The sequence below is a fragment of the Bos indicus genome, chromosome 4 (genome assembly GCF_029378745.1).
Source record: "Bos indicus isolate NIAB-ARS_2022 breed Sahiwal x Tharparkar chromosome 4, NIAB-ARS_B.indTharparkar_mat_pri_1.0, whole genome shotgun sequence".
Classification (NCBI taxonomy): domain Eukaryota; kingdom Metazoa; phylum Chordata; class Mammalia; order Artiodactyla; family Bovidae; genus Bos; species Bos indicus.
In genome coordinates, this window is record NC_091763.1 from 107,882,116 (window position 1) to 107,954,204 (window position 72,089).

General features: G+C 40.0%; 3 protein-coding genes and 1 pseudogene across 3 annotated transcripts; all 4 read left to right on the forward strand.

The window, feature by feature from the left end:
* The first annotated feature begins 17,018 nt into the window (after positions 1-17,018).
* Positions 17,019-17,953, forward strand: LOC109558023 (olfactory receptor 2A7-like; annotated as a pseudogene).
* Positions 17,954-20,253: 2,300 nt separating this feature from the next.
* On the forward strand, positions 20,254-21,168 carry LOC109558024 (olfactory receptor 2A1/2A42-like). Its single transcript, XM_019959512.2, has one exon. It carries the CDS (start codon positions 20,254-20,256, stop codon positions 21,166-21,168), a length of 915 nt encoding a protein of 304 aa, XP_019815071.2.
* A 24,056-nt stretch (positions 21,169-45,224) lies between these two features.
* Positions 45,225-46,154, forward strand: LOC109558157 (olfactory receptor 2A2-like). Its single transcript, XM_019959612.2, has one exon. It carries the CDS (start codon positions 45,225-45,227, stop codon positions 46,152-46,154), a length of 930 nt encoding a protein of 309 aa, XP_019815171.2.
* A 19,958-nt stretch (positions 46,155-66,112) lies between these two features.
* On the forward strand, positions 66,113-67,051 carry LOC109558025 (olfactory receptor 2A7-like). Its single transcript, XM_019959513.2, has one exon. It carries the CDS (start codon positions 66,113-66,115, stop codon positions 67,049-67,051), a length of 939 nt encoding a protein of 312 aa, XP_019815072.1.
* The last annotated feature ends 5,038 nt before the right edge of the window (positions 67,052-72,089 follow it).

The window sequence follows — 72,089 nt, forward strand, 5'->3', positions numbered from 1 at the left end:
AATACAAAACAAAACCACAATGGGGTATCACCTCACAACTGTCAGAGTGACTGTCATCAAAAAGATGAGAAATAACAGGTGTTAGTGAGGATCTGAAGAAAAGGGAACACTGGTACAGTGTTTGTGGGAATGTAAATTAGTGCAGGCACCATGGTAAACAGTATGGAGTTTCTTCATAAAATTAGAAATAGAACTACCATGCAGTTCAGCAGTCCCACTGCTGGAGATTTACCCAAAGAAAAGGAAAACATTAATTCAAAAAAATATGTGCACCCAAATGTTTATAGCAGCATAGTAGATACAATCGATATGAGATGAAAACAATGCTCATTGACAGGTGAACAGATAAAGAAGATACAGTGTGTATATATACAATGGAATATTACTCAGGAATATGGAATGAAATTTTGCCATTTGCAGCAATGTGAATAGAACCCAGAGATTATTATGAAGAGTGAATAAGTCATAGAAAGACATCTTCCATGACATCTTAGATGTCACTTCCATCTAAAGAAACAAAGCAAATATGTAGAACAAAACAGAAGCAGACTCACAGATACAGGCTTCAGGTAGAACCAGGTGTAAGGCAGGGCTTTCCTTCCGCTTGGTCACTGTCACCACCCTGTCAGGGACAAGGTCAACTTCCACACTGCTGGCGCAGGAGCGCTGGGGAGCTGATTCAATTCACTTTGGGTGTGTGCTCTTCCTGTACCCAACAACTCCTTGCCCCAGAGGGGAGCACTGCTGGAGCACGAGGGGCTGGTGGGGGTATTCTAAGGCACCATGAGGGTCCTGACAGGCCATTGCAGTCTGATCACCATCAGAAATCCAAATTGTCTCTGATGGATGACCCGTGTAATCGTCCTTGGTCATGGCAACCCTCACTTTGGTGCTGGAGTGTTTGCTTGGCTCAGGCTGGGCCAGGCACCTCCCTGGTCTCAGGAACCAGTCAGATCACTCATTTGGTTTTAATCTATTCTTTCTGCACTGCTTCAGGAGCAAGCAGAGTTCAGGTGTCCCCTGGGCCATCAAACAACCAAGGGGGCCTGTCTTCACTTTGTCAGACCCCAGAGCCCAATATGCGGTTCTAATAGCTCACTCACAAGGGAGGGTCTCCACTAATGCAATTTGCCATTTCCTCTGAGTTCCCTCCCAAGGGTGTGGGTCCTGGTATTGCTTCTCTGCCCTTCCTGTCTGATTCCGTATGGATCTTTCTTGCAGCTTTGGTTGTACAGGAGTCTTTCTGCTAGTCTCTAGTTAGTTTTACTGAGAGTTGTTCCACACGTAGATGTATATTTGACGTGTTTGTGGGAGGAGGTAAGTTCTCTGTCCTCTTACTCTACCATCTTGATTTGAGTTCCAATAGACTCTACTGCACTTTTAGGTTTATAGAAAATTTGAGTGCTAAACTCAGAGTTCTGTATATTCCCTCATTCTTCCCCAGTTTCTCACATTGTTACTATCTTGCAATGTGTGTGGTATATTTGTTAACACTGATGTGCCAATATTGGTACATTATTAGCAAAATTTCATAGCTAATTTTATTTTTTTAATATAAATTTATTTATTTTAATTGGAGGATACAGGATGCTTGGGGCTGGTGCACTGGGATGACCCATAGTTAATTTTAGAGTTCACTCTTTGGGTTATATATTCCATCAGTTTTGACAAATGTATCATGACATATATCCACCACTATAAAACCATACAGAATAGCTTCACAGCTCTAGAGATCTGCTATGTCTCGCCAATGCATTCCATTTTCTCTCCCCCAAATCCCTGACAACCACTGATCTTTTAAATATCTCCATCAGATCAGTTGCTCAGTCATGTCCCACACTTTGCGACCTCATGGACTGCAGCATGCCAGGCTTCCCTGTCTATCATCAACTCCCACAGCTTGCTCAAACTCATGTCCATCGAGTTGGTGATGCCATTCAACCCTCTCATCCTCTGTCGTCCCTTTCTTCTCCTGCCTCAATCGTTCCCAGCATCAGGGTCTTTTCCAGTGAGTCAGTTCTTTGCATCAGGTGGCCAAAGTATTGGAACCCCAGCATCAGTCCTTCCAAAGAATATTTAGGACTGATCTCCTTTAGGGTGAACTGGTTGGATCTCCTTGCAGTCCAAGGGACTCTCAAGAGTCGTCTCCAACACCACAGTTGAAAAGCATCATTTCTTCAGTGCTCAGCTTTCTTTATAGTCCAACTCTCACATTCATACATGACTACTGGAAAAACCATAGCCTTGACTAGATGGACCTTTGTTAGCAAAGGAATGTCTCTGCTTTTTAATATGCTGTTAAGGTTGGTCAGAGCTTTTCTTCCAAGGAGCAAGCATCTTTTCATTCCATGGCAGCAGTCACCATCTGCAGTGATTTTTGAGCCCCCAAAATAAAGTCTCTCACTGTTTCCATTTTTTCCCATCTGTTTGCCATATCTCCATAGTTTTACCTTTTCTAGAATGTGATATAGTTGAAATCTTCCAATGTATATAGCATTTTCAATTTGACTTCTCTTACCCAGCAATATTCATTTAAGGTTTCTCCATATTTGGGGGACTTAATTATTATTTGGGAATAATATCACTGATAAAATAATATTATATGGGTGTACAGTTTGTTTATCCATTCACCTGTTGAAGGACATCATTTTTACTCCCAAGTAAAAATGATAATTGTTCATAGTGTTGCTATAAACATTTGTTTGCAGGGTTTGTGTGGACATGTTTTCACCCCCTTTGAATGAATGAAAACCAAGTAGGGTGATTAGTAGTTCGTATAGTAAGAGTATGTTTACTTTTTAAAGAAACTATCAAACTGCCTTCCAAACGGACTGTACCAGGTTGCAGTGAATGAAAATTAAGTCTCTGAATAATGGATAAAAATTCCTTTTGGTCCACGTCTTAAACAGTGTTTGATGTTGTCCATGTTTGGATTTTAGCCATTCTCCTAAGTCTATAGATATAGCTCATTGTTATTTTAATTTGCAATTCCCTGATGACATGGATGTGGAGTATCATTTCATACGGTTATTTACTGCCTGTATATTTTCTTTAAAGGGGTGTCTGTTAGGGACTTTGGCCCATTTTTAAATTGAGTTTTTTGTTTTCTTATTGTGTTTTTTAGGATTCTTTTTTATTTTGGAATCAAATCATTTTTCCAATATGTGCAAAGATTTTCTCCAGTCTTTGATCAATATTTAAAACTTTTTCACAGTGTCTTTCAAAAAGCAAAAGCTTTTTTTTAATTTTAATGAAGTGCAGGTTATCAATTATTTAAAATGATGAAGCATTTTTCGTTTTTTAGTTTCATTACATTTTAGCAAAACTATATAGGACCAAGTGTAATGTACTATGAATTGTGATATTTGCCTCAGGTTGTAGTCTTTGAAATATTTGAAAATCTTCTTAAAATCTGTTATAATATGTCTGCTCCTGAGTTTCATCCAAATATTTCCTGCACAGACAAACACAGGCAATCTCTGTTTTCCTCCAGGGAGAATGTTCAGGAAAATTTTTTCTCTCAGGAAAGGTGTAATGACTAATGGGGCCCCTGGAAAACCTAAATTCTCAAGAGAGTTATGAGAATTGTTTGTTTTGAACTGATGGGTAAAATACAAACTTTGGTAGGTCTCAAACATTACATTTAGTATCAATAAGGTTATACTGTATAGCAAAAGGAATTGTATTCAATCCCCAGGGATAAACCATAATGAAAAATAACATTTAAATAAAGGATTTATGTGTGTGTAACTGAGTCACTTTTCTGTACAACAGATATTGACACAACATTGTAAATCAGCTATCAGATCAGATCAGTTGCTCAGTCCTGTCCGACTCTTTGAGACCCCATGAATCACAGCACGCCAGGCCTTCCTGTCCATCACCAACTCCTGGAGTTCATTGAGACTCACGTCCATCGAGTCAGTGATGCCATCCAGCCATCTCATCCTCTGTCGTCCCCTTCTCCTCCTGCCCCCAATCCCTCCCAGCATCAGAGTCTTTTCCAATGAGTCAACTCTTCGCATGAGGTGGCCAAAGTACTGGAGTTTCAGCTTTAGCATCATTCCTTCCAAAGAAATCCCAGGGCTGATCTCCTTCAGAATGGACTGGTTGGATCTCCTTGCAGTCCAAGGGACTCTCAAGAGTCTTCTCCAACACCACAGTTCAAAAGCATCAATTCTTCGGTGCTCAGCTTTCTTCACAGTCCAACTCTCACATCCATACATGACCACAGGAAAAACCATAGCCTTGACTAGATGAACCTTTGTTGGCAAAGTAATGTCTCTGCTTTTGAATATGCTATCTAGGTTGGTCATACTTTCCTTCCAAGGAGTAAGCGTCTTTTAATTTCATGGCTGCAGTCACCATCTGCAGTGATTTTGGAGCCCAGAAAAATAAAGTCTGACACTGTTTCCACTGTTTCCCCATCTATTTCCCATGAAGTGGTGGGACCGGATGCCATGATCTTCGTTTTCTGAATGTTGAGCTTTAAGCCAACTTTTTCAGTCTCCTCTTTCGCTTTCATCAAGAGGCTTTTGAGTTCCTCTTCACTTTCTGCCATAAGGGTGGTGTCGTCTGCATATCTGAGGTTATTGATATTTCTCCCGGCTTGTGATTCCAGCTTGTGTTTCTTCCAGTCCAGCGTTTCTCATGATGTACTCTGCATATAAGTTAAATAAACAGGGTGACAATATACAGCCTTGACGAACTATACTTCAGTTTAAAAAAAGAAAAAAAACAACCTTTGCTCCCATAAGTGCAGACAGCAACATTTTATCATTCTCCAACATCATCAGAAAGTGAAGTAAACATTTTTAACCCTGGAATTTCTCACTACAGAAAGTGAAAGTGAAAGCATTAGTTGCTCAGTCCTGTCCAACTCTTTGTGACCCCGTGGCTGATCCACCAGGGATATTAAAAGAAGAAACAGTCTACCTTCTGTGGGATTGTCTCTAGGTTAAAGCAGACTCTTAAGGTAACAGCCTACCCCTAAAACCATCATGTGTAGCTGAGATCTGTCTGCCCTGGTAGGTGGTTTGGGATAAGGATTATTGCATTAGGATGAGGGCTATGGTGAGAGGAAAATTATGTCCTGGGTGTCTATCTTTCTGAGCCAGAGTTTGTATTCACTGCAACAGGATTGGCAAATAAAGATGTTCTCATGGGGAGTTCTTTTTAGCTGAGCTGTGAACATGAGCCTCTTGGATCTGGTTCCCATCTTTCTCCACATCACTTCCAATAATGTGATTAAGGATGGAGGCCAGAGCTGGCACTAATGTAAGGAGACAAAGAAAATGAGAGCCTCCTTCCCCAGGCTGTGACCTCTACATGTGATTCTCTGAACTCAGCCACAGACGGAAAAGACTTTTTAGGACTATGCTAAATACTTTGTTCTTCCTTTATAAATCTGGTTTTAAATATTTGCTACATACAATTCAGTTCACTTCAGTTCAGTCGCTTAGTCATGTCTGACTCTTTGCAACCCCATGGACTGCAGCACACCAGGCCTCCCTGTCCATCACCAACTCCTGGAGTTTACTCAAACTCATGTCCATTGAGTTGGTGATGACAACCAACCATGTCATCCTCTGACATCCCCTTTTCCTAACACCTTCCATCTTTCCCAGCATCAGGGTATCTTCAAATGAGTCAGTTCTTCACATCAGGTGGCCAAAATATTGGAGCCCCAGCATCAGTCCTTCCAATGAATATTCAGGACTGATTTCCTTTAGGATGTACTGGTTGCATCTCTTTGCAGTCCAAGGGACTCTCAAGAGTCTTCACCAACGCAACGGTTCAAAAGCATCAATTATTTGGTGCTCAGCTTTCTTTATAGTCCAACTCTCACATTCATACATGACTACTGGCAAAACCATAGCTTTGACTAGATGGAAACATTACTTTGTCAGCAAAGTAATGTTTCTGCTTTTTAATTTGCTGTCTCAGATCAGATCAGTTGCTCAGTCGTGTCTGACTCTTTGCAACCCCATGAATCGGAGCACGCCAGGTCTCCCTGTCCATCACCATCTCCCAGAGTTCACTCAGACTCATGTCCATCGAGTCAGTGATGCCATCCAGCCATCTCATCCTCTGTCGTCCCCTTCTCCTCCTGCCCCCAATCCCTCCCAGCATCAGAGTCTTTTCCAATGAGTCAACTCTTTGCATGAGGTGGCCAAAGTACTGGAGTTTCAGCTTTAGCATCATTCCTTCCAAAGAAATCCCAAGGCTGATCTCCTTCAGAATGGACTGGTTGGATCTCCTTGCAGTCCAAGGGACTCTCAAGAGTCTACTCCAACACCACAGTTCAAAAGCATCAATTCTTAAGCGCTCAGCCTTCTTCATAGTCCAACTCTCACATCCATACATGACCACAGGAAAAACCATAGCCTTGACTAGACAAAACTTTGTTGACAAAGTAGTGTCTCTGCTTTTGAATATGCTATCTAGGTTGATCATACTTTCCTTCCAAGGAGTAAGTGTCTTTTAATTTCATGGCAGTCACCATCTACAGTGATTTTGGAGCCCAGAAAAATAAAGTCTGACACTGTTTCCACTGTTTCCCCATCTATTTCCCATGAAGTGGTGGGACCAGATGCCATGATCTTCATTTTCTGAATGTTGAGCTTTAAGCCAACTTTTTCACTCTCCACTTTCACTTTCATCAAGAGGTTTTTGAGTTCCTCTTCACTTTCTGCCATAAGGGTGGTGTCATCTGCATATCTGAGGTTATTGATATTTCTCCCGGCAATCTTGATTCCAGCTTGTGCTTCTTCCAGTCCAGCATTTCTCATGATGTACTCTGCATAGAAGTTAAATAAGCAGGGTGACAGTATACAGCCTTGACGTCCTCCTTTTCCTATTTGGAACCAGTCTGTTGTTCCATGTCCAGTTCTAACTGTTGCTTCCTGACATGCATACAAATTTCACAAGAGGCAGATCAGGTGGTCTGGTATTCCCATCTCTTTCAGAATTTTCCACAGTTTATTGTGATCCACACAGTCAAAGGCTTTGGCATAGTCAATAAAGCAAAAATAGATGCTTTTCTGGAACTCTCTTGCTTTTTCCATGATCCAGTGGATGTTGGCAATTTGATCTCTAGTTCCTCTGCCTTTTCTAAATCCAGCTTGAACATCTGCAATTTCACGGTTCACATATTGCTGAAGCCTGGCTTGGAGAATTTTGGGCATTACTTTACTAGCATGTGAGATGAGTGCAATTGTGTGGTAGTTTGAGCATTCTTTGGCATTGCCTTTCTTTGGGATTGGAATGAAAACTGACCTTTTCCAGTCCTGTGGCCACAGCTGAGTTTTCCAAATTTGCTGACATATTGAGTGCAGCACTTTCACAGCATCATCTTTCAGGATTTGGAATAGCTCCACTGGAATTCTATCACCTCCACTAGCTTTGTTCGTAGTGGTGTTTTCTAAGGCCCACTTGACTCACATTCCAGGATGTCTGGCTCTAGGTCAGTGATCACACCATCATGATTATCTGGGTCGTGAAGATCTTTTTTGTACAGTTCTTCTGTGTATTCTTGCCATCTTTTCTTAATATCTTTTGCTTCTGTTAGGTCCATACCATTTCTGTCCTTTATCGAGTCCATCTTTGCATGAAATGTTCCCTTGGTATCTCTAATTTTCTTGAAGAGATCTCTAGTCTTTCCCATTCTGTTGTTTTCCTCTATTTCTTTCATTGATCACTGAAGAAGGCTTTCTTATCTCTTCTTGCTATTCTTTGGAACTCTGCATTGAGATGCTTATATCTTTCCTTTTCTCCTTTGCTTTTCACTTCTCTTCTTTTCACAGCTATTTGTAAGGCCTCCACAGACAGCTATTTTGCTTTTTTGCATCTTTTCTATGGGAATGGTCTTGATCCCTGTCTCCTGTACAATGTCATGAACCTCATTCCATAGTTCATCAGGCACTCTATCTATCAGATCTAGGCCCTTAAATCTCTTTCTCACTTCCACTGTATAATCATAAGGGATTTGATTTAGGTCACACCTGAATGGTCTAGTGATTTCCCCTACTTTCTTCAATTTAAGTCTGAATTTGGCAATAAGGAGTTCATGGTCTGAGCCACAGTCAGTTCCTGGTCTTGTTTTTGCTAACTGTATAGAGCTTCTCCATCTTTGGCTGCAAAGAATATAATCAATCTGTTTCAGTGTTGACCATCTGGTGATGTCCATGTATAGAGTCTTCTCTTGTGTTGTTGGAAGAGGGTGTTTGTTATGACCAGTGCATTTTCTTGGCAAAACTCTATCAGTCTTTGCCCTGCTTCATTCCATATTCCAAGGCCAACTTTGCCTGTTACTCCAGGTGTTTCTTGACTTCCTACTTTTGCATTCCAGTCCCCTATAATGAAAAGGACATCTTTTTTGGGTGTTAGTTCTAAAAGGTCTTGTAGGTCTGCATAGAACTGTTCAACTTCAGGTTCTTCAGCGTTACCGCTTGGGGCATAGACTTGGATTACTGTGATATTGAATGGTTTGCCTTGGAAACGAACAGAGATCATTCTGTCGTTTTTGAGATTGCATCCAAGTACTGCATTTCAGACTCTTTTGTTGACCATGATGGCCACTCCATTTCTTCTGAGGGATTCCTGCCCGCAGTAGTAGATATAATGGTCACCTGAGTTAAATTCGCCCATTCCAGTCCATTTCAGTTTGCTGATTCCTAGAATGTCAACATTCACTCTTGCCATCTCTTGTTTGACCACTTCCAATTTGCCTTGATTCATGGACCTGACATTCCAGGTTCCTATGCAATATTGCTCTTTACAGCATCGGATCTTGCTTCTATCACCAGTCTCATCCACAGCTGGGTATTGTTTTTGCTTTGGCTCCATCTCTTCATTCTTTCTGGAGTTATTTCTCCACTGATCTCCAGTAGCATATTGGGCACCTACTGACCTGGGGAGTTTCTCTTTCAGTATCCTATCATTTTGCCTTTTCATACTGTTCATGGTGTTCTCAAGGTAAAAATACTGAAGTGGTTTGCCATTCCCTTCTCCAGTGGACCACATTCTGTCAGATCTCTCCACCGTGACCCGCCCATCTTGGGTGCCCCACAGGCATGGCTTAGTTTCATTGAGTTAGACAAGGCTGTGGTCCTAGTGTGATTAGATTGACTAGTTTTCTGTGAGTATGGTTTCCGTGTGTTTGCCCTCTGATGCCCTCTTGCAACACCTACCATCTTACTTGGGTTTCTCTTACCTTGGGCGTGGGGTATCTCTTGACGGCTGCTCCAGCAAAGTGCAGCCATTGCTCCTTACCTTGGACGAGGGGTATCTCCTCACCGCCGCCCTTCCTGACCTTCAACGTGGGATAGCTCCTCTAGGCCCTCCTGGGCCCGCTCAGCCACGGCTCCTTGGACGTGGGGTTGGTCCCCCCGGCCACTGCCCCTGGCCTCGGGCTTAGGGCCGTTGGGTATCTCCTCCCGGCCGCTGCCCCTGACCTCGGACATGGGGTAACTCCTCTGGGCCGCCGCCCTTCGGACATGGGGTCCTCCCGGCTTCTGCCCCTGACCTCAGATGTGGGGTGGCTCCTCTAGGCCGTGCTTAGCGTGCTGGTCGCAGCCGCCTGCCTTTTCCTCACTGCTGCTGCTACTGCTGCTAAGTCACTTCAGTCATGTCCAACCCTCTTCCTGTCTCTCTTGGATCTATTCCCACCAAGCTTTTGTCCTCAGCATTCCACTGAAATTTGCTGTCTGGGTTAGTCATAACTTTTCTTCCAAGGAGCAAACGTCTTTTAATTTCATGGCTGCAGTCAATATCTCAGTAATTTTGGAGCCCAAAAAGATAAAGTCTGTTACTGTTTCCCCAACTATTTGTCATGAAGTGATGGGCCCAGATGCCATGATATTAGTTTTCTGAATGTTGAGCTTTAAGCCAACATTTTCACTCTCCTCTTTTACATTCATCAAGAGGCTCTTTAGTTCTTTGTTTTCTGCCATAAGGATGGTGTCATCTGCGTATCTGAGGTTATTGATATTTCTCCTGGCCATCTTGATTCCAGCTTCTGCTTCATCCAGCCCAGCATTTCTCATGATGTACTCTGCATATAAGTTAAATAAGCGGAGTGACAATATACAGCCTTGACATATTCCTTTCCCAATTTGGAATCAATTTGTTGTTGATTTGGAATCAAATCTGTTGTTCCATGTCCAGTTCTAACTGTTGCTTTCTACCTGCATACAGATTTCTCAAGAGGAAGGCCAGGTGGTCTGGTATTCCCATTTCTTTACAATTTTCCACAGTTTGTCATGATCCACACAGTCAAAGGTTTGACATAGTCATTAACGCAGAAATAGATGTTCTTCTGGAGCCCTCTTGCTTTTTCGATGATCCACCAGGTGTTGGCACTTTGACCTCTGGTTCCTCTGCCTTTTCTAAATCCAGCTTGAACATCTGGAACTTCATGATTCACATACTGTTGAAGCCTGGCTTGGAGAATTTTGAGCATTACTTTACTAGCATGTCAGATGATGACCATTATATCCACTAATGTGGGCAAGAATCCCTTAGAAGAAATGGAGTAGCCATCATAGTCAACAAAAGAGTCTAGAATGCAGTATTTGGATGCAGTCTCAAAAATGACAGAATGATCTCTGTTAATTTCGAAGGCAAAACATTCAATATCACAGTAATCCAAGTCTATGCCGCGACCAGTAATGCTAAAGAAGCTGAAGTTGATTGGTTCTATGAATACCTATAAGACCTTCTAGAACTAACACCCAAAAAACACATCCTTTTCATTACAGGGGACTGGAATGCAAAAGTAGGAAGTCAAGAAACACTTGGAGTAACAGAATTTGGCTTTGGAGTACAGAATGAAGCAGGGAAAAAGCTAACAGAGTTTTGCCAAGAGAATGCACTGATCATAGCAAACACCTTGTTCCAACAACACAAGAGAAGACTCTACACATGGGCATCACCAGATGGTCAACACCAAAATCAGGTTGATTACATTCTTTGCAGCTAAAAATGGAGAAGCTCTGTAGTCAGCAGAAAAAAGACTGGGAACTGACTGTGTTCAGACTTAAATTGCAGAAAGTAGGGAAAACCACTAGACCATTCAGGTATGACCTAAATCAAATTCCTTATGATTATACAGTGCAAGTGAGAAATAGATTTAAGGGATTAGATCTGATAGACAGAGTGCCTGAAGAAATATGGATGGAGGTTTGTAACATTGTATAGGGGACAGGATTCAAAACCATCACTAAGAAAAAGAAATGCAGAAGAGCAAAATGGCTGTCTGAGGAGGACTTATAAATAGTTGTAAAAAGAAGAGAAGCCAAAAGCAAAGGAGAAAAGGAAAGATATACCCATTTGAATGTAGAGTTCCAAAGAATAGCAAAGAGAGATGAGAAAGCCTTCCTCAGTGATCAGTGCAAAGAAATAGAGGAAAACAATAGAATGGGAAAGTCTCAAGAAAATTAGAGATACCAAGGGAATATTTCATGCAAAGATGGGCAAAATAAGGACAGAAAAGATATAGATCTAACAGAAGCAGAAGATAATAAGAAGTGGCAAGAATACACAGAAGAACTATACAAAAAAGATATTCATGATCCAGATACTCATGATGGTGTGATCACTCACCTAGATCCATACATCCTGGAATGTGAACTCAAGTGGGCCTTAGAAAGCATCACTACGAACAAAACTAGGGGAGGTGATGGAATTCCAGTTGAGCTATTTCAAATCCTAAAAGATGATGCTGTGAAAGTGCTGCACTCAATATGTCAGCAAATTTAGAAAACTCAGCAGTGGCCACAGGACTGGAAAAGGTCAGTTTTCATTCCAATCCCAAAGAAAGGCAATGCCAAAGAATGCTCAAACTACTGCACAATTGCACTCATCTCACAGGCTCTATAGGGAATGCCTACAAATCATTATGAGAGAGAGAGACAAAAAAAAAAAAACTCAAAAGATGGGCAAAAGATTTGAATAAACCCTTAATACAAAAGGTTAGCTAAAGGTCAATGAGCATATGATAATGTGTTCAATACAATTAGTCATCAATAAAATGTAAATAAAATCACAGAGATATATCACATTAATTAAAATTACAAAATTAATATCAACTGTTGGTGGGAATGTAAAATGATAAAACCACACTGGAAAACTGGCAATATTTGCTATTAATAAAAATAGCATGTGCCTATCCTATGGTTTGGTAAGTCTATTCCTTGGCATACACCCAGTGAAAACAAGTGTAAGAATATTCATAGAAACTTAAGTCACAATAACCAAAAACTAAAAAGAACCCAAATATCCATGAAGAGTAGGATAGACAAGTGAATTTTGGAATGTTCATATCAAATATTATGCAGCATAAAAAGAGTGAACCTCTGATACACCAACAGCATAAGTGAATTTCAAAAATATTTTATTGAGTCAAAGAAGCCAGAAACAAAAGTGTTCACTGTGTGAAACTTATTTATAAAAGTTCAAAAACAGGCAAAACAAATCTGTGTGACAGAAGTCAGTATAGTGGTTACCTTGGAGTAGGAAAGTGATTTCTGTTAACAGCAATGAGAGGGGTCAGAGGAATTTTCTGTAGTGATGGAGACATTCTATACTTTCTTCTGGATGGTGCTTACATGCATGTATTGATCTATGAAAATTCGTTGAACTACACACTTTGTATTATAGCTCTAGCACTTGGAACTTTGGACTGGGAGACCACATGAATCTGAAACTTATCTCTGGTAGATAAATATGACTCTGCTGAGCCCATATAGGTGAATCGTGGGACAGGCCACAGGGACTCTGCATCAAGGCTTTCCAGGTTCAGCAAGGACAATACACCTTTCAGAAACACCATTCTTCACATATTTCTGAGACTTAGTAGAGACTAATCAAAGAACATCAAGTTACTATAAATTCAGAGTAGCCTGTTTGAACTGAGATGCTGTCAGACCCCTCCAAGTCATGAGACACTGTGATCACAGCAACTACGCATTATACCCTGAATGTGGAATAACTTAGGCCAAGAACACCTGCAGAAGACAAAAGCAAGTGGATGAACAGCTGGTCCAGACCTCCACATCACCTGTATCACTGATGCCTCCCTCTAATGTGTGTGCGTGCACACACGTGCATGTGAAAAATCTCCAAGAGATTTCCTACAACCAGTTGATAGTTTAGGAAGAAGGGCTTGATACAAGGATGGTTTGACTTGTTATATTGGTGCAATATATGTAACACTCAGGTGTGGGGCCTTAAAGGTAATTAGAGTAAATTTGTCATTGCCCATAGCTAGCCATTCAACTATTCATCTACCTTGTGGAGAGAGAAGTTTCCTGAGATGGGACCATTCACGGTCTCCTGGACAATGGCAAATGGGTTGACTGGTTGGTCATGGACCTGGAAGGAGCACAGTTGGGATACTGGGTGAATGGAGGTGTGGGAAAAAGATGTGAGATAGCACACAAAGTATCTGAATCTGTGCATTGCACACTCATGCCAACCAAAGACATCATTGCAGAAGATGCATTAATCAACCAGGTGTAGGATGACTCAGTAGATGTCGGGCAGCCTCTGCTTCCGCCTCTCCACTGACTGTACAGTGAGCACACAAATGCAGTAAGCAATGCGATGGGGGCTTTGCGTGAATATAACAGCATAGGCTGCCTCTCACCAAGGCTGCTCTACTGTGCTGAATATCTGCTCTGTTGACAGCAAAGCCCAATGCTGAGCCCTCAATATGGTACCTTCCTCTTAAGGGGACCAGTAAGTCAACTGATTGGAGAAGGAAATAGAAACCCACTCCAGTATTCTTGCCTGGGAAATCCCATGGACAGAGGAACCTGGCATGAGGTTGCAAGAGTTGGACATAACTTAATGACTAAACCACCACTGCCACCAAGTCAGTGATTGCATACTGAATCCTTCCACCCTATATAGGGCAATGATCCATTGGGTTGCAGATGATATCAATCACAACTATGAATTTCCCTTTCTTGTTCATAGTATCTTGATCAATACCTCCACTGAGCGCTATTAGATCATGTGATTTCAGATATATATAATATCACCTCAGTCCAATATTCTCATTTCACAGCAAAGGAGTGACAAAGGGCAAATGGCCAAGGAATCAATTGGTTCCAATAAATATTGTTATTCATTGCAGGGACAGAGGCTGAAGCTCCAATACTTTGGAGATAGAGGATGAGACCGTTCGATGGCATCATCAACTCAATGCACAAGAGTTTCAGCAAACTCCAGGGGATAGTGAAGGACAGAGGAGCCTGGCATGCTGCAGTCCATGGGGTTGCAAGGAGTCAGACAGGACTTAGTGACTGAGTAACAACAATACATATTGTATTACTCAGACCTTGTAGATCAGATAAAAATTGTAACCTGACATGCAGATTTGGAGTACTGGGTTGTTGATAACACTCTGAAGAATTGGAATACTGCTCTTCAGTATATACTGATAGTAGTATATGCCTACTCTGACAGGTAGAATATATGTGCCCCACCATAAGGATAAAGAGGACAGGAGTGGCCCTCTACTTTTATAGAGCTTACATTTTCAATGAGGACAGCACCAGAAATTATCAATAGCTTTTCAAAAGTAAACTTCATCAGCCCTTGCACTTTACTCATTCATCCTCCAGACAGATCCACAAGCTGTAGGGCACATCCAACATGAAACCCTAACAAGGATGCCCACACATTTCCAGATCGGTGCTCAAGGGTGTAGGTTCCGAGTTGCTATCTAAAATGATGTGATGATTAAGACTTTTTTATTCTACCACAAGATTCACCATAGCTGCAAAATGAGACCAAGTACACGGAAAGAAATATAGCTTCAGGAATTACTGTCGAGTTTCTGTTTCACTACCAGATAATAAGCAAGAATCAATCTCTGCATCTCCCAAGTGCCTCTTGTATGTTTGGGAGCTGGACCGAAATAAAAATTCATGAACCATAACAAATTCCTGTATTGGGGTAGCAGTGATATTCATGGGGTAGCCAGAGAGTGAGAGTTGGACCATAAAGAAGGCTGAGCACTGAAGAATTGATGTTTTTGAACTGTGGTGCTGGAGAAGACTCTTGAAAGTGCCCTTTGGATTGCAAGGAGATCAAATCAGTTAATAATAAAGGAAATCAACCCTGAGTATTCACTGGAAGGACTGATGCTGAAGCTCCAATAATTTGGACATATGCTATGAATAATTTGGCTGCTATGAGACAACTCATTGGAAAAGTCCAACTCATTGGACTGATGCTGGGAAAGATTGAGGGCAAGAGGAGAAGGGGGAGACAGAGGATGAGGTGGTTGGATGGCATCACTGATTCAATTGACATGAGTTTAAGCAAACTCCAGGAGATAGTGAAAGACAGGAAAGCCTGGTGTGCTGCAATTCATGGGGTCACAGATTTGGCTATGACTTAGTGTCTGAACAACAACAACCAGAACATAACTTAATATGTGTGTATTCTTTTTGTTATTAAGGTATTACCTTAATACCCTAATTAGAGTTTCTTAACCTCTAAAGATCTTGCTATTTCTCCTGTTTCCTCAGAGACTACAAATCCTCTTCCATCTCAGAACGGGGGCAGTGGTTGGCTTCTGTGTGCCTCTATAGGGAGCACAGTGGTATAAGTGAAACCTACTGTGCCCTACATAAACCCTCGTGACAATTGGGAAGGAGCCCTGTGGATATTATAAATGAATAAAGCCTTCTCTTCTCTTAGGCAGCATGAGTAACCAAGGTCCTTTTTCGGCAGTCCTCAGAGGAGGAGCAAGTCTTTCAGAATTGTCAGGAAATTTAGCTATACCGGGTATGTTTGCTTTTTTCTGCATGAAGGTGTTGTGGGGTCCATACAACATTCATCTCTAGACACACAAGTTTCTTAATTGCCTTTGTGCTGCTGCTGCTGCTAAGTTGCTTGAGTCGTGTCCGACTCTGTGCGACCCATAGATGGCAGCCCACCAGGCTCCCACATCCTTGGGATTCTCCAGGCAAGAACACTGGAGTGGGTTGCCATTTCCTTCTCCAACGCATGAAAGTGAAAAGTGAAAGTGAAGTCATTCAGTCGTGCCCAACTCTTTGCGACCCCATGGACTGCAGCTCACCATTCTTCTCTGTCTATGAGATTTTCCAGGAAAGGATACTGGAGTGGGTTGCTATTTCCTTCTCCAGGGGATTGTCCCAACCCAGGCGTCAAACCCCAGTCACCTGTACTGCTGGCAGATTGTTTTACTGAATGAGCTATAAGGGAAGCCCCTATATATCAATAATGAGTCCTAATCTAAAGAAATTATTGATTTTGTTTTTATGTTTATATAAACAGCACAGTACAAATCTATTTAGTAATTCATATAAATATTCATCTGAATATTGTGAAAAACTCAATGTGAAAGAACAGATTGTAGGCTGAAAACAGGTTTTTACACTTGAACAAGCAGAGATTTCATGCAATATTAGTTGTGGAGGTAACCACTTAGATGCAGAAGTGAAAAGTGTGTCTCAACAGGCAGGCAAGTGGTTAATTGCTAATGGTGTATGTAGGAAAATGGTATGTTTGCCCTTAGTATGCACTGTCCTTGATAAACCCTTCTAACTCAAAATTTGATGTATTGCAGCTTAAGGACATAAGCATGTATATCAGGTAAGGGTCATAGTTTCTGGGAAAAAATACAGATAACATTAATATAGGCAAAGAATAGAATTTATTTCAATGATATGAGATAGTTCACTGAGTGAAACGAAAACTCTATATTTGATTAACATGTGGCAACATACTTATTTTGAAAATTTAGCCTCTTAAAAACTTAACAAGAAAGAAAATATATGTATATATGTGTTTATGTATATGTATACATTTTAGGATTACCAAATATATTATTTAAAATTTCATTTAAAAACACAAAAAATCACCAAAAGGGTTTCTGAATACATTTTTACACCACAGAAAGGTATAAGGTGACACAGCTCTCTTTTAAGAGACTTCTCTTTAACCCTGGACATTAACTCAGTTCCTTCTGTCATAGGGCTATGGGAGACAATATGTCCTCTGTCACTGAGTTCATCCTACTTGGATTTCCTGTTGATACAAGGACTCAGATGCTCCTCTTTGGGCCTTCTCCCTGTTCTGTGTCCTCACCCTGCTGGGGAACGGGGTCATCCTGGGGCTCATCTCACTGGACCCCAGACTGCACACCCCCATGTACTTCTTCCTCTCATACCTGGACATCGCTGACATGGCCTACGCCTGCAGCACGGTGCCCCAGATGCTGGCCAACCTCCTGAGTCCAGCCAAGCCCATCTCTGCTGGCTGCATCACACAGACCTTTCTCTTCTTGACATTTGCGGTCACAGAATGTCTTCTCCTGGTGGTGATGTCCTATGATCGGTATGTGGCCATCTGCCACCCTCTCCGGTATTCAGTCATCATGAGCTGGACAGTCTGCGTCATGCTGGTGGTGACTTCCTGGACCATTGGAATCCTTCTGTCTTTGGTTCATCTAGTGTTACTTATGCCCTTACCGTTCTGCATGGCCCAGAAAATCGATCATTTCTTCTGTGAAATCATGGCTGTTCTCAAACTTGCTTGCACAGACACACACATCAATGAGCTTATGGTATTGGCTGGAGCAGTTTCTGTGCTAGTGGGACCCTTCTCCTCAGTTATAATCTCATATGTGTGCATCTTCCATGCCATGCTTAGGCTCCAGTCGGGGGAAGGGCACAGCAAAGCCTTCTCCACCTGCTCATCTCACCTCTTTGTGGTCGGACTTTTTTATGGCACAGCCATTATCATGTATGTTGGACCCAGATATGGGAACCCCAAGGAACAGAAGAAATGTCTTCTCCTGTTTCACAGCCTTTTCAACCCCATGCTCAATCCCCTTATCTATACTCTTAAGAATTCAGAAGTTAAGAATGCCATGAAGAGAGTGCTGGGAATAGAGAGTTTTATGAAAAGATGATCGCATCAGTGTTGACAATGACCTAGGAGGATATTATTTCAAAAGCTCTCAAGCCCAACCCCTCATAAGATTATTTGAGATGCCTATTAGAAATAGAGTAAATCTCCTGACCCACCATTACATCACTGATTCAGTAGACGTGGGAAGTATTTTAGAAAACTGCATTTTTAAATATTATCATTATCCAAATATTACCAATAGCAATTTATGATGCTATTGAATGTTATAGACCAATATTTGGAAGTCACAGATGTAGAATAACACGCTTTATAATTTCTTCATCAAGCTATGTTCCAGCCCCGTATCTCCCAAAATGTTTTCCTCAAATCATGCAGTATTTGTCTTTCTCTGTCTCATTTATCTCACTAAACAGAATGCCCTCAAGGTCTGTTCATGTCTCAGGATTCCCTTCTTTTTGTGGCTGAACACACACACTCTCTCTCTACTTCTTATCCTCTCATCTGCTGGTGAACACTTAGGTGGTTTCCTTTTCTTTACTATTGTGAGTAATGCTGATATTAACATGGGGGTACAGATAACTTTTTGAGTTAGTGTTCTTTATTTTCCTTTAGATAAATGCTCAGGAGAAATTGCTAGATCATATGGTAATTCCATTTTTATTTTCAGGGAAAACTTTCATATTGTTTTACACAGTAACTGTAACAATTTTCACTTCTACCAACAGTGTAAAAGGGTTCCCTTTTCTTCACATCTTTGTCAACATTTGTCATCTTTTATCTTTTTGATCATAACCATTCTAACAGGCATGATGTGATATGTCACTGTGATATTGATTTGCATTTGTCTGATATTGAGTGATACTGAGTAATGTTTCAAGTCCCTTTGGCTATCTGTATGTATTCTTTGGGAAAATGTCCATTCAGATTCTTTACTCACATTTAGATTGGATTATTGGCAACAAAGGTCCATCTAGTCACAGCTATGGTTTTTCCAGTAGTCGTGTATGGATGTGAGAGTTGGACTATAAAGAAAGCTGAGTGCCGAAGAATTGATGATTTTGAACTGTGGTGTTGGAGAAGACTCTTGAGAGTCTCTTGGACTGCAAGGAGATCCAACCAGTCCATCCTAAAGGAGATCAGTCCTGGGTGTTCATTGGAAGGACTGATGTTGAAGCTGAAACTCCAATACTTTGGCCACCTGATATGAAGAGCTGACTCATTGGAAAAGACCCTGATGCTGGGAAAGATTGAAGGCAGGAGGAGAAGGGGATGACAGAGGATGAGATGGTTGGATGGCATCACCAACTCAATGGACATGAGTTTGGGTAGGCTCCTGGAGTTGGTGATGGACAGGGAGGCCTGGCGTGCTGCAGTTCATGGGGTCACAAAGAGTCGGACACGACTGGGTGACTGAACTGAACTGATTAGCTTTTTTGCTGCTGAGTTGTATGTGGTTTTTTAAATATATATTTTGAATATTAACCCCTTGTTCAATATATATGGTTTGAAAGTATCTTTTCCCATGCCTTATGTTGTCTTTTCATTGTGTTAATCTTTTTATTTCTTTGCTGTGCAGAACCTTTTTAGTTTCAGGTAGTTCCACTTGTTTATTTTTTATTTGCTTTAGATGTTATGTCAAAAAATTCATTGCCAAAGCCACATCAAGGATCTTTTATTTTATGTTTTATTTATTTCTTTGTAGTTTCAGTTCTTATGTTTAAGACTTTAATCCACTGTGTATTAATTTTTGTGAGTGGTGTAAGATAGGAGTCTACTTTCATTCTTTTATATATGAATATCCAATGTGCACATTTACTGAAGAGACTATCCTTTCTCCACTGAGTATTCTTGGCTCCCTTGTTAAATATTAGTTGAACATATTTGCAGGGATTTATTTCTGTGCCCTCAGTCCTGTTTAATTGGCCTGTGTTTCTGTTTTTATGCAGGTAACGTATTGTTTTGACTACTGTTCTGTTCGGTTCAGTTCAGTCGCTCAGTCGTGTCCGACTCTTTGCGACCCCATGAATCGCAGCACAACAGGCCTCCCTGTCCATCACCGACACCTGGAGTTCACTCAGACTCATGTCCATCGAGTCAGTGATGCCATCCAGCCATCTCATCCTCTGTCATCCCCTTCTCCTCCTGCCCCCAATCCCTCCCAGCATCAGAGTCTTTTCCAATGAGTCAACTCTTCACATGGGGTGGCCAAAGTACTGGAGTTTCAGCTTTAGCATCATTCCTTCCAAAGAAATCCCAGGGCTTATCTCCTTCAGAATGGACTGGTTGGATCTCCTTGCAGTCTGGTTCTCTTTTAATAGTGAAATAGAGAAAAATCAGATGATGGTTACAAAGTTCATCCTACTAGGATTTTGTCTTGGTCCAAGGATCTGCTTATTCCTCTTTGGGCTCTTCTTCCTATTCTATGTCCTGACCCTGCTGGGGAATGGGGTCATCCTGGGGCTCATCTCACTGGACTGCAGACTGCACACCTCCATGTACTTCTTCCTGTCACACCTGGCCATCGCTGACATGGCCTACGCCTGTAGCACAGTGCCCCAGATGCTGGTCAACCTCCTGAGTCCAGCCAAGCCCATCTCCTTTGCTGGCTGCATCACACAGACCTTTCTCTTTTTGAGTTTTGCTCACACTGAGTGTGTGCTCCAGGTGGTGATGTCCTATGATCGGTATGTGGCCATCTGCCACCCACTCCGGTATTCTGTCATTGTGAGCTGGAGAGTCGGCATCAGCCTGGTGGGGACTTCCTGGGCATGTGGCTCCCTCCTGGCCCTGGTCCACGTGGGTCTCGTCCTGAGGCGGCCCTACTGTGGGCCTCATGAAATCAACCACTTCTTCTGTGAAATCCTGTCTGTTCTCAAGCTGGCCTGTACTGACACTAAACTCAACCAACTTGTCATCTTTGCTGCTTCTGTGTTTGTCTTCGTCGGGCCCCTCTGCCTGCTGCTGGGCTCCTATGTGTGCATCCTGGCCGCCATCCTGAGGATCCAGTCAGCTGAGGGCTGCAGGAAGGCCTTCTCCACCTGCTCCTCCCACCTCTGCATGGTCGGGCTCTTCTTTGGCAGTGTCATCATCATGTCCATGGCCCCCAAGTCCTGCCACCCTGAGGAGAAGCAGAAGATCCTTTCCCTGTTTTATAGTCTTTTCAACCCCATGCTGAACCCGCTGATCTACAGCTTGAAGAGCAAAGAGGTCAAGGGTGCCTTGAGGAGAGCACTATTCAAGGAGAGTCATTTCTAACTGGTGATATTTGAATCCCAAAAAGTTCTCTGCTTTCTTATGTGTGCCTTGATGACACAAGAATAAGATTTCCCTCTACCTTTGAAGGAAAATTTTTAGCTATATTGCTTTCATTGATTTTTCTTTCATATGTGATTTTATTGTTATTGTTCAGTCACTAAGCATGTCCCATGAATTCCATGAACTGCACTCCAGGCTTCCCTGTCTTTCACTATCTCCCGGAGTTTGCTCAAATTCATGTCCATTGAGTCAGTGATGCTATCCCACCATCTCATCTTAGGTCACCCACTTCTCCTGTCCTCAGTCTTTCCCAGCATCAGAGTCTTCCAAAGAGTCAGCTCTTCACATCAGGTGGCCAAAGTATTGGAGCTTCCACTTCAGCATCAGTCCTTCCAGTCAACATTCAGGGTTGATTTCCTCTGGGATTTACTGGTTTGACCTCCTTGCGGTCCAAGGGACTCTCCAGAGTTTTCTCCAGCAACACACTTCAAAAGCATTAGTTCTTTGGCACTCACCCATCTTTATGGTCCAACTCTCATATCAGTACATGACTACTGGAAAATCCATAGCTTGGATTATACTATGATCTTTTTCTTTGATTGCTCTGAATTTAATATCTCTGAAATTAACTTTTATTTAAATTGATTTCCTGAGTCTACAAATTTGAATAGTCTTTCCACTGCCCTAACTATATTAGCTCATCAATGGTATAGGTCACAAGATGTGGAAGAAAAAAAAAAGTTATGAAGGGAAGTGATCTTGAAAGCCTGGATGCACACTTGTCCACTCTCAAAAATTGCACTCTTCCTGCTCAAGAGGAAGTCAGAGATGTCTAGCTAGTTGTGCTCCATAATGTTGAAAAATCTCATATGAAAATTGTTGAGTCATATTAGGGAGCAGGCTGATTGAAGGAACATAATTAATACAAGGTATTTTGGAGATCCAAACCAGTCAATCCAAAAGGAATTGGACTGCAAGGAGATCCAACTAGTCAGTCATAAAGGAAATCATTGGAAGGACTGATGCTGAAGCTAAAACTCCAATACTTTGGCTACCTGATGTGAAGAACTGACTCCTTGGGAAAGACCCTGATGCTGGGAAAGATTGAAGGCAGGAGAAAGGGACAACAGAGGATGAGATGGTTGGATCGCATCACCTACACGATGCACTTGAGTTTGAACGAGCTCTGGGAGTTGGTGATAGACAGGGAAGCCTGGTGTGCTGCAGTCCACTGGGGTTGCAAGGAGTCAAACATGACTGAGCAACTAAACTGAACTGAACTGATTTTGGAGAAAACAGGAAAGATAAAGGAAAAGCTTGCTGATGGGGTGGAAATAGTATGTTGTTTACGGCTTTGGGGGTAAACTGATTAGCTCATGGCTACTAAAAGAATAAAACTGGGTGGATAATGCGTACAAACAAATACTTTCTGTTGACTTTGATTCCTTGAAAATTTTGTGTGTTTTATGTGAGTTATGTAGATGTACAGATTGTCTCTGTATATTATTTTCTAGTGTCTTTTCAACAGTAATTTCATAGGAAATTTTACCTGATAGTGTAAGTGGCTAGCATGGTATGACTGGCTCTTCTGCCTTGTGGTAATTAATTCTGCTTTACAAACCCAGTGGTCAGAGTTGAGTCCCATATGTTTGACATAATTTTTTCAGGGTGTTACTTTTACATCCACTTTATAACTTGCCCTGAGACAAGGGTGGTCACTTTCCTGCAGACTTTTCCTCAACTTCACGGTAACAGTGAACAGAAGGGTTGTTCAGTAGAATAAGGGTGTGTCCTTCATTTGGGGTTTAGTAACTTCTCAACCCTACTCTTAATCACTGTGTATGGGCAACAGAGCTTACTGAATGTAGAAACAAAGTGGGTTTTTACAATAAGAGTTAAGGTTTGAATTAATCACCCAGTGCTGTACACTTCATACTTATATAGATCATTTACATGGATCATCTTGTTCAGTCATCATAACATATCCCAGAAGAGGGTCTTATTATCAGTCTGTTTTATGCATGTACTAGAAAAACAGTGTCAGACTTTTACCTGGACAGTCTGACTCCCAAGCCTTGTGTTCTTAACCATAACAATGTCATAGGTCAATATCACTGTAATTCAGTAAAGAAGAAGTCTAAGATATCCCAAGGAAGAATATGTTAACTGAAGAAGTATCTCTGCACTGTCTCACATATGCAATGTGAGCTGTTCTTTGCTCTCCGAGGACTGGAAGATCAGAGACCATTTATGAGAGGTTGGTTGTCCTGGACAGTAAAACCTATGGACAGAGTTGCAAAAGTTATGGGACTTTTAGAGGAATACAAACCATGAAGAAGGTGAAAATTAAGTCTACTCTCACTGAGATTGGGGATTTAGTTCAGCTAAGATCAAAAGTCATTACAAAGACATCAACACCCTCTGTCTTTCTCTCTCTCTATCTCCATCTCTGATTTTGTCTCTCTGTTTCTCTCACTACAAACCAGGCACTGCACTTTACAAGAATTATTTCATTTCATCCTCAAAATAGCCCTTTGAGGCAAGAGACAATCCCCACTTTACACATAAGGAAATGGAGGCAGAGGGACTGAGTAACTCACCCAGTTCACAGCGAATGACAATCCAGTTCAGGATTGTACTAAGGCAGTCTGATTCTTGACCCTATAATCATTACCACTGGGTAATGGCCTCTTTAGAGCAGATCTATAGGTAAAAATCATGGAAATCGAGAGGCTGAAACAAATTAAATGACTCAGACCAGTGAGGGCACTGGGATTTAGATAGAAAGGACTTGCATTCGCTAAAGAAAGCAGCTTGACTCCAAAGTGAGATGTGAACTGTGGGTGTAGTAACAAGGAAGAAGTGTGGCTCCAAGGGTCAGAGAAGGAGGCGGTTCTCTGGAAGTGAGCTGGGAAGTGAAAGAGAACCAATGCAAGAGAAGACTGATGCCACAGTTTCTCACTGGGTCCTCACCAGCAGAAAACAGGCAGAATGGATGTTTAATAGTATTTTATCTAAAAAGAGCCCTTTCCCAAGACAAACGTCCCATTTGTTTATTTTTTAATTTTTTTAAAATTTTATTTTTAAACTTTACAATATTGTATTGGTTTTGCCAAATATCAAAATGAATCCGCCACAGGTATACATGTGTTCCCCATCCTGAACCCTCTTCCCTCCTCCCTCCCCATACCATCCCTCTGGGTCGTCCCAGTGCACCAGCCCCAAGCATCCAGTATCGTGTGTCGAACCTGGACTGGCGACTCGTTCCGTATATGATATTATACGTGTTTCAATGCCATTCTCCCAAATCTTCCAACCCTCTCCCTTTCCCACAGAGTCCAAAAGACTGTTCTATACATAAGTGTCTCTTTTGATGTCTCATATACAGGGTTATTGTTACCATCTTTCTAAATTCCATATATATGCATTAGTATACTGTATTGGTGTTTTTCTTTCTGGCTTACTTCACTCTGTATAATAGGCTCCAGTTTCATCCACCTCATTAGAACTGATTCAAATGTATTCTTTTTAATGGCTGAGTAATACTCCATTGTGTACATGTACCACGGCTTTCTTATCCATTCATCTGCTGATGGACATCTAGGTTGCTTCCATGTCCTGGCTATTATAAACAGTGCTGCGATGAACATTGGGGTACACGTGTCTCTTTCAATTCTGGTTTCCTCAGTATGTATGCCCAGCAGTGGGATTGTTGGATCATAAAGCAGTTCTATTTCCAGTTTTTTAAGGAATCTCCACACTCTTCTCCATAGTGGCTGTACTAGTTTGCATTCCCACCAACAGCGTAAGAGGGTTCCCTTTTCTCCACACCCTCTCCAGCATTTATTGCTTGTAGACTTTTGGATCGCAGCCATTCTGACTGGTGTGAAATGGTACCTCATAGTGGTTTTGATTTGCATTTCTCTGATAATGAGTGATGTTGAGCATCTTTTCATGTGTTTGTTAGCCATCTGTATGTCTTCTTCAGAGAAATGTCTATTTAGTTCTTTGGCCCATTTTTTGATTGGGTCATTTATTTTTCTGGAATTGAGCTGTAGGAGTTGCTTGCTTTAATTTCCGTTACTCCAGAAGGGAGGTCAAAGAACATCTCACTGCTGTTAATGTCAAAGAGTGTTCTGCCTATATTTTCCCCTAAGAGTTTTATAGCTTCTGGCCTTTCATTTAGGTCTTTAATCCATTCAGAGTTTATTTTTGTGTATGGTGTTAGGGAGTGTTCTAATTTCATTCTTTTGTGTGAGCTGCCTGTTTTCCCAACACCACTTATTAAAGAGACTGTCATTTCTCCATTGTATATTCCTATCTCCTTTGTCAAAGACAAGGTGCCCAGAGGTGTGTAGGTTTATCTCTGGGCTCTCTATCTTATTCCATTGGTCTATATTTCTGTTTTTGTGCCAGGACTATATTGTCTAGATTACTGTAGCCTTGTAGTATAGTTTGAAATCAGGAAGGTTGATTCCTCCCACTCCATTTTTCTTTCTCAAGATTGCTTTGGCCATTCAGTCTTTTGTGTTTTCATACAAATTGTAAAATTTCTTGTTCCAGTTCTGAGGAAAATGCCAATGGTAATTTGACAGGGATTTCGTTGAATCTGAGGATTATTTTGTGTAGTATAGTCATTTTGACAATAAATTCTTCCAATCCAAGGAAATGATATATCTCTCCATCTGTTTGTGTCATCTTGATTTCTTTCAACAATGTCTTAGAGTTTTCTGCATACAAGTCTTTTGTCTCCTTAAGTAGGTTTATTCCTCAGTACTTTATTCTTTTTAATGCAGTAGTCAATAGAATTATTTCCTGAATTTCTACTCTTGACCTTATATTGTTAGTGTATACAATGCAACAGATTTCTGTGTATTAATTTTGTATCCTGCAACTTTACCAAATTCATTGATGAGCTCTAGCAGTTTTGTGGCAGCATCTTTAGGATTTTCTATGTATACTGTAATGCCATCTGCAAACAGTGACGTTTTTACTTCTCTTCCAGTTTGAATTCACTTTGTTTCTTTTTCTTCACTGGTTTCCATGTCTAGGAATTGAACTCGGGTCTCCCACATTGTGGGCAGATGCTTTACCATCTGAGCCACCAGGGAAGCCCTGGTAGGACTTCCAAAGTTACATTGAATAAAAGTTGCAAGAGAGGAATCCTCGTCTTGTTCCTGATCTTAGAGAAAGAGCTTTCAGCTTTTCACTATTGAGTATAATGTTAGAGTTTGTCATGTATGACCTGTATTATTTTGAGGTGTGTTCCCTCTGTGCCCACTTTATGAAGAGGTTTTTTTTTTATCATAAATGGATATTGAATTTTATCAGAAACTTTTTCCTCATTTACTGAGATAATAGTATGATTTTTATTATTCAGTTCATTAATGTGGTGTATCACACTGATTAATTTGCAGATATTGAAAAAATCTTTGCATCCCTGGGATAAATCCCCCTTGATCACGATGTATGATCCTTTTAATGTACTTTTAGATTCATTTCCTGGTATTTTGTTGAGGATTTCTGTCTATGTTCATCAATAATATTGGCTGTACTTTCTTTTCTCATGGTATCATTGTCCAGTTTTGGTATCAGGATGATTGCAGCCTCATGGAATGTGTTTGGAAGTATTCCTTCCTCTGAAATTTTTTGGAATAACTTTGGAGGATTAGGTGTTATTCTTTTCTACATTTTGGATGGAATTCACCTGTGAAGGCAACTTATGCTGGACTTTTGTTTACTGGGAATTTTTAAATCACTGGTTCCATATCAGTACTCATATTATAGTTGGTCTGTTCATATTTTCTTCAATTCTTCCTGTTAAGTCTTAAGAGATTGTACCTTCCTAAGAATTTGTCCATTTCTTCTAAGTTATATGTTTTATTGGCATATAGTTGTTTATGAGACTTTATAGTCCACAAACTTCCCACTTTTTGAGCTAGGACATCGGTCTTTTGCTGCTGCCCTCAGACTGCAGCTTACACTATCAGCTATCCTGGTAACCAGACCTTTGGATTCAGACTGAACTACAACACTGATTCTCTTGAATATCCAGCTTGATGAGTGCAGGCCTGGGGGCTTCTCAGCCTCAAGCAGGAAGATATTAGACATTGGACAGGGAAGCAGGGGCTGACTTAAGGTTTCTGCTGTGCTGTCTCTTCCACCCCTGGCTACTGAGCTGCAGAGAAGGCAGTATCTGCTGCTCCTGTAGGCTGCCCTGTTCTCCCTGAAGAGTTTCACTTTCTGACCAGGTGTGTTCAAGAAAACATAGGGGTAAGTCATTTGAGACAGAAATTGCTGGAGAGGAGTTCTTGAGTTGTCAAGAGGATGACATTTATAGTATAAGTTGTAGACTGGCCTTTGATGAAAAAAAGTAATAACTCCATAGGAAGAGCAGATAACTTAAGATAAATGCACAAATTCATTAACTTAGTCAGTGTGTGTGTTAGGATTGAATGAACTGTCATCTGATTGCATCCATTTTCTCAGTTATTCTCACTAAGTAGCTAAGACTATGGGTGGAAGGATTTATGTGAGATTTATTGAAAGAGAAAAAAAGAAACACCTGAGAGAAGAGACTAGGAAATACAGTAGGATTTCTGGGAACATCAAAGGCCAAATTGATGTGAATTCTCATGAATGTAAGGGATCTGAGTCATCATGTGTGTGTTTTTTTCTGTGATCTGTGGGTACAGGCAAAGTCTTGCATCATCTAAATTCAATGCTTACAACACTGCACTTACAACAGAGAGGGGACAATGACCTCTCTAAATGTAAGATGTATATTTAGGGGGAAATGTTTTCAAAATGGGACAAATACTGCTCTACTGAAGGGTAGAGCAGGAAAGCATTTAGGCAATAAAATTCAGTCTACGTGATTTTCCAAGTAGTGAGTAATATTTGCAATGGAAAATTTTGATAATTATTACATATTAACACTTTTCAGCTGATGGGGATAATTTACTCCCTGAGAAAGATCCAGTCCTTAGAAGGGCTACCTTAATAATTTCATGGGAAATCACATTTATTGCATCATGAATCAATCTTTCCAAAAGTAGGATATGGAGACAGGATCAATTTCAAGATCAAAGACATAATACATGTACATCCTTGGGAATTCTACTGTGGGATATAATCAATGAAATAAAGTTTATCACTTAGATTTTTATTTCGAGTCTCTTGAGTACAGACATCTTTGCCATTCTTCCTCAGTTCTTACTTTTATGCAAAAGCAGATTCACATAAGTGCACACACATGCACTTGCACACGCACACACACACACACACTCACAGATAATAATGCAAGAGACCCAAGAGAGGAGGAGTAGGAAAGACAGAATGGTGAGAATATGGTTTGTAATTTGTTCCCTGGATGCCACAGGTATGTCTCTGGGGGATGGGTTGCTTTCATTTAATCAGACTATAAAGCCCTCACATATATAGAAGATCCTGGGCACCCCTGAGTCCTGCCCTCCCCATCAGGGCAGAAAAGGGATCCGGGACTCATCATCTACTGCACTTGCTTCCGGGAGCAGGTGACTTAACTCCAGCCACTCCCCATCTCTGTGAGTTTTCTAGCCCAGTTTGGAAAAAATACCACAAGTAGTACCACGACTCCTCTTTATGTTAGTAGGAATCATTACTTTTTATACTGGTTAATGACTGACAGAGGAGCAGGGCAGAAGGCGGGCAGAAATCATCAGGTTTATGAAGGAGGAAAAGCCACCTTTGTGAAGACCCCTTTCTTGAACTGTGCTGAGGTCTCAGAGTCACATCTGATACCCACGCTGTATAAACATAGGCTTCTTTTTCTTCTTAGTCAGACCCCTTCCCTGGTCACACATATGGGAAGAGGCTGGTGAAATTCAATGTCCCTGAGTCGTGCTATCTAGCTGAAAGGGAAGTAAGAGACCTCTGACCCTGTTGCCTCCTGAAGCTGGAGGTGTGCCATTTACTACTTTTCATTTCTTCCTCTGCTGACCAGCTTCTCACACTACACTTGGAAACATCCTCCTGCCAGGATAGTGAGGAAAGCTAGCATCCTTTTCTTCTGCCCACAAGGGAGATGTTAGTAAGTGGCAGGACAAAATCCTATAGCTACTTGGTAAAGATCTCATCATTATTTCCTTTGTAGCAGGAAAGCGGGTACAGGAACCTATTTAGCTTACCCTGAATCCTTTTCCAGAATTTCTCTCCAGGGACGGTTGTCCTCATCTGAGGGAAAGCCTGCAGCATCTCCTGGAGGAGGTTAACATGGTACCATTGTCACTTTTCAAAGGTGGGGGGACAGTTCTAGGTGCTGAAAGTATGGCAAGATACCCCTACTATAAAACCAATTTCTTAGTTTGAAATGTGTTTGTACCTGGCAGATTTTCAGTGAATGTTTTTGCTTTTATTCTCTTCACATTTATTTAAGTCAATTTTTTAAAATAATGAAAAATGAAAATACATAATTTTTAAATTTTGCTAAATGCAAAATAAAGTCAGAAGAATCCTGTCAGTGTTTATGTTACAGAAAACACAGGACTCTCACAGACTTTCTCTAAGCTGCAGTAATTTGGTTATTTTCATCCATATTTCAGCATTCTAATCTTAGGATTCAAGTTAATATTACTGAGGCTAACAGAGTCTTCATATTCATACTAATCTGGCTTGTGCTGTGTAAAAGTGGAGAATGGATGGTTTTCTAACAGGAAGTTACTGGAAGGGCATTCTAGGTATCCCTGACTTGAGTTTGTAAGTGGTCAGGGTCCACTGAGGTGTGAGGTATTGGAGCAAAGGGTATCACTTCTGCAGCAGGTCAGAGAAAGCAGTGATCTCTCTCTGTAGACACCAGGGAAGGTGGGAGATGTTCTAAGACCAATGAAGATAAGGATATAACCCTCTGATAATCATCTTGCAATATGTTTATTAATGTTGTTTATTATTTTCTTACTAAATAAACCTTTCTAAGCATATATATAATTGTATAGAAATTTAAATGTATTAACTGACTCTCCTCAATGGCATATTACTATATGATGTAGAATGTGACAAATATTTTCATTTAAATTACAATAACAACATGCCTGGACTGTAGAATTAACTTTAGATATATTGAATCTCTTGGAAGCTGGACTTAGAAGCTAATAGCAGATAACTGGGCTTCTTGGAGAGATGATGAAAAAAGGCATTCGCGAGCACAAGTCTGGAAGCCAAAGACTCAGGCAGTGTTACCAGGGAATGACTACTTGTAAAATTACACTGGCTAATGGAGATTAGATTTATCTGCAAATGCATGAATTTGTTTAGGAGGCAGATTCTTCATAAACTCAGTTACTAAGTCCCTCAGCAGACAACTCGGGACAGGAGAGCAGACCAGAGCTAGCAGTTAAACCAGCAGCCACCACGTAAGCTCTTAATGCTTTTGCTGACATTTATAACATTTGATGTTTATGCTAAGGTTAGTTGTAACATTAGGACCTAAAACTTGGGTGTTAGAGACGTGCACTGAAAATGGATGCAGGCCTTGAAGTCACCTTTACTAGCTGGCTGACAACCTGCTTGAGAGCCTCGTCAACAGTCATTCGGTAGAGAAGTCTCTGGTTAATTCTGCCTGGTACACACAGAGACTTGTCACTCTAAGAAGTTAGTAAACCAATGCCTGAAATATGCTGTATTTGCTCACTTGTTTCCTTTTAATTAATTTATTTATGTTAATTGAAGGATGATTACACTATGATATTGTGGTAGATTTTGCCATCCATCAACATGAATCAGCCACGGGTGACCATTTGATTTTTAATTTAGGGTTTGTTTTTTAAATCGGTGTCTGATTATCTGTTTGTTTTACTCCAACAGCAGTGATTAAAAATAAGACTTTTCTGCAGTTTCAGGCTTTGAAGGATGACTGTATTCCTTGGTGAGTGTCCCTGAAATGACTTTGTACAGATTGTATAGCCTACATCCCATCCTAAATGTGCCTTACTGTTGTTAAAAATATGCTGAGCACTTTTCACGTGGTAAATGTGCCAGAAACTTTAATTCATTTACATAGATTTACCACATAATTCTCAATACATAGTGATGCACTTAAATATCTTTCTCTTTTTATTTATGGTGAGCAATAGAGCTAATATTCAATAATATCCCCTAGATTATATTTTATCCAAATACAGAAGTTTCATCAAATTCCTTCAGGTGCAAGATAGATAAAGTAGGCTGGTAGGTTGAATGTAAGTAAAGTCAACTTTTGAAATTAAAAAATTAAACTTTCTTTTTACTTAGCTGTGGATAAATATCTGTGTTGCTATAATATTTAAAAATCATTAGAAAATATTTTTTCAAAAAGTTTGGCAATCGCCCGCTTCATTTAGAACCAGAAAATCACACCTGTTCATCTGCCTAAGTATGCTCATCAAATTCTGGATTTCAGAATGATGAAGAGAGACCTTATAGCTGATGCCTGGGTGCCCTGTCCGTAGCACCGTGCCCTCCCGCTTCGGTGCACACTGGCCTATTTCCCAGGGCCAGCACCTCTATTTGTTTGCCTGGACAGGTTCCTGAAAACCAGAGACACTTTACTACCTTCTTAAACAGGGAAAAGGAGCCCTGATATCAATACTTGATCCACCCACCTCAAGGCACTTATCCAATAACAGATACTGGTAGGTGTATAAACACCCCAGCTCCCTTCCAACTAAAGGTAGGTTAACACTGAGAAACATATTCTACCCTGGCTCCAAGATTTTCCCATTGGATCTCACTTCAGTTACAACAGTTTTGATCTACTTGGTCATCCAACCTTCAGTGACTGCATTTTTCAGTTGTCCCCCTTTGCCAGTCTTCTACCTGTGTTTCCTGGGATTCAGTTCAGTTCAGTCGCTCAGTCGTGTCCGACTCTTTGCGACCCCATGAACCACAGCACACCAGGCCTCCCTGTCCCGGAGTCCACCCAAACCCTTGTCCATTGAGTCAGTGATGCCATCCAACCATCTCATCCTCTGTCGTCCCCTTCTCCTTCTGGCCTCAATCTTTCCCAGCTTCAGGGTCTTTTCAAACGAGTCAGCTCTTCATATCAGGTGGCAAAGTATTGGAGTTTCAGCTTCAAAATCAGTCCTACCAATGAACACCCAGGACTGATCTCCTTTAGCATGGACTGATTGGATCTCCTTGCAGTCCAAGGGACTCTCAAGAGTCTTCTCCAATACCACAGTTCAAAAGCATCCATTCTTCAGTGTCCAGCTTTCTTTATAGTTCAATTCTCACATCCATACATGACCACATATATGGCTACAGGAAAATCAGTAGCCTTGACTAGATGGACCCTTGTTGGCAAAGTAATGTCTCTGCTTTTAAATATATGCTGTCTAGGTTGGTCATAACTTTTCTTCCAATGAGTAAGCGTCTTTTAATTTCATGGCTGCAGTCACCATCTGCAGTGATTTTGGAGCCCCCCAAAATAAAGCCAGCCACTGTTTCCACTGTTTCCCCATCTATTTGCCGTGAAGTGATGGGACCAGATGCCATGATCTTCATTCTCTGAATGTTGAGATTTAAGCCAACCTTTTCACTCTCCTCTTTCACTTTCATCAAGAGGCTTTTTAGTTCCTCTTCACTTTCTGCCATAAGGGTGGTGTCATCTGCATATCTGAGGTTATTGATATTTCTCCCGGCAATCTTGATTCCAGCTTGTGCTTCCTCCAGCCCAGGGTTTCTCATGATGTACTCTGCATATAAGTTAACTAAGCAGGGTGACAGTATACAGCCTTGACGTCCTCCTTTTCCTATTTGGAACCAGTCTGTTGTTCCATGTCCAGTTCTAACTGTTGCTTCCTGACCTGCATACAGGTTTCTCAAGAGGCAGGTCAGGTGGTCTGGTATTCCCATCTCTTTCAGAATTTTCCACAGTTTATTGTCATCCACACAATAAATGTTTTTCTGGAACTCTCTTGCTTTTTCGGTGATCCAGTGGATGTTGGCAGTTTGATTTCTGGTTCCTCTGCCTTTTCTAAAACCAGCTTGAGCATCTGGAAGTTCATGGTTCACTTACTGCTGAAGCCTGGCTTGGAAAATTTTTAGCATTACTAGCATGTGAGATGAGTGCAATTTTATGGTTTTGAGCATTCTTTGGCATTGCCTTTCTTTGGGGTTGAAATGAAAACTTACCTTTTCCAGTCCTGTGGCCACTGCTGAATTTTGCAAATTTGCTGGCATATTGAGTCCTGGGATTACTTCCTAAGAATTGCTTGTAGTTGAATAACTGCCTCAGGGGTTGGCCTCTGTAGGATCCCAACTAATGCTTCTCTTAACTGGACCAATATTTATATTTATTTAATGCATAATGGGAAGTGATATTCACAAACACTGGTAATTTTTAACATGGAGAGAAAATTGACATGGTGAATTTTATGTTTACATATATTAAAGATTATTTATAGAAGACTGATTATTTAGCCACAAAATGCTTTGTTGTCAGAATATATTGCACTACAAGTTCAAATTCTTTTATATCATTTCATTTATATTACAAAGACTAAATAGTGTTAATTGATGGTCATAGATTTTGAAATCAGAGCACCTTTTATAAAAATCCTTAATGACTATATAATTTGGGGAATGTGCCTTTGACTCATTTTTTTTTATTTCTAGAGAAAAATTTTGCATATCCAAATAGGCCCATTGTTTTCATTGAGTAGTTTTCCAAAACATATATTCTGTTAGAAATAATTAAATTAAATCATTTATTTCTAAAACTAATTATAGGAGTCGTGCAATAAATATTTATGTGGTCATATGGGTTGTAAAGTCAAGCAAAAAGATAAGTCCTTGTTTCAATCTTCTCTTATAAGCAATGATAGAGTTTTCCTTTGGAAGGTATGAAAAAAGTTATTATTTTAAGAATATTTATATGTAAACTTTATATATCAATCCTAATATGTGTATGACATATGTATGTATCTATGGGGGGACATATCTGAAGATAGAATCCATGGGCCATTGTTATGTACATGTTCAAATATAGTCAGTTCTTCTTGACTTTTCCAAAACAGGGGCACTGTATTATGTTCTCAGTAGTAATGTATCCCTGTTTCATATCCTTGCCAAGTCCTTGTAGTTTCAAACCTTTCAATAATGTCCATCAGTGTGTTTTGCATTTTAATTTCTTTTTTTCCCCAGATTTAAACATTTTCCTTTTATTTTATTTTTTTAATTTAAATTTATTTATTTTAATTGGAGGCTAATTATTTTAAAATATTGTATGGGTTTTGCCATACATCAACATGAATCCACCACGGGTGTACACGTGCTCCCCATCCTGAACCCCCCACCCACCTCCCGTCCTGTACCGTCCCCCTGGGTCATGCCAGTGCACCAGCCCCAAGCATCCTGTATCCTGCATCGAACCTGGACTGGCGATTCGTTTCTTATATGATATTATACATGTTTCAGTGCCATTCTCCCAAATCATCCCCGCCTCCCTCTCCCACAGAGTCCAAAAGACTGTTCTATACATCTGTGTCTCTTTTGCTATCTCGCATACAGGGCTATTGTTACCATCTTTCTATCTGTTTGGAGACCTAGGAAGGTTAGTACCTCTTAATCTTTTAATGTGCTCAGAGGTTATTTGGATACTCTTTCATGTGAAATGTTTGTTCAAGTATTTTGCCCAGTTTAAATTGGGTTATCTATCTTTTCATTAAAAATGTACAGAAAATCTTTAAGTATTCTGAATATGAGCCCTGTATTGGTTATGTGTTAGTTGCTCATGCTTGTCCGACTCTTTGCGAACTGTAGCCCACCAGGCTCGTCTGTCCAATTCTTAAGGAAAGAATATTGGAGTGGGTTGTCATTCCCATCTCCAGGGGATCGTCCTGACATCAGGGATCAAACCTGTGTCTCTCGGCAGATAGGTTCTTTACTACTGGCGCAACCTGTATATGTTATACATATTGTAAATATTTCCTTCCACTCTGTGAATTTCATTTTTGCTCTCTTAATGATGGCTCTTGATAAACACAAGTTAGGTTCTTAATTTTATCAATCTGTTCTTTCAGTTCAGTTCATTTCAGTCACTCAGTCATGTCCAACTCTTTGCGACTCCATGAATCGCAGCATGCCGGGCCTCCCTGTCCATCACCAACTCCCGGAGTTCACTCAAACTCATGTCCATTGAGTCAATGATGCCATCCAGCCATCTCATCCTCTGCCGTCCCCTTCTCCTCCTGCCCCCAATCCCTCCCAGCATCAGGGTATTTTCCAATGAGTCAACTCTTCGCATGAGGTGGCCAAAGTATTGGAGTTTCAGCTTTAGCATCAGTCCTTCCAATGAACACCCGGGACTGATCTCCTTTAGGACAGACTGGTTGGATCTCCTTGCAGTCCAAGGGACTCTCAAGAGTCTTCTCCAACACCACAGTTTAAAAGCATCAATTCTTCGGCGCTCAGCTTTCTTCACAGTCCAACTCTCACATCCATACATGACCACTGGAAAAACCTTAGCCTTGACTAGATGGACCTTTGTTGGCAAGGTAATATCTCTGCTTTTCAATATGCTATCTAGGTTGGTCATAACTTTCCTTCCAAGGAGTAAGCGTCTTTTAATTTCATGGCTGCAATCACCATCTACAGCGATTTTGGAGCCCCAAAAAATAAAGTCTGACACTGTTTCCACTGTTTCCCCATCTATTTCCCATGAAGTGATGGGACCAGATCTTTAATACTGTTTTAATTCTGTTTCAGAACTTTTTTCTCCCTCTGACGTTTTCACTGTAAGTCACTGGTATTCTTCAAAGCTTTTTTAATATGTGATGCTTAGATCTAAAACCCATCTGATTTTTTTAGTGTGTTGGGAGAAGTCATGGTTCATTTTTATCTCCATAGCTAGCCAACTGATTCAGCATTATTTATTAAAAACACTGCTGCCTTTATCTTGGTTCAAGTATGTGTGTGTGTGTGTGTGCATGTGTGTGTACACATTTCTGAATTTCTGAGTTAAACATGCTATTTCTTGTGTTTGTTTATCCTTGTTCCAATACAACATTGATTGAAAATGTAAAGTCACTGTAACCTTGCAGGTATAAATATTCCAGAGTGGGTCATTTTATTGATACTTCATTCTTCTTCAAGATTGCTCTGTCTCTTCTTGAACTTTGATAATTTCACATCAAATTTATAATGAGATTCTCAGTTTCTATATGTGAAATTTCTTCTTGGATTCTGGTTTTGACTTTATTGACCCAAAAGAACAGTTCAAATAGATTTGCAGTCTTTACAAAATGCTCATTCCATAAACAGGGTATGGAAGTCCTCCCATTTTGCACATCATCCTGGAATGCCGATTTTTTTGAGTGTACACCTGTAATAATAGGTCATCCATAAAGATTCTGTTCTTAACATAAACAAGTTTCATCAGTAATTATATTTTATTTTCCACTTTAAATCCTAGCCCTTCTTTTTCTTCCTGTTGCATTATAGACAGCTAGTTCTTAGGTCACATTAAAAAGAAGTGGTTTTAGGGGAGCATGTTAAAATCATATCCTAACTCTAAAGGAAAACTTTTAAAGTTTTACTGTTAATGAAAAAGTAATGTTTTTGTTTGAATAGATGAAAAAACTTGTCTTCTATATAAAATTTGCTAAATTATTTTATAATGGATTTTCTTCTTTTGGCAAATTGTTCATTTTATTACAACTTTGTACTATCCTATATGGGCTTCCCTGGTGGTTCAGACAGTAAAGAATTCGATCCTTGGTTCGATCCTTGGGTTGGGAAGATCCTCTGAAGGAGGGTATGGCAGCTCACCCCAGTATTCTTGCCTGGAGAATCCTCATGGACAGAGGAGCCTGGTGGGCTACAGTCCATGGGGTCTCAAAGAGTTGGGCACGACTTAGCAACTACGTACAGCACAGTATCTTATATATATCCTTCTATCCGTTGGTCTGATATCAGTATTGCTATTACCAGTCACTATTGGCATGAAACATGTTTTTTCATCATTTTACCATCAATCATCTTTTTTGGTTTTGAGTTTACGTGTATGTCTCTGAGTATTTGTGTTTAAAAGTGACTGTTGTAAAGGTTTGTAAGGTGGATTTTCTGTTTTTAATCTGATATGACCATCTCTATCTTGATGAATATATTCAATTCATTTACATTTAATACATTAATAGATACACTTAGTTTTGTTATTGTATTTTGTGTTTTCTGAATATCAACCATTTTTTTCTTTTTCTGATTTTTTCTTGCATTCTACCTTCTTTTTTGATTGACAATGCTTTAATGCTTCATTTGTTTGCACTATAATTTTGAAAATCATTGATTCCATCAGTTTTTGATTCCTGGTTTTTTGAAGTGTTAACATAAAAATGCATGATGTACAGTAAAAAATTTAGTATCATTCAATATTTTGAGCCTTTTCAAGAATTTAGCACTCTTTATTTTTAAATAGTCTCTTTTCCTTCATTTATGTTTTTCAAATTTTACTTTTACCCTTTTTAAATATAAAAATAATTATTTCATAGCCCATAGGTTATTAAATATAAGATTATATTGTATTATTTTGTTCAATATTATTTGTATGTGTTTGATTCAATCTGAATTCACTTCTACTGTAGTGGGGAATACTTTTTATTGGTATGCTAAATAGTTCCGGGCTCTAAACATTTATAATTTACATGTGAAATAATTTCATTTTGTTTTCATTCATTCAAGAGAGTTCTTGCAGTTATAAAACTCTTGATTGAGAACTTCTCTGCCTCTTGAGATATTAAACATATTACCTTTTCATCTTTAGATCTCGCTGATAAGAAATTTACTGTTAGTCAAATTGTTGATCCTATATAGACACTTTTATCTCTAATGTTGTTAATATTTTCTTTTGATCTTGGGACAATAGTGCAACAAAATATTTTAAGAGACAAATGAAACTATCGCTTTTAATAAGAATTGCAAAACTTATGAAACAAAAACTAAGACTGTGTTATGGCAGCCCTAGGCAACTATTTTTTGTAAAGAGGAAAAAGATAGGCAAACATTTGTTAGTTTATATTTTTTGAGAATTTATTTTTAACCAATCTTAACCTCAAATTGTTGATCTAAAGATTTATTTTATCTTTAATTATTAGAAGGTCTTCAAGTCCTTATGGGTGCATTTACCTTTACTGTTTTCTTTCAGAACGCATTTTTATCAATTTGGAAATTAAGTCTTTGTGCAATTTGGAACATTTTTGGTAAAATCTCTTCAAATATTGCCTTTTTTTAAATCACATCCCTTGTTATCTCTCTGGAAATTTTATCTTGTTTATGTTTCACCTCTCCATTTTTCTCATGCCTATAAATTAGATTTTCAAGAAGGTCTCCCTCTGTTTTCCACCTGGCACTAATGTAGTGTTACAGGTCAATTTTACTTCAAATAACAAAAAAGCAAAGTCATAGAAAAAGACATCAGATTTATAGGACTGAAGGTGAGGAATAGTTGAGGGGGACTTGAATGAAGGTGATCCAAAGGTACAAACTTTTAGTTATAGGATAAGTAAGTCTTCTAGGAATGTAATGTACATGAAGAATATAATTAACACAGCTGTATACTACATGTGAATGTGAATAAGAGAGTTAATCCCAAGATTCTCACAAGAAAAAAATACCTTTATGTCTGTATGAGAGGCTGGATGTATACTGTGCTTATCATGGTCATCAGGTCACAAGGTATGTAAGTCAAATTGTTGTGCTGTACACCTTAAACTTATAAAGTGTTGCATGTCAGCTGTAACTCGATATAATTAGAAGGGAATAAATGAATAAAATAAAATATCCAAATAAAGAAGCTACCCCTTGTCTATACATGTTGAGATCTAGGTAGATTCTTTTTAATATAAGTTTATTTATTTTTAATTGTAGGATAATTGCTTTACAGTATTGTGTTGGTTTCTGCCAAACATTAACATGGATCAGCCATAGGTATTAAATATAATCTTTCAGTGCATTATTTTCCTCTTTTAATCTCCAGTATTTTATCCTCTTTATTGAGTTTTAAAAACTGAATGACACTGCTTATTTTCTGAATGCCTCATAGATTCTTTTTTCATGTGCAGTGACCATTTTGTACCTCCATTTTCTTTACTGCTTATAATTGATTGAAACTTTAGTAAATGCAAGACTTTCATTGATCTATTGGAATATTTAATCATGCTTACATTAGATTCTTTGTAAGAATGTTCAACACATTCAGTTACAACTTGGGTGAACATAAGGTTTCATTGTTTAACTCGTACACCTTTAGCACTAACTAGTTTGTATTTGAATATTGTTTTTTTAATCATATACTGAGTAGGAGAGTTTTATTAGTATTATTCAAAATTAATTTGATTTTTCATCCTGTCTTCCCCCTGTTTTGTGATGATGACTTTTTGTTTTTCTTCCTTCTATTTCATAATCTCCTAATAGAGAACCGGATCTCATAAGGGCATTTCAGGCTCTGATAAACCAATGAGAAAACAAGCATATTGAATATTATATATATATATATATATATATATATATATATGCCTTTAATTCAGCAACTCTATAGGTATTTTCACCTCCCTTCATATTTTTATAAATGGATCTCTTTATGTGTTGGGACTTGCCTTCACCCCTCATCCAGGTCACTTACAACTCTGACAGCTTCCTGCCTGTGCAGAGTCTGGACTTTAGACAGAGGCAAGGCATCAGGACCTTCTCAGATTCCCTCTGAGCATTTTCCCAGCCCTGGTCATGTGTGTCAGATCAGATCAGATCAGATCAGTCACTCAGTCGTGTCTGACTCTTTGTGACCCCATGAATCGCAGCATGCCAGGCCTCCCTGTCCATCACCAACTCCCGGAGTTCACCCAGACTCATGTCCATCGAGCCAGTGATGCCATCCAGCCATCTCATCCTCTGTCGTCCCCTTCTCCTCTTGCCCCCAATCCCTCCCAGCATCAGAGTCTTTTCCAATGAGTCAACTCTTTGCATGAGGTGGCCAAAGTACTGGAGTTTCAGCTTTAGCATCATTCCCTCCAAAGAAATCCCAGGGCTGATCTCCTTCAGAATGGACTGGTTGGATCTCCTTGCAGTCCAAGGGACTCTCAAGAGTCTTCTCCAACACCACTGTTCAAAAGCATCAATTTTTCGGCGCTCAGCCTTCTTCACAGTCCAACTCTCACATCCATACATGACCACAGGAAAAACCATAGCCTTGACTAGACGAACCTGTGTTGGCAAAGTAATGTCTCTGCTTTTGAATATGCTGTTTAGGTTGGTCATAACTTTCCTTCAAAGGAGTAAGCGTCTTTTAATTTCATGGCTGCAGTCACCATCTGCAGTGATTTTGGAGCCCAGAAGCCTTCTAGTTTTCCAGTAGTATCTGGGAGCTATTCAAATCATCTGTTTACCAAATCATCTTATTTCCAGTTCTCCCACCCAGGGTGTTATGTTAGTCTATAGTTTACCCCACCTTTTATTACTTGCCTCATGTGGCAGCAGCTGATAGTTTTGCCTTCAAAGGCTTTCAACACTTGCCTCTGGGTAGCCACCTCAGCGGTGGGAGAGTTTTGAGTTAATTACATAAAGGAAGTTCTTTGACTGTATCCTTTCAGGACAGGCCAAATCCAACATCCAGAATTCTGTGAGTATAAAGTATATTCTGCTCCTTTTGGTAGTGAGTGTACATCAGAAGTGCAGACTATCTTATTTAGAACTTATCCTGAGTTAGGGAGTAGGGGATGGTATCAGGGCAAGTTAAAATGCTACAGATTTCTCCGGTTGATCTTCAAGTTTGTTTTCCATATTAAGCAAGTGTGTGGTTGCTATAGCTTTTGATTAGATTCCAGAATTCCAAAGAGGATTATTTTGACAGATTTTTCCATTTTATATGTTGCTTTTCTAGAGAGAACTACTTCTAATTCTTCTATTCCATTTTTCTCTTACCTGTGTTCCTCCACAGAGTTAATGTTTTCTTGATCTTCTTACTCAGATGTACATTTAACATGTTGATTTATAAAGACATGTGACAAGCTTTAATCCCATACAATTTTTTAAAAGAAAAATCCTTACATTTTTGAATGGGACTATGGATTGCTCATGGGCTAAATTTATCAATACAATTAAGTAATTAATACTGAGTAGAAAGAAAGTCTAATGAAAGTCACTTTTGACACTTTTCTGTCAAAACACATGGAAATTAGAACCTTTAACTTCTATCAGCCTATGCCCCAATTGTGCTATTGTTATGTGTTTAGTTCAGTCTTATTCTAGGTACCAGAGATCACCACCAGTATTCTTACCATCAATATCTGCTTAGTTTTACAAACATATGCACTACCTTCTTTGCTCTTTATTTCTTTTTACACTGTGAACTTTCTTTCTGGGATTACTTCTTTTCTGCTTGAAATGAAATATTAGAATTTCCTTCAGTAAGAAGAGTTGAATCCAGGCGGGCTCTGCTCAAGAGTAGGGTTAGCTGTTTTTAATAGATGAGTATGGTGTAGGGCATGTAGTCTCTCATTTTGCCAGAAACTCAAGTCTAAATCTCAGAGTTTGTAAACTGTATCCTTCAAATTTGAACCTTTGGTTTTTAACTTTCTACTTCAAAAATGGGGAGATTTTGTTTTCTTATGATTTTTCATACTTCTCCAACAGCTGGTTTTTTGTTTTTGTAATACTATTTTTACGTTGTAAGTGAAAGAAAGTGAAAGTGCTAGTCACTCACTTGTGTCTGAGTCTTGGTGACCCCATGGACTGTAGCCCACAGGGCTCCTCTGTCTGTGGAATTCTCCAGGAAAGAATACTGGAATGGGTTACCATTCCCTTCTCCAGGGGATTGTCCCAATCCAGGGTTTGAACCCAGGTCTCCTGAATCGCAGGCAGATTCTTTACTGTCTGAACCACCAGGATTTGTGTTATTTATGTTCTGTTTATCCACCATCATGCTCACAGTTTTGACTGTTTCTTCTCTATTTAAATGAATAATATTGCACAATAGTCCTGCTCTCACAGTTTATGTATATATCTGTAATTTACAATTGATTAAGAAATAATTTTTCAGAATATCTAATAGGGCATATTTTACAAATTCCTGTGTATATAAACATTACATATATGTGTGTATATATGTATTTATTTAATAACTATTTATTATTATAATCATATTACTAAATGTATTACAGTAATGACTACCCCCACCCCAGCTCCTAGAGCTTCTGCCTGCTGGGCTGTGGCAGGTGGCTTCTATTCCTCAGCAGCTTTCTTGACATCACTTCCCAGTGTGGTTGAGTGGTGTTCCTTTTCAGCCAATAGACCAAATCTATTGTTTTAAAAATAACCTGGCTACAGGTTTTATATACAGATATTTCTTCTGAATAAGGCTCTGACATGGCCAAAAAAGCAAAAGGACCTTATAACCTAATAGATAAATGTATTCATAGAGTAATGACTGATACTAGAAAACAGAATTCGGATAACAGTTATAGTAAACTCTTTGCCAAAACAGTGTAAGAGTTTTGTAATATAGTTATTTCTTACTAAATCTTTCCTACGCTATCATCTAATATGCATAATTATTAGACTCAAGGTTACTGATCTGATAGAAAATTTGTCCCAACACAAAACAGGATAGAATGAGTGCCAATCCACTGACTAAAGGCACCCCACTCCAGTACTCTTGCCTGGAAAATCCCATGGATGGAGGGGCCTGGTGGGCTGCAGTCCATGGGGTCGCTAAGAGTCGGAGGCAACTGAGAGACTTCACTTTCACTTTTCACTTTCCTGCATTGGAGAAGGAAATGGCAACCCACTCCAGTGTTCTTGCCTGGAGAATCCCAGGGACGGGGGAGCCTAGTGGGCTGCCGTCTATGGGGTCGCACAGAGTCAGACACGACTGAAGTGACTTAGCAGCAGCAGCAGCAGCTCAGTTACTGAGCTGCCCCAGTAAAGAATAGCATATCCTTTGTTTACTGAGCTACTATTATTTTAATGACTCTGTTGGAAAGAAGAAATTTTATTTAGGCTATTTTAAACTAGATAGGTAAATAGAAAGATAGATAAATAGCTAGGTAGGAAGAAAGAAAGAATGAAAGGAAGCATGGAAGGGAAGGAAGAAAGGAAGGAATAGATTTGACCAAGAATTTCCATGTCCTGGAAATTAGTATAAGAAAAGAAAATATATGTAAAAAAATATATATATATATAAAATATAGTCAGTGTAACCTTATAATCCAAACAACCTAGTTAGAAGGTGATATACTAAATAAAATGTTCATATGCAACAAAATAGTTACAGATGTTCAAAGTATATTGCAAAAAAATAATTGATATGAAAAATGTACCTGATGTTATTCTAAATTAAAGAAGACAGAGGATAAGATGGCTGGATGGCATCACCGACTTGATGGACATGAGTTTGGGTGAACTCTGGGAGCTGGTAATGGACAGGGAGGCCTGGCCTGCTGCGATTCATGGGGTCGCAAAGAGTCGGACACGACTGAGCGACTGGACTGAACTGAACTGAACTGAGATACACAGTATTGTTCATATAATTTTAAATATATATGTGAAAATATAGGTACAGTGAAAAATGGAAAATTGTTTATAGAAATTATTAACAATCATCAGCTTTGGACATATATTTCACATATGTATTTTCTCTTCAATGTTTTATGAATTTTTATGTTTCTCTAAGATACTTAAAAAACTTGATGCTAGAATCTCATATGATGTAGATGCCTCTTTACCCATAGTGTAAACCAGATGATTGAAACATTAATTTATAAGTCTAAAATTTCCAAAAGACTATAATTACCTGAAAACCAAGAAAATCAAAAATGGTTAGCAAGATAATTACTATGATTTGAGGATACTAAATCTACATTGCCAAAAAAACTACTGTATAAGATTGAGATCACTCTTTATGATGTAATGTTAACTTAGTAAAATAGATTTTGTTCTCCAAAAGAAGTCAGTAAACGTGTTAAGATTAAACAAGTCAAGGTAAGAATCCATTATCCATTTAGCAATCTATATACTGTCCCAAATTATATTTATCCCTATTGCATGGGGATATCAGAAATGTGGCAAAAGTGATGATAAAAAATTATTATTAAACACCCAATATAAGCAGATATTTTTAATGATTCTTCAATACAAGAAGACATATTTTAAGTGAAATAATTGCTTCCAAGCTGAAGTGGGAAATGTACAAAATGAGTATAGGATAGTTTGTTAAGCCAGAAGAAAGAAAGTACTTAAAACTTTATGGATTAAAAACTTTATAATGGAAATAACATGGAGGCACCACCTTAGCCAATCAGGCACCACCTGATCCACAACAACATCAACATTACTGGGACAAATTGTCATTATATGTGTATTAATGGAGGGCATTAAGAAGGACACTTTTTTTCTGCTAAAAAAATGTTTAATCTGAATTACAACATGGATAATAAATGGAAAAATGCATTGAGAAACACTTTACAAAACAAGAACTCATACTCTTCAAAAATATCACCATCAAGACAAGAAATGCAAAGAATGTAAAATTAGAGGAAATGATTAGTATATGTGATGTTGAATTTGAACCTTAGACTACAAGGGCAGGAAATGCTGTACTTAGAGTAGTGAATCATGTTAATGTTACATCTCCTGTTTTTGGTAATTATGCTGAGAATACATTAGCAAGTATACATGTTATAGAGAAAATATTCCAAAGGGTTTAGATGTAAATTGCCAATAGGTGAATAAGGTTTCCCATTAGTCTTATGTGGTCTCCAGAAAATTAATACTATGTGCACACAGAGAAAATAAATGATAAGGCAAAATTGAAAAAACAATTTGGTAAAATCTATACAGTAGTATAGTTTATAGTCCCTGATACTTATCTGAAATTTTGGATTACTTCACATTAAAAAAAAAAAGGTGAAGAAACTTAGAAAAAATGTCAGTAATGCAGGGATAAGCATAACAGCTTCCTCTTCATTCCTTTCAGATAAATAACTCCTATTTTCATTGTTATCCAGCTGTGACCTTCCCATCACACTTCACTCCTTGACAGACTGTCTTTAGGAATGGAGGGCAATCAATCATGGATCGCAGAATTCATCCTGGTAGGATTCCAGCTCAGTGAAGACATGGAATTGGTCCTGTTTGGTGTCTTCTCCCTGTTATATACCTTCAACCTGCTGGCGAATGGCATGATCTTGGGTATCATCTGCCTCGACCCTAGACTGCACACCCCCATGTACTACTTCCTGTCTCATCTGGCCATCACTGACATATCCTATGCTTCTAGCAATTTGCCCAATCTGCTGGCAAATCTAGTGAAACACACAAAAAACATCTCCTTTGTCTTATGTACGTTGCAGATGATTTTTAATTTGACTTTTGCTTCAATAGAGTGTTTGATTTTGGTGGTGATGTCCTATGATAGGTTTGTGGCAATCTGCCATCCCCTGCAGTACACGGTCATCATGAACTGGAGGGTCTGCACGTTTCTGGCCATCGCTTGTTGGTCGTGTGGATTGTGCCTGGCCATAGTACAAGTAAGTCTGTTTCTAAGGCTGCCCTTCTGTGGGCCCCAGAAGGTGAACCACTTCTTCTGTGAGATTCAATCTGTTCTCAAAGTGACCTGTGGTGACATCTGGATCAATGAAATGTTCCTCTTTGCTGAGGGTGTGTTTATTTTAGTTGGGCCCCTTTCCCTGATGCTGGTCTCCTATGTGCACATCCTCTGGGCAATCCTAAAGATCCAGTCAAAGGAGGGCCGCAAGAAAGCCTTCTCCACCTGCTCCTCCCACCTCTGTGTGGTTGGGTTCTACTTTGGCATAGCCATGATGGTGTACTTGGCCCCTGAGAGTAGCCACCGAGAGGAACAGAAGAAAATCCTTTTCCTGTTTTACACTCTATTCAACCCATTGCTGAACCCTCTTGTCTACAGTGTAAGGAATGCTCAAGTGAAGGCTGCCTTCCACAGAGTATTGCAGAAGAGGACAGTGTGAGGGAGAGTATAGTTTTGGTTCAGTGCATTTTTCCCCCAGTGAGATGTGATTGCTGGTATAAAAAACTCAAGAAAATTTCCCAAGAAGATGCATGATTTCATGATGACAATTACTCAAGAGGAACATCGACATGATGGCAGAGTAAGATTCCCTAAGCCATTGTTCCTGCATGGAGATAGGAATATAGAGGCCACATTTCCTTTCTGAAAATAACAGAAGTCAGATAATAGGTGTCAGCACTCCAGACAAGCACAATGCCAAGAAGAGATACAGTAAGTGAAGTGTTTACGCAAATTGATGACACTTTACCTCCCATAGCTACCTCCTCTTTCTACCACCATGTGTCTGGATCAAGAGAAAATTCCCAACTCTCATCTCTTCCTCAAGAGGGAAAAAGAAAAACGGACAATGGAGACTATTTTGTAGTTTTTTGGAGAGAGGCCTGAAGTTAGTTGTCTCACTTGTTTCAGAGCACTGATGGGAATGGCAATTTGGATTCCTTGTAGGGGCCACTGAGAAACATCGCAAGCATTCCAACTTTTTATAGCTGTATAGAGATTGTAGCATGTCAGACAAATACCAGGTACAGCAAGTCTGTACAGGCTTCAGGGGAAAAAAAATGGGCAAACCTCTTTAACTGAGAAAATACATAAACCAATTCAGAGAAACTGCATCCACAGACAAGGCGAGGAGGTCCCCAGAATCTCTAGGAGAGCTTATTGCTGAAAACCTTCCCCTTCTCAAAGTCAGTCAATAGACTGGGAGAAGTAGCTGTTTTTCCAAATGCCCACATCTCAGCTAAAGTTCACAAGATATACAGTGAAACAGGGAAAACATGGACCAATTAAAGGAGCAAACTAAATCTCAAGAAACCATATCTAACGAAATGTAGATATGAGTCACCTAGCGAAAATCCAGAATCATCATCTTAACAATATTGAATAATCTATAAAACATATAGACAACCTAATGAAGAAAATGATACATGAATGAAATGAAAATATCAGAGAGATTAAAAACTGTAAGAAGAACAAAACATAAATTCTGGGACTGGGTTGGAAAATTAATTAAAGGGCTTCAAGTGAGAAATTAAGAACTGGTTGGAGACTGACGAAAATAAGACACAACATGCCAACAATGTGTGGCTGCAAAAGCAGTACTAAGGACTTCATTTTCAGTAACATATCCTCATGCCTTTAAAAAGAGAAAAGATGGAAAATCAGCACCCTCACTTTACATCTGAACTACAAACAGAAGAAAAATCAACCCCAATATGGCATAAATAAGAAAGTAATAAACACTGGAATGTATATAAGCAAAGTAGAGAATAGAAAACAGCCAACTGGCAGAAAAAGAAGTCAATGAAACTAAGAAATGGTATCCTGAGAAATTCAAAATATTGGCAAACCCTTATCTAAACTGAAAGAAAAAGAGATATATGTAGGATATTCAGATACCTAGAGACATGAAGCAGAATAGTGGTTACAAGTGACTAGGAGACAAGAATGAGAAGTTATTTAATTGGTACAAAGTCTCAGTTTGAGGTGGGAAAGTTCTGGAGATGAATATTGATGATGGGTCCACACAGTGTTATTGACAATGTCACTGAAGTGTACATTTAAAAATTTTAGAAGACAAGTTCAAGACAGAAGAGTGGTAAGACCCTGAGTATATCTCCCATGAATATATTAAAGCTAAAACTACATATAAAAGAGCTTTCTTTGAGAACTAAAGTAGAACAACAACTTTTGTACAACCATGAATACAAAAGAAAAAATAATTCCACACCAAACGTGTAGGAGAGGAAGAGAAGCAGTCTGGTTGGGACCCACACACCCATTGAGCATCCTGGAAGGGGAGGAGGTTATCCCAAGACGGGCGTCCTCCCCAAGGACCAAGGAGTTCAAGCACCATGTTGGGTACCCAAGCCCTGGGGCCCAGCACTAGCAAGACAAAATGCTTTTGCTGGTTTTGAAACCAGTGAGGCTTATAACTGAGAGAGCCCAAGGGCTGTTGGAAATCTAAATTTCCCTGTTAAAGGATGTATGCATGGACTTCCTTCCTCCAAGGTCCTGTGCAGAAACAGCAAGATGAAAAGTGCCTGCTGCTATGGCCAGCTGGCCAAGACCACCCCGGTGGGCCCCACCCCCCAGCCCACATGGACTGTAGCTCTAGCCCCTCTGGCTCTGGCCACATATCTCACTAAGGCAGTGGCCACCAACACCTCTGCCCCCAGGAGAAGCAGCAGCTCTCCTCAGGCTCCAGCCCCAGCCACTCCATCTTTGGTCACACTCCCAGTCAAGGTACTGGCCATGAGCACACACTGGTGGCTCTCATCAGAAAAAGGCTCCAATCTCTCTGGCTCCAGCTCTACAGCCACCAAAATGGTTATTTCACTGTGACCCAGGAAAAGCCTCAGCCCACGACGAATCCTAAGTCTAGTCCCCCTAGCAGCTCACCCCTTACTGAAGCAGGGGCTCCCAGTCCTATGTCAGACTCTAGCTCTAGCCCCACCCAGCCCTGGCTCCAGTTCTGACCCCTACAAGTGGAGGCCCCAGCAGACCCTGAAAAAAGCCTCAGCCCAGACTTGCATCACTTCCAGATCTTGCCCAAAGGCACTGGGCACATGTAGACTACATAAGGAGTCTCCCACACAAGACATGCCTTTAAGACTGAGATAGGAAATGATTCTGCCTAATTTGAAAGACAAAGTCAAACAAAATGAGAAGACAAAGAAATATGTTCCAAATGAGAGAACAAGATGAAAAACCAAAGGAAATGTTAAAGACATGGAGATAAATACTTACCCCAAAAAAGAATTCAAACACTGGCTATAAAAATGGTCATTGAGCTCAGGAATAGAATAGAGGAACACTGTGAGAACTTACAAAGAAAAAAAAAGAAGAATATAAGAAATACAAATCAGAGCTGAAGAACACAATGCCTGAAATAAAAAATACACTAGGAGGAATCAACAGCACATTAGTAAATAGATTAGGTAATATAGATGCATAAGTGATCTGCAAGGTTGATTGAGAAATCACTCAACCAGAACAAAAACAAAGATAATTAAATCAGGATAGTTTAAGGGACCTGTGAAACAACAGTATCTATACTAACATTTGCATTATAGGAGTCTCAGAAGGTGAAGAGAGAAAGGGATAGAAAATGTACTTGATGAAATAATGGCTGAAACATTCCCTATCCTAAAGAAACTAGATATACAGGTCCAGGTAACACAGAGCAAGACACACCAAGACATATCAATATTAAAATAGCAAAATTTAAAGATAAAGAATCTCAAAGGCAACAAGAGAAAAACAAAGAGTCACATATAAAGGAAACTCCATAAGGCTATCAGTTGATTTTTCAGCAGAAAATTTGCAGGCCAGAAGGGAGTGGCATTATATAACGTGCTGAATAAAAACCTCTATGACCAAGGATCCTCTACCCAGCAAGCTTATCACTGATTTGAAGAAGAGTTTGTAGGATTGGGGGCAGGAGGAGAAGGGGACAACAGAGGATGAGATGGCTGGATTGCATCACCAACTCGATGGACATGAGTCTGAGTGAACTCTGCGAGTTGGTGGTAGACAGGGAGGCCTGGTGTGCTGTGATTCATGGAGTCGCAAAGAGTCGGACACAACTGAGCGACTGAACTGAACTGAACTGAGGCAAATAAAAACTGAGTTCATCACGACGGAACCAACCTTATAAGAAATGTTCAATGGCCCTCAAGTGAAAACTAAAGACCATAACAAGAAATAAGAAAATACATGTATGAAAAATCTCCCTGATAGAGGTAAATACACAGTAAAGACAGTGTATCAACCACTCAAACAAGGTAGTGTAAAACTCGAGAGACAAAAGCTATAAAATCAGCTGTACATATTCACAATGGAGTATTACTCAGCCATTAAGAAGAATACATTTGAATCGGTTCTAATGAGGTGGATGAAACTGGAGCCGATTATACAGAGTGAAGTAAGCCGGAAAGAAAAACACCAATACAGTACACTAACGCATATATATGGAATTTAGAAAGATGCTAACAATAACCCTTTATGCGAGACAACAAAAGAGACACTGATGTATAGAACAGTCTTTTGGACTCTGTGGGAGAGGGAGAGGGTGGGATGATTTGGGAGAATGGCATTGAAACATGTATAATATCATATATGAAACGAGTCGCCAGTCCAGGTTCAATGCATGATACTGGATGCTTGGGGCTGGTGCACTGGGACGACCCAGAGGGATGGTACAGGGAGGGAGGAGGGTTCAGGATGGGGAACACGTGTATACCTGTAGCAGACTCATGTTGATATATGGCAAAACCAATACAGTATTTTAAAGTTAAAAAATAAAAAAAATAAAATCAACTATAATTAAAATAATCAATTAAGGGATGTGAAAAAAACATGTAAAATATGATACCAAAAGGCAAAACTTGTGGGAAAGGGAGTAAGTATGTAGAACCTTTAAAATGTTCAAACTTGAACAGCTATCAATATAAATATTGAAACATATTTTGAGCCCAAACATAAATTTTGAGCCCCAAAAATAAAGTCTCTCACAGTTTCCATTGTTTCCCCATCTATTAGCCATATCTCCATAGTTTTACCTTTTCCGGAATGTCATATAGTTGAAATCATCCAATGTATATAGCATTTTCAATTTGACTTCTTTTACACAGCAATATTCATTTAAGGTTTCTCCATATTTTGGGGACTTAATAGGCCATTTCTTTTTATCACTGAATAATACGACTGATAAAATATTATTGTATTGGTGTACAGTTTGTTTATCCATTCACCTGTTGAAGGACATCATTGTTACTCCCAAGTTTTTTTTTTTTTTTAACTTTACAATATTGTATTGGTTTTGCCATACATCAACATGAATCTGCCACAGGTAAACACGTGTTCCCCATCCTGAACGCTCCTTCCTCCTCCCTCCCCATACCATCCCTCTGGGTTGTCCCAGTGCACCAGCCCCAAGCATCCAGTATCGTGCATCGAACCTGGACTGGCGACTCGTTTCATATATGATATTATTAATTGTGAATAATGTTGCTATAAACATTTGTTTCTAGGGTTTGTGTGGACATATTTTCACCTCCTTTGAATGAATGAAAACCAAGGAGGTGATTGTTAGTTCGTATAGTAAGAGTATGTTTAGTATTTTAAGAAACTATTAAACTGCCTTCCAAACTGACTCTACCAGGTTGCAGTGAATGAAAATGAATTCCCTTAGTAATGGATAAAGATTCCTGTTGGTCCACATCCTAAACAGTGTTTGATGTTGTCCATGTTTGGATTGTAGCCATTCTACTAAATCTACAGAGATGTCCCAGTCTTATTTTAATTTGCATTTCCGTGATGATATGGATGTGGAATATCATTTCATATGCTTATTTACCACCTGTATATTTTCTTTAAAGGAGTGTCTGTTAGGGACTTGACCCATTTCTAAATTGAGTTGTTCATTTTCTTATTGTGTTTTAGGGTTCTTTGTGTATTTTGGAATCAAGTCATTTTTCCAACATGTGAACAGATTTTCTCGTCTTTGGCTCAACGTTTAATATTTTTTCACAATGTCTTTCACAGAGCAAAAGCTTTTTTTTTATTTTAACAAAGTGCAGGTTATCAATTTTTTAAAATGATGAAGTGCTTTTCATTTTTTAGTTTCATTACGTTTTAGCAAAGCTATATAGAATCAAGTGTTATGTACTATGAATTGTGATATTTACCTCATGTTATAGCCTTTGAGATGTTTGAAAAATCTTCTTACAATCTGTGATAACATGTCTTCTCCTGACTTTCTTTTTTTTTTAATTTTACTTTATTTTTAAACTTTACAATATTGTATTAGTTTTACCAAATATCGAAATGAATCCGCCACAGGTATACCTGTGTTCCCCATCCTGAACCCTCCTCCCTCCTCCCTCCCCATACCCTCCCTCTGGGTCGTCCCAGTGCACCAGCCCCAAGCATCCAGTATCGTGCATCGAACCTGGACTGGCAACTCGTTTCATACATGATATTATACATGTTTCAATGCCATTCTCCCAAATCTCCCCACCCTCTCCCTCTCCCACAGAGTCCATAAGACTGATCTATACATCAGTGTCTCTTTTGCTGTCTCATACACAGCGTTATTGTTACCATCTTTCTAAATTCCATATATATGCATTAGTATACTGTATTGGTGTTTTTCTTTCTGGCTTACTTCACTCTGTATAATAGGTTCCAGTTTCATCCATCTCATTAGAACTGAATCAAATATATTCTTTTTAATGGCTGAGTAATACTCCATTGTGTATATGTACCACAGCTTTCTTATCCATTCATCTGCTGGTGGGCATCTAGGTTGCTTCCATGTCCTGGCTATTATAAACAGTGCTGCGATGAACATTGGGGTGCACGTGTCTCTTTCCATTCTGGATTCCTCAGTGTGTATGCCCAGCAGTGGGATTGCTGGATCATAAGGCAGTTCTATTTCCAGTTTTTTAAGGAATCTCCACACCGTTCTCCATTGTGGCTGTACAAGTTTGCATTCCCACCAACAGTGTAAGAGAGTTCCCTTTTCTCTACACCCTCCCCAGCATTTATTGCTTGTAACTTTTGGATTGCCGCCATTCTGACTGGCGTGAAATGGTACCTCATAGTGGTTTTGATTTGCATTTCTCTGATAATGAGTGATGTTGAGCATCTTTTTATGTGTTTGTTAGCCATCTGTATGTCTTCTTTTTCTCCTGACTTTCATTCGAATATTTCCTGCACAGACAGTCAAACACAGGCAATCTCTGTTTTCCTCTAGGGAGAATGTTCAGGAAAATGTTTTCTCTCAGGAAAGGTGTAATAACTAACGGGGCCCCTTGGAAAATCTAAATTCTCAAGAGAGTCATGAGAATTGTTTGTTTCAAACGGATGGTAAAATACAAACTTTGGTAGATCTAAAACATTACATTTAGAATGGATAAGCAATAAAGTTCTACTATATAGCACAAGTGGAGAAGGCAATGGCAAGCCACTCCAGTGTTCTTGCCTAGAAAATCCCATGGATGGAGGAGCCTGGTGGGCTGCAGTCCATGAGGTCGCTAGAGTCGGACGCTACTGAGCGACTTCACTTTCACTTTTCACTTTCACACAATGGAGAAGGCAATTGCAACCCACTCCAGTGTTCTTGCCTGGAGAATCCCAGGGACGACAGAGCCTCGTGGGCTGCCGTCTATGGGGTCGCACAGAGTTGGACACAACTGAAGCGACTTAGCAGGAGCAGCAGCAGCAGCAGCATATAGCACAAGGAACTGTATTCCATCCCCAGGGATAAACCATAATGGAAAATAACATTTAAAAAAAGGATTTGTGTGTGTGTAACTGAGTCACTTTGCTGTACAACAGAGATTGGCAAAATACTGTAAATCAGCTATCAGTTCAGTTCAGTTCAGTTGCTCAGTCATATCTGACTCTTTGCGACCCCATGAATCACAGCACGCCAGGCCTCCCTGTCCATCACCAACTCCCAGAGTTCACTCAAACTCACGTCCATCGAGTCAGTGATGCCATCCAGCCATCTCATCCTCTGTCGTCCCCTTTTCCTCCTGCCCCCAATCCCTCCCAGCATCAGAGTCTTTTCCAGTGAGTCAACTCTTCACATGAGGTGTCCAAAGTACTGGAGTTTCAGCTTTAGCATCATTCCTTCCAAAGAACACCCAGGACTGATCTCCTTTAGAATGGACTGGTTGAATCTCCTTGCAGTCCAAGCCAAATCAACTATACTTCAGTTTAAAAAAAGAAAAAAAAAAAAAAATACAGCCTTTGCTCGCAAAAGTGCAGACAGCAACATTTTTATTATTCTCCAACATCATCAGAAAGTGAAGTAAACATTTTTAACCCTGGAATTTATCACTACAGAAAGTGAAAGTGAAACCATTAATTGCTCAGATCAGATCAGATCCGTCGCTCAGTTGTGTCTGACTCTTTGCGACCCCATGAATCGCAGCACGCCAGGCCTCTGTGTCCATCACCAACTCCCAGAGACACTCAGACTCATGTCCATCGAGTCAGTGATGCCATCCAGCCATCTCATCCTCTGTCGTCCCCTTCTCCTCCTGCCCCCAATCCCTCCCAGCATCAGAGTCTTTTCTAATGAGTCAACTCTTCTCATGAGGTGGCCAGAGTACCGGAGTTTCAGCTTTAGTATCATTCCTTCCAAAGAAATCCCAGGGCTGATCTCCTTCAGAATGGACTGGTTGGATCTCCTTGCAGTCCAAGGGACCCTGAAGAGTCTTCTCCAACACCACAGTTCAAAAGCATCAATTCTTTGGCACTCAGCCTTCTTCATAGTCCAACTCTCACATCCATACATGACCACAGGAAAAACCATAGCCTTGACTAGACGAACCTTTGTTGGCAAAGTAATGTCTCTGCTTTTGAATATGCTATCTAGGTTAGTCATAACTTTCCTTCCAAGGAGTAAGTGTCTTTTAATTTCATGGCTGCAATCACCATCTGCAGTGATTTTGGAGCCCAGAAAAATAAAGTCTGACACTGTTTCCACTGTTTCCCCATCTATTTCCCATGAAGTGATGGGACTGGATGTCATGATCTTCGTTTTCTGAATGTTGAGCTTTAAGCCAACTTTTTCACTCTCCACTTTCACTTTCATCAAGAGGCTCTTTAGTTCTTCTTTGCTTTCTGCCATAAGGGTGGTGTCATCTGCATATCTGAGGTTATTGATATTTCTCCCGGCAATCTTGATTCCAGCTTGTGTTTCTTCCAGTCCAGCATTTCTCATGATGTACTCTGCATATAAGTTAAATAAACAGGGTGACAATATACAGCTTTGACGTCCTCCTTTTCCTATTTGGAACCAGTCTGTTGTTCATGTCCAGTTCTAACTGTTGCTTCCTGACCTGCATACAGATTTCTCAAGAGGCAGATCAGGTGGTCTGGTATTCCCATCTCTTTCAGAATTTTCCACAGTTTATTGTGATCCACACAGTCAAAGGCTTTGGCCTAGTCAATAAAGCAGAAATAGATGTTTTTCTGGAACTCTCTGGCTTTTTCCATGATCCAGCAGATGTTTGCAATTTGATCTCTGGTTCCTCTGCCTTTTCTAAAACCAGCTTGAACATCAGGAAGTTCATGGTTCATATATTGCTGAAGCCTGGCTTGGAGAATTTTAAGCATTACTTTACTAGCGTGTGAGATGAGTGCAATTGTGCGGTAGTTTGAGCATTCTTTGGCATTGCCTTTCTTTGGGATTGGAGTGAAAACTGACCTTTTCCAGTCCTGTGGCCACTGCTGAGTTTTCCAAATTTGCTGGCATATTGAGTGCAGCACTTTCACAGCATCATCTTTCAGGTTTTGGAATAGCTCAACTGGAATTCCATCACCTCCACTAGCTTTGTTCGTAGTGATGCTATCTAAGGCCCACTTGAGTTCACATTCCAGGATGTCTGGCTCTAGGTCAGTGATCACACCATCGTGATTATCTGGGTTGTGAAGATCTTTTTTGTACAGTTCTCCTGTGCATCAGTCCTGTCCAACTCTTTGTGACCTCATGGCAGATCCACCAGGGCTATTAGAAGAAGGAACAGTCTACCTTCTGTGGGATTGTCTCAAGGTTAAAGCAGACTATTAAAGTAACAGCCTACCCCTACACCATCATGCGTAGCTGAGATCTGTCTGCCCTGATAAGTTGTTTGGGATAAGGATTATTGCATTAGGATGAGGGCTATGGTGAGAGGAAAATTATGTCCTGGGTGTCTATCTTTCTGAGCCAGAGTTTGTATTCAGTGCAACTGGATTGGCAAATAAAGATGTTCTCATGGGGAGCTCTTCTTACCTGAGCTGTAAACATGACCCTCTTGGACCTGGTTCCCATCTTTCTCCACATTACTTCAGTAATGTGATTAAGGATGGAGGCCAGAGCTGGCGCTAATGAAAGGAGACAAAGAAAATGAGAGCCTCCTTGCCCAGGCTGTGACCTCTGCATGTGGGCTCTGAACTCAGCCACAGAGGGAAAAGACTCTTAGGACTATGTTAAATACTTTTTACTTCCTTTATAAATGTGATTAAAATACTTGCTACATTCGGTTCAGTTCAGTTCAGTCACTCAGTCCTGTCTGACTCTTTGCGATCCCATGAACTGCAGCACATGGGCCTCCCTGTCCATCACCAACTCCTGGAGTTTACTCAGACTCAAGTGCATTGAGTCAGTGATGCCATCCAACCATCTCATCCTCTGTCATCCCCTTCTCCTCCCACCTTCAATCTTTTCCAGCATCACAGTCTTTTCCAATGAGTCAGTTTTTCACATCAGGTGGCCAAGGTATTGGAGTTTCAGCTTCAGTATTAGTCCTTCCAATGAATATTCAGGACTAATTTCCTTTAGGATTGACTGGTTGGATCTTCTTGCAGTCCAAGGGACTCTCAAGAGTCCTCTCCAACACTACAGTTAAAAAACATCAATTCTTCAGCTCTCAGCTTTCTTTATACTCCAACTCTCACATCCATACGTGACTACTGGAAAAACCACAGCTTTGCCTAGATGGACCTTTGTCAGCAAAGTAATATCTCTGCTTTTTAGTTTTCTTTCTAGGTTGGTCATAACTTTTCTCCCAAGGAATAATCATCTTTTAATTTCACGGCTGCATGAAATCATTATCTGCAGTGATTTTTGAACCAAAAAAGATAAATTCTCCCACTGTTTCCATTGTTTCCCTATCTACTTGCCATGAAGTGATGGGACCAGATTCCATGATCTTAGTTTTCAGAACATTGAGCTTTGAGCCAAAATATTCACTCTCCTCTTTCACTTTCATCAAGAGGCTCTTTAGTTCTTCTTTGCTTTCTGCCATAAGGGTGGTGTCATCTGCTTATCTGAGGTTATTGATATTTCTCCCGACAATCATGATTCCAGCTTGTGCTTCATCCAACCCAGCGTTTCTCATAATGTACTCTGCATATAAGTTAAATAAGCAGGGTGACAATATACAGCCTTGACATACTCCTTTACCAATTTGGAACCAGTCTGTTGTTCCATGTCCAGTTCTAACTGTTGCTTCCTGACCTGCATACAGATTTCTCAGAAGGTAGGTCAGGTAGTCTGATATTCCCATCTCTTTAAGATTTTCAACAGTTTGTTTTGATCCAACAATCAAAGATTTGAAATAGTCAATAAAGCAGAAATAGATGTTTTTCTGGAGGTCTCTTGCTTTTTCAATGATCCAACAGATGTTTGCAATTTGATCTCTGGTTCCTCTGCCTATTCTAAATCTAGCTTGAACATCTGGAACTTCATGGTACATATACTGTTGAAGCCTGGCTTGGAGAATTTTAAGCATTACTTTACTAGCATGTGGGATGATGACCATTATATCCACTACTACTACTATATTTTTGCCTACTACTGTGGGCAAGAATCACTTAGAATAAATGGAGTAGCTATCATAGTCAGTAAAAGAGTCTGAAACGCAGTACTTGGATGCAATCTGGAAAACGACAGAATGATCTCTGTTCATTTCCAAGGCAAACCATTCAGTATCACAGTAATCCAAGTCTATGTCCTGACCAGCAGTGCTGAAGAAGCTGATCGGTTCTATGAAGACCTACAAGACCTTTTAGAACTAACACCCCCCCCCCAAAAAATGTCCTTTTCATTATAGCAGACTGGAATGCAAAAGTAGGAAGTCAAGAAACACCTGGAATAACAGGCAAATTAGGCCTTGGAGTACAGAATTAAGCAGGGCAAAGGCTAATAGAGTTCTGCCAAGAGAATGCACTGGTCATAGCAAATACCCTCTTCCAACAACACAAGAGAAGACTCTATACATGGGCATCATCAGATGGTTAATACCAAAATCAGATTGATTATATTTTTTGCAGCCAAAAATGGAGACGCTCTATACAGTCAGCAGAAACAGGACTGGGAGCTGACTGTGGCTCAGATCATGAACTCCTTATTGCCAAATTCAGACAATCTGAAGAAAGTAGAGAAAACCACTAAACCATTCAAGTATTACCTAAATCATATCCCTATGATTATACAGTGCAAGTGAGAAATATATTTAAAGGATTAGATCTGATAGACAGAGTGCATGAAGAACTATGGATGGAGGTTTGTGACATTGTATAGGAGTCAGGGATCATGATCATCCCTAAAGAAAAGAAAAACAAAAGAGCAAAATGGCTGTCTGAGGTGACATTACAAATAGCTGTGAAAAGAAGAGAAGAGAAAAGCAAATGAGAAAAGGAAAGATATACCCATTTGAATGTAGAGTTCCAAAGAATAGCAAGGAGAGATAAGAAAGCCTTCCTCAGTGATCAATGCAAAGAAAAGAATAGAATGGGAAAGACTAGAGATCTTTTCAAGAAAATTAGAGATACCAAGGGAACATTTCATGCAAAGATGGGCTTGATAAAGGACAGAAATGGTATGGACCTATCAGAAGCAGAATATAATAAGAAGAGGTGACAAGAATACACAGAAGAACTATACAAAAAAGATCTTCATGACCCAGATAATCACAATGGTGTGATCATTCACCTAGAGCCAGACATCCTGGAATGCAAAGTCAAGCAGGCCTTAGGAAGAATCACTATGAACAAAGCTAGTGGAGGTGATGGAATTCCAGTTGAGCTATTTCAAATCCTAAAAGATGATGCTGTGAAAGTGCTGCATTCAATATGCCAGGAAATTTGGAAAACTCAGCAGTGGCCAGGGGACTGGAAAAGATCAGTCTTCACTCCAATCCCAAAGAAAGGCAATGCCAAAGAATGCTCAAACTACTGCATCATTGCACTCATCTCACAGGCTGTATATAGAATGACTGCAAATCATTAAGAGAAAAAAAAAAAAAAAACTCAGAAGATGGGCAAAAGATTTGAATAAATTCTTCATACAAAAAGATATCCAAAGGTCAATGAGCATATGATAATGTGTTCAATACAATTAGTCATCAATAAAATATAAATAAAATCACAGAGATATACCACATTAGTTAAAATTACAAAATTAATATCAACTGTTGGTAGGAATGTAAAATGATAAAACCACACTGGAAAACTGGCAATATTTTCTATTAATAAAAATAAGCATGCATCTATCCTATGGTTTGGTAATTCTATTCCTTGGCTATACCCACTGAAAACAAGTATACAAATATTCATAGAAACTTAAGTCACAATAGCAAAAAACTAAAAAGAACCCTTGGCCACCTGATGCGAAGAGCTGACTCATTTGAAAAGACCCTGATGCTGGGAAAGATTGAGGGCAGGAGGAGAAGGGGATGACAGAGGGTGAGATGGTTGGATGACATCACCGATTCAATGGACGTGAGTTTGGGTAAATTCCAGGAGTTGGTGATGGACAGGGAGGCCTGGTGTGCTGAGATTCACGGGGTTGCAAAGAGTCGGACACCACTGAGTGACTGAACTGAACTAAAAAAGAACCCAAATATCCATAAAAAGTAGGATAGACAAATGAATTTTGGAATGTTAATATCAACTGTTATACAGCATAAAAAAGAGTGAACCTCTGATACACAAACAGCATGGGTGAATTTCAAAAACATTTTATTGAGTCAAAGAAGCCAGAAACAAAAGCGTTCATGGTGTGTGTGGGTTAGTTGCTTAGTCGTATCCGACTCTTTGCAACCCCATAGACCACAGCCCACCAGGCCCCTCTGTCCATGGAATTCTCCAGGCAAGAACACTGTAGTGGGTTGCCATTTCCTTCTCCAAAAGAAACTATAGAAAGAAAGAAAGGGAAGTCGCTCAGTAGTGTCCAACTCTTTGCAACCCGATGGACTGTAGCCTACCAGGCTCCTCCATCCATGGAATTTTCCAGGCGTGAGTACTGGAGTGGGTTGTCATTTCCTTCTCCTCACTGTGTGTAACTTATTTATAAAAGTTCAAAAACAGGCAAAACAAATCTGTGTGACAGAAGTCAGAATAGTGGTTATCTTGGAGTAGGAAAGTGACTTCTATTAATAGCAATGAAAGAGGTCACAGAATTTTCTGTAGTGATGGAGATATTCTATACTTTCTTCTGAATGGCGCTTACACACATGTATTGATCTATGAAAATTCATTGAACTACACACTTGGTATTATAGCTCTAGCACTTGGAACTTTGGACTGGCAGACCACATGGATCTGAAGCTTATCTCTGGTACATAAATATGACTCTGCTGAGCCCATATAGGTGAATCGTGGGACACGCCACAGGGACTCTGCATCAAGGCTCTCCACGTACAGCAAAGACAATACATCTTTCAGAAACACCATTATTCACATATTACTGAGACTTGGTAGAGACTAACCAAAGAACATCAAGTTACTATAAAACCAGAGTTGCCTGTTTGAACTGAGATGCTGTCAGACCCCTCCAAGTCATAAGACACTGTGATCACAGCAACTATGCATTATACACTGAATGTGGAATAACTTAGGCCAAGAACACCTGCAGAAGACAAAAGCAAGTGGATGAACAGCTGGTCCAGACCTCCACATCACCTGTATCACTGATGCCTCCCTCTAATGCATGTGCGTGCACACACATGCATGTGAAAAATCTCCAAGAGATTTCCTACAACCAGTTGATAGTTTAGGAAGAAAGGCTTGATACAAGGATGGTTTGACTTGTTATATTGGTGCAATATATGTAACACTCAGGTGTGGGGCCTTAAAGGTAATTAGAGTAAATTTGTCATTGCCCATACATGAAATTAAAAGATGCTTACTCCTTGGAAGGAAAGTTATGACCAACCTAGATAGCATATTCAAAAGCAGAGACATTACTTTGCCAACAAAAGTTCGTCTAGTTAAGGCTATGGTTTTTCCTATGGTCATGTATGGACGTGAGGTTTGGACTGTGAAGAAGGCTGAGCGCCGAAGAATTGATGCTTTTGAACTGTGCTGTTGGAGAAGACTCTTGAGAGTCCCTTGGACTGCAAGGAGATCCAACCAGTCCATTCTGAAGGAGATTAGCCCTGGGATTTCTTTGGAAGGACTGATGCTAAAGCTGAAACTCCAGTACTTTGGCCACCTCATGCAAAGAGTTGACTCATTGGAAAAGACTCTGATGCTGGGAGGGATTGGGGGCAGGAGGAGAAGGGGATGACAGAGGATGAGATGGCTGGATGGCATCACTGACTCAATGGACATGAGTCTCAATGAACTCCAGGAGTTGGTGATGGACAGGGAGGCCTGGCGTGCTGCGATTCATGGGGTGTCAAAGAGTTGGACACGAATGAGTGACTGATCTGATATGATCTGATAGGTAGCCATTCAACTATTCATCTACCTTGTGGAGAGAGAAGTTTCCTGAGACGGGACCATTCACGGTCTCCTGGAAAATGGCAAATGGGTTGACTGGTTGGTCATAGACCTGGAAGGAGCACAGTTGGGATACCGGGTGAATGGAGGTATGGGAAAAAGATGTGAGATAGCACACAAAGTATCTGAATCTGTGCATAGCACACTCATGCCAACCAAAGACATCATTGCAGAAGAGGCATTAATCAACCAGGTATAGGATGACTCAGTAGATGTTGGGCAGCCTCTGCTTTGGCCTCTCCACTGACTGCACACTGAGCACACAAATGCAGTAAGCAATGCGATGGGGCTTTGCGCGAATATAACAGCATAGGCTGCCTCTCACCAAGGCTGCTCTACTGTGCTGAATATCTGCTCTGTTGGCAGCAAAGCCCAATGCTGAGCCCTCAATATGGTACCTTATTCTTAAGGGGACCAGTAAGTCAACTGATTGGAGAAACAAATGGCAACCCAATCCAGTATTCTTGCCTGGGGAATCCCATGGACACAGGAGCCTGGCATGGGGTCGCAAGAGTCAGACACAACTTAATGACTAAACCACCACTGCCACCAAGTCAGTTGATCACGTATTGAATCCTTCCACCCTATATAGGGCAATGATCCATTGGGTTGCAGATGATATAAATCACAAGTATGAATTTCCCTTTCTTGTTCACAGTATCTTGATCAGTACCTCCACTGAGTGCTATTAGATCATGTGATTTCAGATATATATAATATCACCTCAGTCCATTTCACAATTGTTCACATTTCCTCAGGCTCATTTCACAGCAAAGGAGTGACAAAGGGCAAATGGCCAAGGAATTAACTGGTTCCAATACATTTTGTTATTCATTGGACCTTTGGATGGTATCACTGACTCAATGCAAAAGAGTTTCAGCAAACTCCAGGAGACAGTGAAGGACAGAGGAGCCTGGCATGCTGCAGTCCATGGGGTTGCAAGGAGTCAGACAGGACTTAGTGACTGAGTAACAACAATACATATTGTATTACTCAGACCTTGTAGATCAGATAGAAATTGTAACCTGACATGCAGATTTGGAGCACTGGGCTCTTGATAACACTCTGAAGCATTAGAATACTGCTGTTCAGTATATACTGATAGTAGTATATGCCTACTCTGACAGGTAGAATACATGTGCCCCACCATAAGGATAAAGAGGACAGGAGTGGCCCTCTACTTTTATAGAGCTTATCTTTTCCATGAGGAAAGCACCAGAAATTATCAAAAGCTTTTCAAAAGTAAACTTCGTCAGCCCTTGTGCTTTACTCATTCATCCTCCAGACAGATCCACAAGCTGCAGGGCACGTCCAACATGAAACCCTAACTAGGATGCCCACGCATTTCCAGATCGGTGCTCAAGGGTGTAGGTTCTGAGTTGCTATCTAAAATGATGTGATGATTAAGATTTTTATTCTGCTACAAGGTTCACCATAGCTGCAAAATGAGGCCAAGTACACTAAAAGAAATACAGCTTCAGGAATTACTGTCAAGTTTCTGTTTCACTATCAGATAATAAGCAAGAATCAATCTCTGCATCTCCCAAGTGCCTCTTGTATGTTTGGGAGCTGGACCGACATAAAAATTCATGAACCATAACAAATTCCTGTATTGGGGGGGCAGTGATATTCATGGAGTAACCAGAGAGTGAGAGCTGGACCATAAAGAAGGCTGAGCACTGAAGAATTGATGCTATTGAACTGTAGTGCTGGAGAAGACTCTTGAAAGTGTCGCTTGGACTGCAAGGAGATCAAACCAGTTAATCCTAAAGGAAATCAATCCTGAGTATTCACTGGAAGGACTGATGCTGAAGCTGAAGCTCCAATAAGTTGGCCATTTGCTGTGAAGAGCCAAATCATTGGAAAGGACCCTGATGCTGGGAAAGATTGACGGCAAGAGGAGAAGGGGGTGACAGAGGATGAGGTGGTTAAATGGCATCACTGATTCAATGGACATGAGTTTGACCAAACTCCAGGAGATAGTGAAGGATAGGAAAGCCTGGTGTGCTGTGGTTCATGGGGTCACAGAGTTGGATATGACTTAGTGACTGAACAACAACAAGAATGTAACTTAATATGTGTGTACTCTTTTCATTATGAAGATACTACCTGTTCTTAACCTCTAAAGACCTTGCAATTTCTCTTGTTTCCTCAGAGACTACAAATCCTCTTCCGTCTCAGAAGGGGGGCAGTGGTTGTCTTCTGTGTGCCTCTATAGGGAGCACATTGGTGTGAGACCTACTGTACCCTACACAAACCCTCATGACAATTGGGAAGGAGCCCTGTGGATATTATAAATGAATAAAGCCTTCTCTTCTCTTAGGCAGCATGAGTAACCAAGGTCCTTTTTCGATAGTCCTCAGAGGAGGAGCAAGTCTTTCAGAATCATCAGGAAACTTAGCCACACCGGGTATGTTTGCTTTTTTATGCATGAAGGTGGTGTGGGGTCCATACAGCACTCATCTCTAAACACACAAGTTTCTTAATTGCCTTTGTGAGTTCTGGCCAAATATATTTGAACATCATTTTCATTGCTTTGTTACCGTCACTCTTCAATAACATGCAAAAGTGTATTTTCATTCACATTCCCATTTTGCTCCTTGATAATATATTAAGCAAAATATCAATGTGTTAATATAATCTGTATCTGAATGGTTATTTTTGACTGGTGGCTAACTATAAGTAAGGAGCAAAGTGTGTGTGACTTTCTGCTAAATGTTTAACATTTGTAAAGTCCAGTGCCTTTTTATTAAAAAAAAAATAGGCTTGAACTATCACATACAGAGAGAAGTCAAATATTTAAAGGAAGAATATTCAGTTTTTGGATTCAGTTCAGTTCAGTTGCTCGGTCATGTTCAACTCTTTGCGACCCTATGGACTGCAGGACGCCAGGCGTCCCTGTCTATCACCAACTCCCAGATTGACTCTAACTCATATCCATCGAGTCGGTGATGCCATCCAACCATCTCATCCTCTCTTGTCCCCTCCTCCTCCCACCTTCAATCTTTCCCAGCATCAGGGTCTTTTCCAATGTGTCAGTTCTTCGCATGAGGTGGCCAAAGTATTGTAGTTTCAGCTTCAGCATCAGTCCTTCCAATGAACACCCAGGACTAATTTTCTTTAGGATGGACTGGTTGGACCTCCTTGTTGTCCAAGAGACTCTCAAGAGTCTTCTCCAACACCACAGATCAAAAGCATCAATTCTTCAGTGCTCAGCTTTCTTTGTGATCCAACTCTCACATCCATACATGACCAGTGGCAAAAACATAGCTTTGACTGGACAGACCTTTGCTGGCAAAGTAATGTCTCTGCTTTTTATTATGCTGTCTAGGTTGGTCATAGCTTTTTTTCCAGTTTTTGTATAAGTGTACAAATAGCTGTATGTTTATGTGCAAAAACAAGAGTCTGAGCCATGAGTATGAGCTTGATAACTCCACCCTCAGAACAGTGGTGGGTAAAATGGAATTTAATAAACAAAATGATTTATTTTTAACTTTCTGGATATGACATCACGGGAATAGTAACAAAGGAGTAACAATGGAAATTGGATGATTTGTAAATGTTTATAGTTCTATCGCCATTTAAATTGAGAATTATTATTCATTCTTACTCTCTCCAAGATAAGATGATCTTGCATAAAAGATGAGAATAAAATTTAAACAAGAGGGACAATATTATGTTTATACTTGCATTCTAATTGTGGAATCTTAGCGTAAGAAAGATTATTTAATTCAATCTTTCAAGGAATTTAGACCCCTTTCCATCATCCCTCCCAGAAGTCCTGTAGCTATTCTCAATCACCTGTAGAGCCAATGTCTGAAACAGAGTATTTCTAGAGTGTTTATCAATAATGAGTCCTAATCTAATGAAATTATTGATTCTGTTTTGTGTTTAGATAAACAGCACAGTATATATCTATTCAAGCATTCATATAAATGTTCATCTGAATATTGTGAAAAGCTAAATGTGAAAGAATAGATTGTAGGCTGAAAATAGGTTTTTGTACTTGAACAAGCAGAGATTTTGTGCAATATTAGTTGTGGAGGTAACCACTAAGATGCAGAAGTGGAAAGTGTGTCTCAACAGGCAGGTAAGTGGTTAATTCCTAATGGTGTACTTTGGAAAATGGTATGTCTACCTAGAGAATGCACTGTCCTTGATAAAACCTTCCAACTCAAAATTAATGTATAGCAGCTTAACGACTTTAGCATGTATATCAGTTAAGTGTCATAGTTTCTGGGGAAAAAAATGGAGATAACTTTAATATAAGCAAAGAAGAATAAAATTTATTTCAATGATATGAGATATTTCACTGAATGAAACAAAAACTCTATATTTGATTAACATGTGGCAACATACTTATTTTGAAAATTTAGCCTCTTAAAAACTTAACAAGAGAGAAAATATATGTATATATGTGTTTATGTGTATGTATACATTTTAGGATTACCAAATAAGTTATTTAAAATTCCATTTAAAAACACAAAAACTCACCAAAAGGGTTTCTGAATACATTTTTACACCACAGAAAGGTATAAGGTGACACAGCTCTCTTTTAAGAGACTTCTCTTTAACCCTGGACATTAACTCAGTTCCTTCTGTCGTAGGGCTATGGGAGACAATATGTCCTCTGTCACTGAGTTCATCCTACTTGGATTTCCCCTTAACACAAGGACTCAGATGCTCCTCTTTGGGCTCTTCTCCCTGTTCTATGTCCTCACCCTGCTGGGGAACGGGGTCATCCTGGGGCTCATCTCACTGGACCCCAGACTGCACACACCCATGTACTTCTTCCTCTCACACCTGGCCATCGCTGACATGGCCTATGCCTGCAGTACGGTGCCCCAGATGCTGGCCAACCTCCTGAGTCCAGCCAAGCCCATCTCCTTTGCTGGCTGCATCACACAGACCTTTCTCTTCTTGACATTTGCGATCACAGAATGTCTTCTCCTGATGGTGATGTCCTATGATCGGTATGTGGCCATCTGCCACCCCCTCCGGTATTCAGTCATCATGAGCTGGAGAGTCTGTGTCATGCTGGTGGTGACTTCCTGGACCATTGGAGTCCTTCTGTCTTTGGTTCATCTAGTGTTACTTATGCCCTTACCCTTCTGCATGGCCCAGAAAATCGATCATTTCTTCTGTGAAATCATGGCTGTTCTCAAACTTGCTTGTGCAGACACACACATCAATGAGCTTATGGTATTGGCTGGAGCAGTTTCTGTGCTAGTGGGACCCTTCTCCTCAGTTATAATCTCGTATGTGTGCATCTTCCGTGCCATCCTTAGACTCCAGTCAGGGGAAGGGCAAAGCAAAGCCTTCTCCACCTGCTCATCTCACCTCTGTGTGGTCGGACTTTTTTATGGCACAGCCATTATCATGTATGTTGAACCCAGACATGGGAATCCCAAGGAACAGAAGAAATACCTTCTCCTGTTTCACAGCCTTTTCAACCCTATGCTGAATCCCCTTATCTATACACTTAAGAATTCAGAAGTTAAGAATGCCATGAAGAGAGTGCTGGGTATAGAGAGTTTTATGAAAAGATGATCACATCTGGGTTGACAATGACCTCAGTTCAGTTCAGTCGCTCAGTTGTGTCCAACTCTTTGTGACCCCATGAATCGCAGCACGCCAGGCCTCCCTGTTCATCACCAACTCCCGGAGTTCACTCAGACTCACATCCATCGAGTCAGTGATGCCATCCAGCCATCTCATCCTCTGTCGTCACCTTCTCCTGCCCCCAATCCCTCCCAGCATCAGAGTCTTTTCCAATGAGTCAACTCTTCGAATGAGGTGGCCAAAGTACTGGAGTTTCAGCTTTAGCATCAGTCCTTCCAAAGAAATCCCAGGGCTGATCTCCTTTAGGATGGACTGATTGGATCTCCTTGCAGTCCAAGGGACTCTCAAGAGTCTTCTCCAACACCACAGTTCAAAAGCATCAATTCTTCGGCACGCAGCTTTCTTCACAGTCCAACTCTCACATCCATACAAGACCACTGGAAAAACCATAGCCTTGACTAGACGGACCTTTGTTGGCAAAGTAATCTCTCTGCTTTTCAACATGCTATCTAGGTTGGTTATAACTTTTCTTCCAAGGAGTAAGCGTCTTTTAATTTCATGGCTGCAGTCACAATCTACAGTAATTTTGGAGCCCAGAAAAATAAAGTCTGACACTGTTTCCACTGTTTCCCCATCTATTTCCTATGAAGTGATGGAACCAGATGCCATGATCTTTGTCTTCTGAATGTTGAGCTTTAAGCCAACTTTTTCACTCTCCTCTTTCACTTTCATCAAGAGGCTTTTGAGTTCCTCTTCACTTTCTGCCATAAGGGTAGTGTCATCTGCATATCTGAGGTTATTGATAGTTCTCCCGGCAATCTTAATTCCAGCTTGTGCTTCTTCCAGTCCAGCATTTCTCATGATGTACTCTGCATATAAGTTAAATAAGCACGGTGACAATATACAGCCTTGATGTACCCTTTTCCTATTTGGAACCAGTCTGTTGTTCCATGTTCAGTTCTAACTGTTGCTTCCTGACCTGCATATAGGTTTCTCAAGAGGTAGGTCAGGTGGTCTGGTATGCCCATCTCTTGAAGAATTTTCCACAGTTTATTGTGATCCACACAGTTAAAGGCTTGGCATAGTCAATAAAGCAGAAATAGATGTTTTTCTGGAACTCTCGTGCTTTTTTGATGATCCATAAAATGTTTGCAATTTGATCTCTGGTTCCTCTGCCTTTTCTAAAACCAGCTTGAACATCTGGAAGTTCACGGTTCATGTATTGCTGAAGCCCGGCTTGGAGAATTTTGAGCATTATTTTACTAGCATGTGAGATGAGTGCAATTGTGCAGTAGTTTGAGCATTCTTTGGCATTGCCTTTCTTTGGGATTGGAGTGAAAACTGACCTTTTCCAGTCCTGTGGCCACTGCTGAGTTTTCCAAATTTGCTGGCATATTGAGTGTAGGACTTTCACAACATCGTCTTTCAGGATTTGGAATAGCTCAACTGGAATTCCATCACCTCAGCTAGCTTTGTTCATAGTGATGCTTCCTAAGGCCCACTTGATCTCACATTCCAGGATGTCTGGCTCTAGGTGAGTGATCACACCATCATGATTATCTTGGTCGTGAAGATCTTTTTTGTACAGTTATTCTGTATATTCCTGCCACCTCTTCTTAATATCTTCTGCTTCTGTTAGGTCCATACCATTTCTGTCCTTTATCGAGCCCATCTTTGCATGAAATGCTCCTTTGCTATCTCTAATTTTCTTGAAGAGATCTCTAGTCTTTCCCATTCTGTTGTTTTCCTCTGTTTCTTTGCATTGATCGCTGAAGAAGGCTTTCTTATCTCTTCTTGCTATTCTTTGGAACTCTGCATTGAGATGCTTATATCTTTCCTTTTCTCCTTTGCTTTTCCCTTTTCTTCTTTTCATAGCTATTTGTAAGGCCTCCTCAGACAACCATTTTGCTTTTTTGCATTTCTTTTCCATAGGGATGGTCTTGATCCCTGTCTCCTGTACAATGTCACAAACCTCCGTCCATAGTTCATCAGGCACTCTATCAGATCTAGTCCCTTAAATCTATTTCTCACTTCCACTGTATAATCATAAGGGATTTGATTTAGGTCATACCTGAATGGTCTAGTGGTTTTCCCTACTTTCTTCAATTTAAGTCTGAATTTGGCAATAAGAAGTTCATGATCTGAGCCACAGTCAGTTCCTGGTCTTGTTTTTGTTGACTGTATAGAGCTTCTCCATCTTTGGCTGCAAAGAATATAATCAATCTGATTTCAGTGTTGACCATCTGGTGATGTCCATGTGTAGAGTCTTCTCTTGTGTTGTCCATGCACTGGACAATGACCTAGGAGGATATTATTTCAAAACCTCTTAAGCCCAAGCCCACATAAGAGTATCTGAGATGCTTATTAAAAATAGAATAAATCTCCTGACCCACCGTTAGATCACTGATTCAGTAGATGTGGGAATTATTTTAGAAAACTGCACATTTAAATATTATCATTATCCAAATATTACCAATAGCAATGTGTGATGCTACTGAATGTTATAGACAAGTATTCGAAAGTCACAGACCTAGAATAACATGCTTTATAATTTCTTCATCAAGCTATGTTCGAGCCCCATATTTCCCAAAATGTTTTCCTCAAATCTCCAGTTCTTGAAGAGGGCTTTAAAAATAAATTCTGGGGTCAAATGAGTTTGAGAGTTATTGCATATTAGATGACTCATTTTAGGGTCTCACAATTCATAATATCACAGTAAAAACTGTAAAAATTCCTATGGTAAGTACTGAAAAATTCTATTCCAGTTGTTCGCCAGTGTTTTCCAAACTTACTTGGTCACATGAAATTTTTTAATAACATTTCATTAGAAGTTTATTAGAACCAGAAATCTTGATATTGACTGATTTATTGTGAACACTTCCTGTAACTGTCTTCTCTAGTCAAATGATTTTTTGTTCCTGCAGAGTGATCCTGTAAAGAGGATGTAGGTCCAAATACACAGTAGTCTTATCTATTATCTGGAAATGATAAATCCAACCCTCTACTTCTTGGATAAGTATTCCAAAATACGGCTCAGGGAATGACCTCATTCAGTTTCACAGTCTTCTAACCCTGAGATTTAAAATTTTTATTATGAATATATTTTCCTACTTACTATATGAAATCAATTTATTTTTCTCATTCAAAGATATAAAGAGAAAAGCAAGTTTCTCAAAGCAATCTGAAAGAATTTGCAAAGCTGATTACCTAACTAGTGTATAAGCTTTAGAAAAGTTTGATTGATGTGTTTGGAAATAGAGACATGGGAGAAGTTCTATAAGAGAATATTCATAGGAACAGGTGCGTGATAAATATGATGGGTGAAAAGGAAATGAATAAAGATAGAATGCCCAAGGGGCTAGTCGAGCCTTTGGAGATTAAGAACAAAACAAAATAGGGAAAATACATGATTTATTAATCATTGTTTATTCTTATAATGAAAAAACCTCAAATGATAGCAACACAGAGATTTCCCAATACTCTATGTAGAATGCCATATCAGTCAGTTCAGTTCAGTTCAGTCACTCAGTGGTGTCCAACTCTTTGTGACCCCATCAATCGCAGCATGCCAGGCCTCCCTGTCCATCACCAACTCCCAGAGTCCACCCAAACTCATGTGCATTGAGTTGGTGATGCCATCCAGCCATCTCATCCTCTGTCATCCCCTTCTCCTCCTGCCCCCAATCCCTCCCAGCATCAGGGTCTTTTCCAATGAGTCAACTCTTCGCTTGAGGTGGCCAAAGTACTGGAGTTTCAGCCTCAGCATCAGTCCTTCCAATGAACACCCAGGACTGGTCTCCTTTAGGATGGACTGGTTGGATCTCCTTGCAGTCCAAGGGACTCACAAGAGTCTTCTCCAGCACCACAATTCAAAAGCATCAATTCTTCGGCGCTCAGCTTTCTTCACAGTCCAACTCTCACATCCATACATGACCACTGTAAAAACCATAGCCTTGACTAGACAGACCTTTGTTGACAAAGTAATATCTCTGCTTTTTAATATGCTATCGAAGTTGGTCATAACCCATATAGATTACTATAATCTCAAAAGACAGACTTAAGTGAGGTGTTTACACAGTTAAAAAATTTCCTCCTAGTGAAAAAACATTTTTTTAAGTATCAATGTTTTGTGGCTAAATACATAGACAGACAAAACTTTAAGAAGTTTTTTAACCTGACTTTTCTATTGCTGGAAGAAAAAGCACTATTTTTAAGGGATATAAAAATAAATTGCGTCTTTCACCGATGGTGTATTTTTATATGCCAGCAAATTTGGAAAACTCATCAGTGGCCACAGGACTGGAAAAGGTCAGTTTTCATTCCAATCCCAAAGAAAGGCAATGCCAAAGAATGCTCAAACTACCGCACAATTGCACTCATCTCACACGCTAGTAAAGTAATGCTCAAAATTCTCCAAGCCAGGCTTCAGCAATATGTGAACCATGAACTTCCTGATGTTCAAGCTGGTCTTAGAAAAGGCAGAGGAACCAGAGATCAAATTGCCAACATCTGCTGAATCATGGAAAAAGCAAGAGAGTTCCAGAAAAACATCTATTTCTGTTTTATTGACTAGGCCAAAGCCTTTGACTGTGTGGATCACAATAAACTGTGGGAAATCCTGAAAGAAATGGGAATACCAGACCACCTGACCTACCTCTTGAGAAATTTGTATACAGGTCAGGAAGCAACAGTTAGAACTGGACATGGAACAACAAACTGGTTCCAAATAGGAAAAGAAGTATGTCAAGGCTGTATATTGTCACCCTACTTATTTAACTTCTATGCAGAGTACATCATGAGAAATGCTGGGCTGGAAGAAGCACAAGCTGGAATCAAGATTGCCAGGAGAAATATCAATAACCTCAGATATGCAGATGACACCACCCTTATGGCAGAAAGTGAAGAGGAACTCAAAAGCCTCTTGATGAAGGTGAAAGAAGAGAATGAAAAAGTTGGCTTAAAACTCAACATTCAGAAAACGAAGATCATGGCATCTGGTTCCATCACTTCATGGGAAATAGATGGG

Excerpts from the sequence above, each read along its gene's own strand:
- LOC109558024 (XM_019959512.2), top strand. The coding sequence starts at position 20,254 with ATGGTTACAAAGTTCATCCTACTAGGATTTTGTCTTGGTCCAAGGATC.
- LOC109558157 (XM_019959612.2), top strand. The coding sequence starts at position 45,225 with ATGGAGGGCAATCAATCATGGATCGCAGAATTCATCCTGGTAGGATTC.
- LOC109558025 (XM_019959513.2), top strand. The coding sequence starts at position 66,113 with ATGGGAGACAATATGTCCTCTGTCACTGAGTTCATCCTACTTGGATTT.